Source organism: Salminus brasiliensis, chromosome 9 (genome assembly GCF_030463535.1).
Source record: "Salminus brasiliensis chromosome 9, fSalBra1.hap2, whole genome shotgun sequence".
Lineage (NCBI taxonomy): Eukaryota > Metazoa > Chordata > Actinopteri > Characiformes > Bryconidae > Salminus > Salminus brasiliensis.
In genome coordinates, this window is record NC_132886.1 from 38,352,741 (window position 1) to 38,404,031 (window position 51,291).

General features: G+C 44.2%; 1 protein-coding gene across 1 annotated transcript; it reads left to right on the plus strand.

Annotated features, from left to right (window-relative positions):
* The first annotated feature begins 7,726 nt into the window (after positions 1-7,726).
* brinp3b (bone morphogenetic protein/retinoic acid inducible neural-specific 3b) lies at positions 7,727-22,860 on the plus strand. The gene is made up of 7 exons (XM_072686985.1): positions 7,727-8,529; positions 12,215-12,405; positions 14,160-14,353; positions 19,143-19,248; positions 20,047-20,283; positions 20,631-20,853; positions 21,491-22,860. Exons 1-7 carry the CDS (start codon positions 8,318-8,320, stop codon positions 22,605-22,607), a joined length of 2,280 nt encoding a protein of 759 aa, XP_072543086.1. The 5' UTR covers positions 7,727-8,317; the 3' UTR covers positions 22,608-22,860.
* The last annotated feature ends 28,431 nt before the right edge of the window (positions 22,861-51,291 follow it).

Sequence of the window (51,291 nt, forward strand, 5' to 3'; positions counted from 1 at the left end):
TAGTTACCATCAAGCTAACATCAGCTAGAGTAGTTACCATTTATTTGTCAACTAGCTAAAGTAGTTACCATCCAGCTAACATCAGCTAGAGTAGTTACCATTTATTTGTCAACTAGCTAAAGTAGTTACCATCCAGCTAACATCAGCTAGAGTAGTTACCATTTATTTGTCAACTAGCTAGAGTAGTTACCATCCAGCTAACATCAGCTAGAGTACTTCACATCCAGCTAACATCAGCTAAAGTAGTTACCATCAAGCTAACATCAGCTAGAGTAGTTACCATTTATTTGTCAACTAGCTAAAGTAGTTACCATCCAGCTAACATCAGCTAGAGTAGTTACCATTTATTTGTCAACTAGCTAGAGTAGTTACCATCAAGCTAACATCAGCTAGAGTAGTTACCATCCAGCTAACATCAGCTAGAGTAGTTACCATCCAGCTAACATCAGCTAAAGTAGTTACCATCAAGCTAACATCAGCTAAAGTAGTTACCATCCAGCTAACATCAGCTAGAGTAGTTACCATCCAGCTAACATCAGCTAAAGTAGTTACCATCCAGCTAACATCAGCTAGAGTAGTTACCATCCAGCTAACATCAGCTAAAGTAGTTACCATTTGTAACAGGATTAGCATAAGCTTGCTAATGTTAGCTGATATATTATTAGCTGTTAACTGTTTAGTTTGCTGGTAGGTAAATACGTATATATGCTGGTATTTTATGGAATTTATAGCTTAATAATAACAGAACTTGTGAATAGATGCAGTAAATAAATTGCATTTGGCTGATATTACCTCAGATACATAGCTATAAGCTAGCATCTTGGTCAACTAACCTCTCAATTAGCCAAATTGGTGGCCATAGTAATCACAAATGCAAATAGTATAGTGTGTGTGTGTGTGTGTGTGTGGACACATGTAAATTGATGATAATATTTTTAAAATGATGACCAGGAACGATGAATTTAATGATTTTTGTTATTATTATTTTTATTATTATTATTATTAACCCAGTAGTAACACAGTTCTTGGGTAAGGACCCAAGTACACTATGAGAAACCACTAACCCATCACTGCTCTAAGCGCTGGGTTGCCAAATTTCCCATTTTTCCCATTTCTACCACCTCCCATCTCTTCTGTGAAATGATGCTAATGCTAATATCATTTTTATTCTAATGCATTTTCAAGCCTGGCAATAGCTAGCTGCTGTTGCCTCTTCCTGCTTGTGCGTTAGGACTAGTGTTTAATTGTAGCTTGATCTCAGACATTATCATTAGTGTGCCTGAGTAACTCTTGCAGCCGGGAAGCTTGATTAAGCACCGAAGCTGAATGCTGCCCAGAGGCAGACCTCTCTCTCGCTCTGCCTCGCTCCCTCCCCTGTTTTGCTGTAAACACTATGTAACACAAGCGCTAAGTGCCCTTTAACCCAAAGTGTCATAACGTGCTGCAACCAGAGCCACGGTACGTGAAATTGCCTGAGCTTGTCACGAGGCCTGGGACACAAACACTGCTAATTTGGCTGCTTCAGGCTAAAGCAGAGTTACGGAGTGAGGGAAACGTCATTGCTGATGTTCTGCAACTGCCTTCCACCACAGTACGTTAGGGAATGTGCTGTAGCGTAGCTCTTGGTTCCGACGCCAGGATGAGTAGTTTGGATGTTATTGCAGGTGTTGTAAACATGCCCAGCTATAAATCTTGCGAAGTCGCTGTTTACCGATGTGCGCCGCTGCTCCCGTTCATCCCGCCTTTTTCCTCCAGCTGCTTCCACCGCATTAATTTGGCCTCCCATAAGCTGAGGTCCGAGCAGGTCAATCGATATCGGGGGTCTAATTAGAGACATTATGGCCAGCTGTACGGGGTAAAGCGCCACGTTGATCTCCACGTTGACTTCCCTCTGTCCATAGTCGATACAGCCCTTCACTCCAGACTCGTTAAAACTTGTAAGTTTTTTTTTTTTTACCCCTCCAAACATGCTGCGATTTACTCTATACAGAAACTCTTGCTCGCGGCCAAGAATGGAACGGGTTTCTGGCCTTCCTTTGTGCGTGTTGACCACAGCAGAACATTCCGGGTCAGTTCAACTCCTGTTCAGATGCGATACTAGACGGAAAGGCCGTGCACCAAAGCACTGTAAAAATAGTAACAGGAGCAAACATGGTCAGCGGCTTCACAAAGTCCTGGCTGTTTCCACTCCATAACCTCAGCGAGTGGAGCTGCAAGGAAAGGCAAGACAACCTTCGCAGCTTATTTTTCTGATCAGTGCGTCTGTCTGTACATTTAATAATGTAGCTAGCAACAGTCGCCACCATCCACAGTGACCAAAACAATGGCCAGCACCACCAAATGACAACAGCCAATAATCACCATCAGCAGCCACAACCATCAACACCAACCACCACAACAAGCAATAATCATCAACAACAAGCACTAGCAACACTGCCAACCACCGCAGCCCACGACAATCAATAATCACCAACAATAGCCACAACCACAAACTTTAACAACCACCAACAGCAACCACAAGCTTCAACAATCATCAGCAACCACCAGCACCACCAACACCACAACCTTCAACAAACATCAACAATAGCCACAACCACAAACTTCAACAACCACCAACAGCAAACACAACCTTCAACAATCATCAACAACCACCAGCACCACCAACACCACAACCTTCAACAAACATCAATAATAGCCACAACCACAAACTTCAACAACCACCAACAGCAACCACAACCTTTAACAATTATCAACAACCACCAGCATCACCAACACCACAACCTTCAACAATCAACAACCACCAACAGCAACCACAACCTTTAACAATTATCAACAACCACCAGCATCACCAACACCACAACCTTCAACAATCATCAACAACCTGCACCACCAACACCACAACCTTCAACAATCATCAACAACCTGCACCACCAACACCACAACCTTCAACAATCAACAACCTGCACCACCAACACCACAACCTTCAACAATCAACAACCTGCACTACCAACACCACAACCTTCAATAACCACCAACTGCCAGCACCACCAACACCACAACCTTTAACAGTCATCAACCATCAACACCACAACCTTCAACAATCATCAACAACCACCAGCACCACCAACACTACAACCTTCAACAGTCATCAACAACCTGCACCACCAACATCACAACCTTCAACAACCACCAACAACCTGCACCACCAACATCACAACCTTCAACAACCACCAACTGCCAGCACCACCAACACCACAACCTTTAACAGTCATCAACCATCAACACCACAACCTTCAACAATCATCAACAACCACCAGCACCACCAACACTACAACCTTCAACAGTCATCAACAACCACCAGCACCAACATCACAACCTTCAACAACCACCAACTGCCAGCACCACCAACCACCACAGCCAACAACAACCAATAAACAACAGCTTTGGTTGATAGCAACACTAACAGCATCCACAGCCACCACCAATTACCACCAACAACCACCACCAACCATCACCAGCCTTCAACACCTTAAGCGTTTGTAGTCTAGTGAAGCTGACAGAGGCTGAGCTGAATAATATGTGATATTGTGTGAAATAAGCGAAAGCACACTTTCTTTCCAGCGATTCAGCAGGACTCCGTTCAGCAGGACTTTAGTCGGCGAGACTTTGAACATCAATTCAATACAAACCTCAAAGGCCTGACCGTCAACTCGGCATGAATCTGCTTTAGAGAGACAAAAAATAGAGGCCAGCTCACTTTCTAACTGCTCACAAAAGCGCATACCATCCATACACACACACATACACACATGTCTTGAGGTTGTGTACAACCAACCCAAGAAAGGAAAAGTGTTGGTCAAAAGAACTCCAGTGTCTGCGTGCTGCGTTCAGATACAGTAGGGAAATTAGGGCAGGGAAAGGCAACATTTCCTTTTCAAATAGTTCCTGCTCTCCCCTCGGAGGAGGAGGCAGATTCCAGGGTGGCGGAGTTTCGTTCACCTTCTGACTGAAATTCAGAAATATATTTTTGGCATCAGTTATGCATCTGAAATGATGTTCGTTTAAGTCTTTGCCCTAGAGAGCAATGCAGTAATAGCAAGGTGACGTGCAAGGCGCAGGCCGTGAGCAACTCCGAACAGGTGGAGGAACCTGTGGAGACGCTACACAATGTGCAGTTCCTGTGTTCAGAGGTGAAACACACAAGTAGCAAGAGGAAATGTCACATATAGTTAAGAAGCGATCTTTCTGATCTTCTGTCTAGATGCTATTTCTGATGATCGTGTGCTTCGTCATAATAAAAGTATGTTGGTCATACTGGTAACCATGGTGGCGCGTAGACCACCTTGGATGGTTGACCAACATAAGGCATGTTTTCATTTAGGTTTGAGGGACTAGCTGGTCTACTAGCATGACCAACTTGACCAAGCTAGTTGTGCTGGTTGACCAGTTTGGTCATGTTGGTCAAACATCTTGGTTGTACTCATCAACATGCTGGCAAGGTCATAGACTACCTTGGATGGTTGACCAACTTAAGGCATGTTTCCATTTAGGTTTGATGGATCAGCTGGTCTACTAGCATGACCAACTTGACCAAGCTAGTTGTGCTGGTTGACCAGTTTGGTCATGTTGGTCAAACACCTTGGTCGTACTCATCAACACGCTGGCAAGGTCATAGACTACCTTGGATGGTTGACCAACATAGGGTATGTTTTCATTTGAGTTTGATGGACTAGCTGGTCTACTAGCTTAACCATTTTGACCAAGCTGGTTGTGCTGGTTGACTGGTTTTGCCAAGCTTAGGCTGACTTCTTTTGAATCACCTGCTGGTCATAGTTTGGTCATGCTGGTCATATAGGAGAACATACGATCCACCCAGATGATGACTGATGTTTTTTCCTCATTGTCATTTCTCAGAACTGAATCCTCACACTGTTTCCGTGAACGTTTTAATGGCGTTTCAGTGGGATGAAAGAAGGTCTTTTTAAATGTTTTATTGTGTTTGGATTTTGATTGGCAGATCGGCGATGTTGCGTCAGATACCTGCCTCCTAATCAGATAACACTCGGATAACTGCCGTTGAGTCAGACAGGCTCTTGCCTACAGTCTTTCCATTCGTGATGTTTGGGATTGTTCCTTCAGACCATTGTTCCTTCACTTGCACTTGTTGTGTTTCTCCACTGCCTTTCAGCAAGCTCACTCTCTCGCATTGAGGTCCACGCACCTATGGCCTACGCTTTCCTGCTCTCGTCTCGGTCACACAGCAGTGTCAGGCGGAATCTGCGTCAAGCTCCCCTCCAAAAATGGACTGCTCGACTCTCTGTGGCTGGCTGTCCGTACCGGGTCCTGCATTCAGCGTTGGGAGAGGAGGGGGAAGAAAGCTTCGGTGGGCAACAAAGAGGAGGGTGAAGAGCTGCACAGGGGGAGCGTTAAGAATGCAGAGAGCGGGAACTAGCGAAAAGGGAAGGAGGAGGGTGAGCGCGGGTAACTAAGTGTGGAGGTTTAGGAACATTTCAATCACTGCATACACAGACAACAAAGACCCACAACACTAGAGACTATAACAGGCTTTCGCCCCAGGGGACTGCTTTGCCTTCTCTCTCTCTCTGTCTCTTACACACAGACGCACTCTCACTCTATCTTTCTGCTTCAGTCTTGCTCTGTTTTCCTCCCTCCATTTCTTTTTCCTTGCCCTTCGTGAAAAAAAAAATATATAACGGAAAATACAGAGAAAGCAAACATTTGATGTGCCGCTTCCGATGACCGACTTTCTTCGCCGCCGGAAAGGCAAATAGATATTCCGAATGAGAGCGACTCCATTACACAAAGGACAGGCAGGTCTCTGTGTGTTAATGGGGTACATGCTCATGGATGATTTGTGTGACTGCACCCTTATGGATGCCGTTTAGTTCTGCATTGACTAGACGTGATTGAATTTCGGGGGTCTGCACATCATGGGGAGTTTGTTCAAAAGTGAGGGCCGATTTTGACGGTGTCAACAAAGTCCGTCACAGCGAGGTTTGGTGTGAAACTATTGCATGTATGCCCACACGCCTTCACATTCATTAGTAAAGGACTGTCATAATTAAAATATCAGTTTCATAGGCCCTACAATTGAACCCTGTGGGACTCACACTTCTGCAATTCTACACCTAGGGCCCAAAGGGTTAACCCCTTGAACCCTTGGATGTATTATTCAGTTATTATTCCTAATGCAGAAACTATTTGCTACATTTCCTTCAAGATCTATCTATCTATTGTATCTATCGATCTATTTATCTATTATGCACTATTAGGTAACATGTCATGTGATATTTCATGTGGAGTCCCACAGGGTTCAATTTTAGGGCGAGTTGGTAAGTTGAATGCTAAGCTCTACACGCTTAGCCCTCTAGTCAATGCAGAACTACACAGCATCCATAGGGGTGCAGTCACACAAATCATCCATAAGCATGTACCCCATTAACACACAGAGACCTGCCTGCCTGCCTGATTAGCTTTAGCGTTATTTGTCTTGTTCTAGGCTGCGTCCCAATTGTGCACTACACGCTAATAGGTATAGACCATACACTAAATTTAATGGTTAATGTACTAGTAGTACTAACAGGAAATGGTGTTGCGGTGCTATGCACTGCAAGTTCTCCTAATGCCGTCATCCACCATTTTTTCAAATAATTGCTCCATACAGGAACAATTTCATTTCACATTGCATTATGGGATAATAGTGTCCATTGCTACTGTCCGGTTCTGAGTATGCATCGAGAAGATCTGAGTATACTCAACTTTCACACTATTATCAATACTACATACTCTGAAACCTAGGTAAAATGACTTGTTGACTTGTTGTAAAATGACTTGCAGACTTGTTGTTGTAAGGTCACGCAGTGTCCCCTGGGTAATTAGTTTATGCAACGTCATTATGAACCTCCCAGGAGCCGATATGGATAGGGCCGAAAAAAGAGTGCCGGTGTTGTGCTGAATTTCGTCTCCCAGCCAGAATCCGACTCTTCCTCAATGGAGTAAAATGTAGAGTGACGCGTACCAGCCCACTCTCGAGCACTAGGACCAGGATGCTTTTGGCAGCAGCAGCAAGCTATCTGAAATATACAGAATACATAGAAACACACACACACACACCACACACACACACACACACACGAGTTGATATTTGCTTAATAGCTTTTATAAATATTGGTGTAAATATTTTTTTGTAAATATGACAATCCACCAACAGCTTATTTAAAGGGAATTCCACTCAAATGACATTCTAATGAAATAGCTAAATTATTAATAAATATGTTATGAAAATAATGGCTATGAATATTTGACCTGAATTGTTTTTTTAAGATTAGGCCTAAAGCGAGGATGAGAATACCAGCAGTTTGCTTATTTCCCTGCCCTCACACACACACACACACACACACACTCCTAACCTGGCAGTTAATTGCCTAGGACAAGACAAGTTATTACGGTATTAAATTATGATCCATAACCTTTAGATATGGTAAATATTTAAATCGTGATGAACTTAAATCTGGTCTGTAGCACAGTCCAGTTACTGGGCCCCCGAATTGCCATTTCAAATGCCTCTCCAAACCCCGCCCTCCCGAATAACGATTGGACGATCCGGCTGTCTGCTAGCGCGAAGTGTAACGGACCAGCCAATCCGAGGGCAGGAGGCCGGACCAAGCGACCCAATCCTAGCGCAGGAGTGCGCGGCTTCGCGTCAGTCCGTTGCCCGCGAACGGGCTGCTGACAGAACCGCGCGCGCTTCATCTCCCGCACCTGAAGCGCCTCACAGAAAATGACAGAATCACAGAAACGGAGCTTTTAGGGGATTCTTCACACTTTCAGCCGCCATAAATCTCCACTTCTCTCCATTTAAGCACTTCCCCGGGTCGCCCGCGCCTGCTGGACAGCCCTGGTCCGTTTCTGCGTCCGGGGAAGTTGTGGTATTTGTGGAGGAGAAGCCGCGCTGCTAACGGGCTAACGGTCACTTTTCAGCGCGACGTTTTAACTAGCGCCTAATTATGCTCGCTAAGTTGTTTAAAGTCTAATTAATAATCATAACTGATTAATTATTGTGGCTTTAAATGCATTAAGTTGCAGAAATTGCGTTTATTTTATATTTTGCTAGCTAACTAAAGTTTCTGTAAGTGCGTTAGCTAAATTGACGTCATCGCGGTCGCCCTCCAGCTTCGTTAACCTGCCAGACCTCCAACTCTCCGGGATGGATTAACGAGTTCTGGACCGACGTTAGACCGACGAAGCGGTCACTTTCAGTCCCAGCAGGAGAGAATGGGGGCTGCATGGCTGAATTATGCCGGAGCGGAGCGCCGCTGGTCCTAGACAGACTTGCCCCATGTCCCCATGGCGGGGCGCCGCCGTGCTCTCCCTCTTGGCGGCCGTGGTCGCGGCGGAGCCCCGCGGCTGGCTGTTAGCCGACAAGGGTCCTTTCCACCGCGCCCGAGACTTCACCGAGTTCGCCGAGCGCCACCAGCACGGCTTCACCACCCGATACAAGATTTACAGGTGAGCTGGCTAGCTAGGTAACTTGGCTTCATACCCTTTTTCTCCACTTATCATAAGATCTGACCTTTGACAGTCCTGGTCAGGTTATCAGAAATGGTCATCATCATCATAGAGCTGTACACATGGGCACGGCATACAAAATAAGACACTCCATGTAAACATCTGGACATTTGATCTTGAAGACGTAGATATCTGTAAAATGATCAGAACATGGTTATAGAGAGGATTGGATCGAAAGTGGGTCTTTCTTAAACCCCAGAAATGTAGTTTGGGTTGCTCCAGATTGTTGAAGAAAATAGGATCAACACAACGAGATCTAAATATCTTTCTGAAGCCTGGCAAGGGGTTTTAGAAGATCTCAGAAAATGTAAAATCAGCCATTCCACTGTCCAGAAGATACATTACAAGCGGAGAACGTTTAAAAGAACTGCCAACATGGCCAGATCAGACCATCCTAGCAAATTCAGCCCATTCAGAGATGTGTAGAGAAGTCTTCAACAATCCCAAAACCTATCGATAGCTCCTGCTATGGTTGATGTAAAAGTACCAGCATCTACCGTCAAAAAAAGGCTACAAGAGTTTGATGGATGTGCAATGAGAAATCCCTTGCACTGATTGGAGAAGACTGACTGTTGGGATTTTCCGTCCCTAATCAGATATCAGCGTTCTCCTGTAATTAAGCCACCAAAATGCATAAATATTCTCCAATATTCAGCACCACTGTTGGCCATTTATTTGTGATGGTTCGGTAAAAGAAGCATCAGCGACGTTCTCTGTTTTCATCATTGAGATGAAAGTTTCATGGACAAAAACAAGACCCTTGTACCACCCATTGCACCACCCAGTCGTGTAGTAGCATCCTCTGATTAGAGCATTGGCTTCAGTTTCCACTTGACCTCATCTTCATTTGCTCTGTGCTCCTGATTACACAGTGGCTTTTGATTACCCGGCGCCTTCAGGACTGCACGGGAGGCTCTCGGGCAGTTCTTCAGCTAAGCACCCTTTTACCCCTCTGGCCTTTCTGTGGTGATCGCTGGTTAGATCACTGCTGTAGTGCTCATCAGACCTCTCCACGCCCACTTAGAGCCTCTCTCGTTGGGGTGATTGGCGGTAATGACACCCTCCATGCAGTCGATGATTGCTCCCTGCCAGGATTTGATTTCTTCATACAAGTGATTCTGCTGGCTTTCCTGAGCCCAGAGGTTTGTGTTGGTCGAGTTGAGCAAGGTGGGGCCAGCATTTGTCCTAATCTCCAGGGGAAAATTTCTGAAGTCGTGAACTGTTGCCTGTTTTGCCCTCGGTAAGGGCCTGTGTGTGTAGTAATGAGTGAAATGAACTAGATTCTGTTAATGTGTTAAATATTAACTAATGTATATTATATACTATCTGTGATTAACAGAGTGCATCCAACTCTAACAAGTGCAAAAACCTAACCTTAACCTAAACCTTTAAATCCAACCCAAAACCAAACCCTAACCTTAACCTAAACCTTTAAATCCAACCCAAAACCAAACCCTAACCTTAACCTAAACCTTTAAATCCAACCCGAAACCAAACCCTAACCTTAACCTAAATCTTTAAATCCAACCCAAAACCAAACCCTAACCTTAACCTAAAACCTTTAAATCCAACCCAAAACCAAATCCTAACCTTAAACTAAACCTTTAAATCCAACCCAAAACCAAACCCCTAACCTTAAACTAAACCTTTAAATCCAACCCAAAACCAAACCCGAACCTTAAACTAAACCTTTAAATCCAACCCAAAACCAAACCCTAACCTTAAACTAAACCTTTAAATCCAACCCAAAACCAAACCCTAACCTTAACCTAAACCTTTAAATCCAACCCAAAACCAAACCCTAACCTTAACCTAAACCTTAAATCCAACCCAAAACCAAACCCTAACCTTAACCTAAACCTTTAAATCCAACCCAAAACCAAACCCTAACCTTAAACTAAACCTTTAAATCCAACCCAAAACCAAACCCTAACCTTAACCTAAACCTTTAAATCCAACCCAAAACCAAACCCTAACCTTAAACTAAACCTTAAATCCAGCCCAAAACCAAACCCTAGCCCTAACCTAAACCTTAAATCCAACCCAAAACCAAACCCTAGCCCTAACCTAAACCTTAAATCCAACCCAAAACCAAACCCTAACCTTAACCTAAACCTATAATCCAACCCAAAACCAAACCCTAACCTTAAACTAAACCTTTAAATCCAACCCAAAACCAAACCCTAACCTTAACCTAAACCTTAAATCCAACCCAAAACCAAACCCTAACCTTAAACTAAACCTTAAATCCAACTCTAAAACCAAACCTTAACCTAAACCTTTAAATCCAACCCAAAACCAAACCCGAACCTTAACCTAAACCTTTAAATCCAACCAAAAACCAAACCCTAACCTTAAACTAAACCTTTAAATCCAACCCAAAACCAAACCCTAACCTTAACCTAAACCTTTAAATCCAACCCAAAACCAAACCCTAACCCTAACGTAAACCTTAAATCCAACTCTAAAACCTCACCCTATTAGGGATTAGGGTTAGTTGCAGGGTTTACATTCAGCAGACAATCATTTACATTCAACTTCAGTTCAGTTAGATGTAATAGGCAGTGAGGTGAATGTTAGCGTATACGATGCATCTACAATGGACCATTCAAGTGACGGTACCGCTTTACACCTCATCCAGATGTAACAGACATGTTTGTGTGTGTGGAGATATCTAACATTTTAAAAAGTAATTAACCAAATAATTATATTGCATGTATGGCTAGAAATCTTCTAAAAGAATAATATAATAATCATGCTTTTAAAGTGGAATTTTAAAAAGCATGTGATTGGTATGCAGGTCCTGCATCAGCAGTGACTGATAATGGGGGAGAATGAGATATTTATGTACCCTGTATTTTTGCCTGAATGTTTTCAGTGAACTTGTGATGGAAAGCTTTGTTTTGGGTTTGTTTGATTTCTGGCCCCAGGGCTGGAAGCAAACAATGACAGTCTTGCTTCAGACGCAGTAACAGGCGGCTATAGCTGTGCTTTCTGTCTTCTATTTGCTGCGTGTTGCATGTGAATGCCTTTTATGCAAATATGCAACGGTGAATGTCAGACTGAAATAGAACATTTTCTGTGTAATATAGAGATATTTACATTTAATATTCTGGCAATATGTGCGTGTGACAGATAGAGCAGTCCTTGGTAAGTAAGTTTATACCCTTGTCAAGAGATAATTGTCAGTGTTCTCCACCCTATAGATGGTATTGTGGTTTTAACACATTTTTCAGGCCACAGTGAGTCGAGGTACCAAACCGAGGTAAAGGAGGATCTGAGCGGATTACATTACACGAGTGCTTCGGAATACTAGTGTGCTTAGATGGATCCAGCACCAGGTTCCCCACTGAGGCTCTTGAAGTCCCCACACAATCAAATACCTCCTACTGTCCATGTCTGTTTTGGCCAAGTGCAGAGGAGAAGCTTGGAAGAGAACCAGAGCCAGCATAAAGGGGGGTAGAGGGGTGCTGGAGGAGAGCCAGGCTTAGCTGACACAGTGGAGTCTGGGAAACGTGTGACTATCGTTTCGAGTGGGAGGACCAGGTGGGATGTGTTGATTACTTTTGCGGCCTGCTTTTGTACCACACCGCCCTTGATTTTTAAAAGGTTGTGCACTCTACAGGGAGTTTGGCCGATGGAAGGTGAACAACCTGGCCTTGGAGAGGCACGAGGACAGCGGTGTCACTGTGCCCTTTGACCCAGATTTCATCCACAACATCAGGCAGCTGGGGAGACGGCCAAGCCTGCAGAGGATAACGGACAGCATCATAAAGAAGTACGGGACGCACTTCCTGGTCTCGGCCACCCTGGGAGGTGAGAGGGCATGTGGTCTGTGGATGTATCATCGTGTCATTTCAGTCTTCTGTTTATTATCATCTACGCATCAGTAGCCATACTAGCTATGATCACACCAATAGAATGATGTCAGGATATGACTGATGGAGGAGCATGCTTTTCTTAGTGATTTTGAGTACTATTCAGACCGGGTTACTTAAACACAGAGATACATTTCAAATATCTAAAATTCAAATCTTGATGCCCTGAAGATCTACTTCCCCTGCAGATCTAATTCCCTACAGGTTTACATCTAACACATATTTATCACGCTTTATACAGCTATTCAAGGCTTTCGAAGGTAACAGTTAGATCGAGTCAATTATGCTGCGCTTTCTTAATGATGGTAAACAAATGATAGGAAACTAGATATACCATGTTATTCAGTGGAGCCAGCGGCACTGCGTTTTTCACACCAACAGCAGAGTGTAGAACTTTGTTGGCTAATGGGTGGAAATAGATAGTTTAACTAGGGCAATAAATATATTGTTTGGAAATAAATACCATCTTAATTCATAACACACATTTTGTTGGCAAATATATAGGGTATATCCAGATTTACTAAGCTGGCTTATTACTCATGACTGTACTGTAGGTGTTTTTGGTCTGAGCTTAATGGGATGACTCACCACTATTCTGTGCTACACAGTCCAAATGTTTGGGCTCTCTGAAAACAAATTCTACAACAATGGTTAAAGTTGCCCCACCATAGCCTGACAAATTCACATATTTCATCCCCCTGAGGTCTGTATGAACAGTATCTGTAAAGTCAACACTGGTAGCCTGTTGCTCTTCCTCAGCTGGTTAGCACTGCCCTTGCTACTCGCTTCTCTGTTTCTGTTGAGGTTTTGTAGGGCTGTATTCACTCTGAAACATTACTTCTGCAAGACCTCTGAAAGCATGTTGTCATCTGGGAGTCCAGTCTTGGATATTAGCCATAGTAGCTAGTTTGTATCCAGTCTGAATGTGAATATGTGGGTCTGTTATCCTACGTGTAAGACCTTACAGGACACAAGTTTACATTTTTTGAAAATACCGTTTCTGCTGTTCCATTTCTGAGCTGCATTGTTCATACTGTGTCAGAAATGGCGATAAGAGCATAGACTTGATGTGTTCATTTGGCAAACCATCACTTTCCGATTAATTTTTTTTTATATGTGAGGTTCTTGCTTGCAGGAGAATTCCCTAATAAACAAGAGAAGTAAGTGTTGACGTTAGTTGCCCCACCTGCCAAGCTGCTATCATTGTGAGATGGTGGCCTTGTGGCAGTTATAGTGCTCTAATTGTAGAAAGCTTCAGAGCCCAACAGTGGATTTTCCTCAGAGAGTAATTACGATACTCACCAAGATGATTTCACGATCAATACCTCAGTCACTAAGTGCACCTTCTCTGCCCTTATTCCGGCTACGCAGGGAGATCATTTGAGCTCTACCTAATTCACCATAGAACACCCCCTGACTGGACCCATTTTTCTCCAAAATGCATTTTCCCCAAATAACGCTCCAGCAGAGTCAATTGGCTTTGGTTTTCCCTCGCCCATTTTAGAGATGAATGATACTCCCCCATCTGTATCATCCGTAAAATGAGAGATGATCCCACCGAGGTCCAGAGTGGGCCGCGGGGTTTCGCGAACTCCTGCTGGGCGAGAATACAGAGAGCTCTGGCTGCAGGTGATTAGGAGCTGATTGGTTAGCTCTGCGTGGGCTAATGGTTCTCGTCTGGCTCTTTGGCAGGGGAGGAGTCCTTGACCATTTTCGTGGACAAGAGGAAGCTGAGCAGGGGTCAGCCGAGCGGGGGAGCCTCCAACGGCTCGGCCTCAGCCCTGACCCTGGAGGCCCTCCATCAGCTTGCCGCCTCCTACTTCATCGACAGAGACAGCACGCTGCGGAAGCTGCACCACCTCCAGATCGCCTCCGCAGCCATTAAGGTACGGCAAAAGTGGAAAGACTGGGAAGATTCAGTAACTTCAGTTGGATTTGTGCCTCCAGGTGTGATTTATTCAGCGCAGTCAAGCGGGTTCTGTTCTGCATACAATGAATGATATTTCGAAGGGAATTGTGTGTGCATAATTATGAAAGCTAACTATTGGAAGGCAGTTTTTGTGAGTACGCTCTGCACTAAGAACTTAAACTGTTTACTGCAGTTCAGGAGGTCTGTGTTGGTGCACAGAAAAAATACGCTATATTTTGAGAATAAATAATACACGTAGCACACTAGTTTTCTCCAATGCCTTTTGTCTTTCATTTTGAATAAAATTTTCTAGGCTAGGTATGAGAAGCATAGATACGTTAAGTGCTGTTGTTGATTAATGAATGTGTCTGGTGGGGCTGTTGGTTGCAGTGGACAATCTGTCATCCTCCACTTTCAGCAGCAGTAGTCATGTTCTGAAACTTTGGTTGTATTTTTGAAAGGTTTGTGATAGGAGATAAATTGGTTGGTGTGGATGAAGTATAGCTGTATGTGATAATATGGTGGCCAACGTAACAAATGTGTTCTCTGAAAGCTTATCATTTGTAAGCCTGTCTGAGCTTGATATCAAGAGAGAATACATTAAAAAAGGGGTTTATAAAAACTGGGTTTGTAAAATGTGTCTAACCACGTTTACTTTTTACTCGATTTACAAGGTGTATATTCAAAAGCAAATGTTTTGATACTGCTACCCAGGCGAACTCTCTAGGTAGACTTTCACTTGAGCAATTTACAGGCAAAATATGTTTGGCTCAAGTAAAGGGACTGTGGTATTTCTCATTCCACTACCGCTGAGATGATTTTAAACTAAGCTGCTGTTAATGAGGACAAAGCGGCTGTAGCAGCTTCTGCTGAGGCATCTATCACAATGATGGATGAGCCTGGCTCATCTATTCATATTCCTCTCCTCGGCGAATAATTCCTCTCATTATTAGCCATATCTACGGTGAGCAAAGTGTAGGCCCCTGAAAACAAGAACGATACACGAGCCGGTTTCAAAGAATGCTAAATGTGGCTACCGGCAGGCGATCCCTCAGTGTTACATTTATGGATGAGCAGGTAACTGAGGAATGGGTGAGCAGTCCAGGGTAGAAATGAGGGTTTTAATTATGATGCAGGAGCCCCTGGGTTGCGGGCCTCGTTCATTTAGTTGGTTCTTCATTAGAGCCACAGATGTTACTGGTAAGAATGGGCTTATCAGGGTGGTGGTTTGGAAAGTTGGAAACGCATGATTTAGTATGAAGAGCTTCAGTGTGATAAATGTTCCAAACCTGAGTATTCACGTCCAAGGAGACAAATGGGCCTAATATGCTTTACGTCAGATGATTTCTGGTATAACCCTTTTCTTGTTAACTTGGAGATGTAGATTAGAATTTGAGAATGTAGATTGAAATAATGTTTATTATCAGATGCCAGTATGATCTCTGGTGATGCCTCAGCCATCCAGAGTCCAAGAGAGCATAACTGATGTCCTACCCCATCAGCACGATGCTAGTGACTAGTACAGGCATCTGTAACAAAACTGGCTGTCCTCAAAGAGCGTTCAGTGATGTTTAGCTGTTGGATGTTAGGTGCCCAGTTTTAGTACCAGATGAGCTATTGCTGAGTATTACTGTGTGTTAGCAGGGTTTTGGGTTACACCTATTGGTAGTTTCCACATGGGTGTTTTTTCAGACACCACTGCACTCTGAACAGCTTACACACACTTTAGTCAAAATGCTTCTAACACTGTTTACTACTGTGCCAAAAAAACCCTCAACTGATGAAAACGTACCCCAACATTTCTGACAGCTTTTAAAACAACCTTTGTTTTGAAACATTTCTATTTTAAATAAATCCCACAATACTTCCTGAGAGAGCAGAGACGTTTTTCATGAATTTACCTTTTCCCCAGCATGTCCTGGGGGCCTGTGATTTAGATTCTTACCCATTTTAGATATATTGTATAACATATGTAAAGTCTGATGCTGGGAGGAGGAACATGACTAAAGCCTCTCTTCCCAATCTAACGTCCTATGAACGCCATCTCTACCTCGTTCACAGCATTGACAAGTCTGCACAACGCTCCACCACCCTGTCTTCTCTCTTTCCTTTTAACTCTATTATCTCTCATTTATGGCTTCTCTTACAAGAGAGAAAGGTCTGGCATCCTACTTCAAGCAGAAGCTATCTAAAAAACGGCCCAAACTTCTCAGAGCTCTTGCGCCTCTATTATCAGACTCCTTGCAAATCACCATATGCCTATGGCATGGTCTGAACTACCAAATATTGAAAACAATGGCAATAAAACATCAGAGTATAAACTGTTGTTAATAATAATTTAGTTAATTGATTATATTAATATTATGTTATTACAATGTCTGAGATGTATATTAGCAACTGAACAGTCAGTTCTTGAAGGTGATGTGTTGGAAGCAAGACAAATGGGCAAGCTTAAGAATCTGAGCCACTTTGACAAGAGCCAAACTGTGATGGCTAGATGACTAGGTCAAAACATCAGGCAGGCTTTGCAGGGTGTTCCCAGTATGCAGTGGTCAGTACCTACGAAACAAAAACTGCTCCAAGGAAGGACAGCCAGTGAACCGGCGCCAGGGTCATGGGCACCCAAGCTTCACTGATGCGCGTGGGGAGCAAATGCTAGCACGCCTGGCCTGATCCTGCAACAGTATTCCGGCAGTGGCTTTTTTCAGCAGAATAGTGCACTCTGCCACACTGCAGAAATTGTCCAGGAATGATCAGAGGAACATGACTTGGCATCCAGATTTTCCAGCTCTCAGTCTGACTTAAGGGATCCTGTATGTCATATACAACAGGACACCTTTGGAGGTCTTGTGGAGTCCATGCCTAGGCAGGTTAGAGCTGTTTTGGCCTACATGATATTTGGGCCTACATGATATTAGGCAGGTTACTGTACTGTGCTGATCAGTGTATGTACTTAGCCTGCCTAGTCAGTCATATTACTGGACAGCTTTTCTGAAGTGGCTGGATGCCGTTCATACCATGTTGATGGTGAACCATGACAGGATTTCTGCAGAAAGAGTGTTGGCTCAGAGAACAAGAAATCAATCTTCAAATTCTACACATATCTAAAATACTCTCAGGTTATTCTCTCAGCATTCTGAAAACATCAGCCTATATTCTCAAGTCCACATTTAATATTTGTTTTCATGGGTTTGCAGTAGTCCTTTATGTTGGCGTGTTATCAAATTTAAATGTGTATATTATATAGCAGCATATATGCTGTTCAATAAGTTTGAAGTGATTCTGAAGTTTCAGTCAGTTTAATTGGTCGAGTTGGACAGCGAGAGAAATGTAGCCGCAATTAGATTGCTTGGTTATTTGTTCAGCAAGTGTCCAAAGTATAGTTAGGACTAGTTCAGTGATTAGGGGAGTGGACTTACAAGAACTGTAGCTGTCTGGACATGGCACTCTTTTTTTACTTTATAATTGGCAAACTGCTTAGAGACACCGGAGTATCACTAGCCAGAGCCTGGGAAAAAAATGAAAAAGTTCCTTGCCCCATCTGGCCCAGTTAGTCAAGTTGTGCAGTCTGTGATTAAATGGCTCAGGTGGTTTAGAAGTTAGAACAGAGCTAGAACTACCTAAAAACAGTTCCTGCACCCTCTTGAAGACTAGTCTGTTCCTTTTGTATGGAGAGAAACAAAAAACAGTTCTCATGAGATAACCTAGAGGTTTCATGTTTAATCAGCCATAACAAATCTAAGTAAGCAACAAGAGAATAGTCTTCACAGATGCTTCCGTGGAATGAAATATTCAGAAATCCTGTTTTCATTTTTCTTTTTTCAGCCTTTTAATGTGCATTCACATGCCGAGTGAAACAAAAGGGTCTCTTTGATAAGTAGGCTTCAAGGACTTTGGCCCTGGTAATGGCTGTGTTGCTGCGTGAGGGCAAGTCAGCCTGAACCCTGCTGAAGAGTTTGTGGCTTTAATGAATCTCCTTCTAGCTGCATTAACAGGAACACGAGAGCCTGCTGTGGGTGTAATGAAGTTGTGTTTCTCTCCTCCTTCCTCTTCTTCTTTCTTTCATGCGCGCCCAGTTTCTGCTGCTGCTTCTTGTCCTTGACTTTAATATGTATGTTTATAAATGATGCCTAACTTCTCATATTTCTGCTGTTTGCTCTGCCCTTGTGGATTCTTCTGCATTATGCAGGAGCTGGGAATGGATCTGTGCAGCAATGCAAGGATTTTTAATTAAAGAAGTGGCGATAGACTAATTCATTTGATCAGAACAGGGTCCCCTCCACGTTTCAGTGGCGAATAGCCAGCTAATGACGTACTTTTTTTTTGTTACAACACTGACAGTTCTTATTCTTCTGCTTGATGAAATACTGTAGACCATGATTGGAAAGGTTCCATTCAATTACACCAGCAAAACTATAATCAGTAATGTAATCTGAAGGGTTGTTCTACAATCTCAGTAATGTACTTTCATTTTAGTCTATTGCTTTTTGAATTAAGCTCCATTAAGAAGCTATATACAAAAGGATAGGCGTGCCGTGTTCTCTGAAAGCTTTGGAATGCATACCTCATATAATCATTACAAACGTCCATTACATGATTACAATCTATAATGGATTATGGGCGGATTTCTATTATTGTATCTGTTGCGCATACCATACTGCTCCCTATAGTGTTTTCATGGTTCGTCGTGGTATACGTTTTATTGGACTGATTAAAAAACAAGACGCTTTTAAACATGTCAATACTTATTTTATATCCTTCTTCAGGTAACTGAGACCAGAACGGGCCCTCTGGGCTGCAGTAACTATGACAACCTTGACTCTGTGAGCTCTGTGTTGGTTCACAGCCCTGAAAACAAGGTTCATTTGAAAGGTAAAAACACCTTTGGAACATCTGACACTTTCAAACATTCCTCAAGTTTCAACATCTGAACTGTGGGTAACGAGTGTCAAGGCCATGCATTATGTCAGTAGCAGTCTGATCATAGCGGCTAATTAACCAGCAAACGGCGTGTTCTGTCGTTATCGACAGCGGCCATGTCAATTTAATTAAAAAAATTATATATATATATATATATATATATATATATATATATATAAATAAAATCTCAACTTTGTAGTCTAAAATATAGAAATTCTGATGAAATGTAGTTGTACAGTACAACGCCCTTGTAATTGATTTAACTTTCAGTCAAAACAGACAAAAGGTAAATTTTTCAGGATGTATTGATCAATTAAAAATGTGCACTTGCATAGGAAATGTGAAAGTCAATGGAAAATAAAAAAATAATAATAAGACTACAGATCAAATTGGACTCTTAATAACCATCCAATATGTGACAGACATCCAACACTGACCCTACCAGATTCCAGGCAGCACTTAATCTTTGAGAGAGAAATGAAACTCCACTCTCACTTCACATCTTCACAAATCTCCACAGATGCTTTTGTCCATTCTCCCACAGTGAAAAAGCCTTTATTGACAAATATATACAAATCCATTTGCCAAGTAAACAAAAGAAGTTGCTGGTTTTTGTAGAACAATGGACTGACCATCCCAGTTTAGATCTTAGCATCACAGACTTTTCAGTTATATTGATTATTATTATTATATTAAATTACACAGTACATTGTATTTATAGTGTATTCAGGTTAAGTTATCTCATTCCAGGGCTCCAAGCTGTTTTGCCTGAGTATCTGAGGAGCCGATTTGTCCAGGCTGCCCTGGGCTATATCGGGTGCAACGCTGAGGGTCAGTTTGTGTGCCAGGACAACGACTGCTGGTGCCTGTGCAGCAAGGAGTATGCTCAGTGCAACTGCCCCCAAGCTGACATCCGAGCCCAGGAGAGCTACCTGGAGCACACCAGGGAGGCTTGGAGGCAGGCCAACCAGGAGTTTGAGGAATCAGGTGCCAAAAGATGTTCTTGTTTTTTGATGGAATCTTTTTTGCTGAGGTAATGGACAGACCTTAACATGACCTTAACCTTAACATTGGACCAGTACTGATAGATACTGATAGATAGTGGAGAGGGCCAATGATATGTTTGCTTCTTCCGAAATGAGCAGGCATATTAGAGCATGTTATTCTGTTTGTCCAGATGACATTCACAAATCAGCATCCCAAGAAAACACGAAACTAAATGAATTACTACCCTATTTGGCTAGTTCACATTTGCCTCTTACATCACATTAGCCGTAATTGGATTTCGAGTCTGGTACATTCATGTTAATTGGTCCATTTGTCCCTCTGAGCAGATGAGTTCCAGGCTTTTGTGGGCAGGCTGCCGACACACTTTGCCCTAAACTCCTCGGCCATCCAGCACATGTGGAGAGCTGATGCAGCTCTGCTACAGCGCTATAGGCAGCTGGAGAGCCGCACCAGTCTCCTCTTCAGCAAGGCCCGGCGAAGCGCCAACAGGCTCTTCAGTCTCAGCAGGAGGTGTCGCACACAGCCCAAGATAATCATACAGAGGGAGAGGTAACCACTATTTATGGATTTTTGTTGGCCTCGGTATCCGAAGTGTACGCATTTGTCATCGTGCTGGCGTGCCTGGTAATTATGTATGAAATTAGATTAGAAAAAGTTGTGCAAAGTTCTTCAAACTCTCTAGAGAGATCCACAACCTCAAAGCTAATTAGACAGCTTGTGTGAATGTTGGGATGGAAGAGGTTAAAATTAGATTATCTTGTGGTAAAAAAAAAAAAAAATCATTAGAAGTACATTACGGTTCAAAAGTGCAACAGTTCAGCCAAGCCTCGCTGGTGCTCTGCGCGTATTCTACATCAAATGACTAATGTGTTATTCCACCACCCACTACCACCTTGAAAGCTATTAGTAGGCATTAGTGGGCTCTTTCCCTGCCATTTATGCTTTTAAAGGCCGGTTTCGACACAATATAATGTTTGAAAGCCATTATCACTATTGCAAAATGCAAATTGTTCATTTTTTATCTATTGTTATAACATCAGCCATTTATTACTTGTAGTGCCTTTGTTGCATTTCTTACTGTAATTTACACACCTGGACCACATAATTATGTGTTTTCTGCTGCCGATTGCTTTGTTTTGTCTTGCTGCCTTGCTGTTTTGTTGATTGTTTAATGCCCACCTTCCAGGTCTCTTGGGTACTGGCTGCAGCACATCCTTTCCATCTTGTACTGTGGCGAAAGCAAGCGTCTCGGCTTTTACTCAGAGGAGACGCGGAGCTGCCTCTGCCCGCACGAACACCCTTTGTGTCAGGGAATGATCCCCTGTGTGGTTGGTGACGGGCCCCGCTGCGTGTCCTGCTCGCCAGAGAATCGGACACGCTGCTCCAGCTGCAACACTGGCTTCACGCTGAGCCATGGCATGTGCAGGCACGCCGTACCCGACCCCACGGACCACTACCTGGGCTTCGAGACGGACCTGCGAGACCTGGAGCTACGCTACTTGCTGCAGCGGCGCGACGGCCGCGTGGTCACGCGTGCCACATTCGTCAGCAGCGACGTGCGCCTCAACACCTGGTTCGACCCCTCCTGGAGAAAAAGGATGCTCCTGACTCTAAAGAGCAACAAGTTCAAGTCCAGCCGCGTGCACATGCTGCTGGGGGTCTCGCTGCAGATCTGCATGACCAAGAACTCCACTCTGGAGCCGGCGCTGTCCGTCTACGTCAACCCTTTTGGGGGGAGCCATTCCGAAAGCTGGACCATGCCTATCAACCAAAACAGCTACCCTGACTGGGAGAAGACCAAGTTAGACATTCCTCTGGACTGCTACAATTGGACTTTGACTTTAGGAAACCGCTGGAAGAGCTTCTTCGAGACGGTCCACTTCTACCTGAGGAGCCGGATTCGGACCGACCTCACTCAGGGGAACGAAACGGCCTATTTCGAGCCCATGGATGTCGCTGACTCCTCACAGAACTTTGGCTACATGAAAATCAACAGCATACAGCTCTTTGGCTACAGCATGCACTTTGACCCAGAAGCCATTCAGGACTTGATCCTACAGCTGGACTATCCATACACTCAGGGATCTCAGGACTCTGCCCTGCTGCAGCTCATGGAGATCCGATACAGAGTCAACAGACTCTCTCCTCCTGGACCACTGCCACTGGACCTGTTCTCTTGCTTACTCCGACACCGACTCAAACTCTCCAGCTCTGAGGTACTGAGAATTCTCGCAGCACTGCAGGCTTTTAGTGCCAGACAGCCGTACTATATGGAGTACGAAGCAACGAAACTTTGTAGTTAATAAGCGATGGTGGGATCCAATTTATTTTTGCCATTGATGTCTAATTTTATTGAGGGGGGAAAAATTCAATTTCACCCAGAGTCTGAAGTATGTTTTTATGGCGGGGCTCATTGTTGTTGGTGTTTGATATAAACTGCTTTACTGTTCATAGACGCAATATATATTTGATGTCTTTGAAATCAAATGGTAGTTCAGATGAAAAAAGGAAGTTTTAGCAGTTTCATCAACCTTGCCAAGTTTGAATTTAATAAAATGGGCAAAAGCCTATTAAAATCAAACCATTTTTTTTCCTGATAATGTTTTCCAGGCTGCATATTGAGTTTGGCAGGCTTCAAATTGAGCATTTATAGTCTGAAGTGCAGTCAAAGTCAAGACTGTTACACGGCTAATGCTCAGTAGTTTCCTTAAATATTATATTTCTGAGCTGTAGGATTTTTAAGGCCCACAGTAATCTGATATAAATCTTGAATTACTCAGAGTGCTTTGAGACTTGCGTTTATCCTTTTCGAGCGCACTCTTAAATCAACAGTGGGGTATAATAGTCCCAAGGACGGGTGAGCAATTTTAACCGCATCATTTTGCACAAAGAATTACTTTGCATTTGCTAAATTGCTGCTGAATTGTTGATTCTTTATTAGATGCTTGCAGCTACACGAGCTCATACGCATAGGCATATTTTGTTCCCATAGACCAAATACAGTAGCCTAATTTTATGTAAATGAAACACTGGCTTCTCAGCGTGAATCGAGCGGATTCAGACACATTCTGCAGCGCGATATCGCTTTTTAACACGTCGTCAGCTGCTTCGAAAGCCACATATGGCCCCTTTTCCCTCCCTTTTCCTCCCCTCAGGCTGCCAGGCTGAGCGCTAGTACATACAATCAGGGCTAGACTGACCTCCTTCAGAATTCTTCTGCCTCCATCATTCTTCCCTTGCATGATGGATGAGCGCGGGAGCAGGAGACACAGCGCAGCATCAAAGCCGGGCACCCTATCCGAGTCCATTATCTGAGTCGCTTCCCCCCCGGTGCACCAGTCAGTTTAAAGATTATGCACTCTCAATGCTTCGGCTGCTCAGGCAGAGCTCGGGAGATGCACAGCTAATGGAATGTTTTGGTGTACCTGCAGTATGGTTGACGTGGCTTTCAGAAAGCCGCTTACCTATTCGCTTAATCATTATGATAGAAAGGGTAAAACACGGATCGGGAAACGAATGGCAGTCGCGGTGGCCGGCGGATCGTGTCAGCCTACTTATTTATGCTTTGTAAAGCCAGGCGAGCGTACGGGTACCAGCTGAAACTCTTAAAAGAGAGGCAATTCCGCAGACCTCAGTGGTCCGAGACATCTGCAGATAAAGCGAGAAACCTACTGAGTGATTATGTGGACCTCTAAACTGACAGTTCTAAGAAACCAGCTCGGCAAACACAACTCCTTAATAACAGAGCCAGTGCCACAGAATGAATATTGAGTGGTGTACTCTCAGCATGCTGTGGAGCACCACTCTGTAAAAAAACTAAAATGAATAAATAAAAAAAAGACTGCTGAAAAAGATGACAGTTTTATTATAAAAATAATAATGATAAGAATAACAAGCTGACCCTTTATGATAATCAAGGCTTAATGATTAAAGGCAAACCTGAAAACACAACTCGCCGTTTTTATGATGAGCAGATCACATCACAATTATGCATGCACGCTAATGATCTGGTAGCTTAATTCAGTCAATATTTGGGAACAGACTTCAATGATAATATAACCTAGATAACTTTGCACAAAGTCTAAACATCCTTTAATACTGGCGACTTTGTGCCAGTCTCTCTTTATCTTTTATTTTAATCCTCTGGGAAACAGAATATGACTTTCAGATCAGTTTATTAGCCGGACTGATAAAACGCAGAGTAAACATATTTGCTTCTGGTGTGAAGGAGAAATGTGTGTGTGCTTGAGATCAGAATCAGAATCAAGCTTCATTAGCCGGGTATGTTTGCACATACAAGGAATTTGTCTTTGGCTGCACATTAGTACACAATGACCGATGTAACAGATGCTTGAACTGGGCACTATTTATTTATTTTTTTTAAACTATACCATATTACAGCATCTGTAGGAGTTTACAGATAGCTCTTTAATTCTTAGACTAGGCCTGAGCTATGTCCAGCATCACTGTTATTCCATCCAACTGCCAGCCTCTAATGAGATGAAACCACACTATGACCATTTCACTTGACCCTTTTATATTTTGGCACCGCCTCGCAAAAACCTTTGTCACTTTCAATGGAAGCCGATTTTAGAAGATTTTAATTCAAGTCATTTGTTAGTTGTGAGAATTTCATGATGAATAAGCCAATGGAAATGCTCCAATGACTTGGAATCAAATCTTTTTACATTGACTTTCATTTAAAGTTAAGAAGTTATTTTCCTGTTCCTGATGTATTACATAAGCTCCCAGACAAAAAAACACTCACCTTGCGTGTTTAAGGTGGGAGTAACTTCAGGCTCTTGCAGATGGTGCTGCACAAGGACAATCGGGCTATGAATACATGCGACTGGACTCTAGTTTGAGAAGAGGAGGTACAGTGCAGTGAGCGTCTCGTTCAATGGTGGAAAATGGGGGTCAAAGAAGATACAGTTAATGATTGGCTAAACGGTGTGACTGCATTTGGGTGTGGCCAAAGACCACAGTGTGAAGGAAGGAGCTGAATCTGCAGGTGTATGGAAGCTTACGGTCATACGGGTCTACCAGCAGTGGCTGAAACCCCAGCCAGGTATTTATAGCTCCACCATCTGCAGGAGCCTGAAGTTTGAGCTGAAGAGCCTGAGCTTATGATACAAAAGAATAGTCATATATGAGGGGTTGCATTTCATTGGAAGTCTTTCTAAAACTATATGCATTCTACGTGATTTTGAAGCATTTCTATTGGTCATCATGGAATTCTGACACATTCAGAACAACTCTATACTCTGTTCCTCTCTGTCGCCACGAAGCAAGCCAAACGCTGGCAGCTGGAGAAGCAGCAAACGCATCCGATATCCGACAATCAGTAATCGTGTCCTCAGAGCATCAGATTTCTCTCGTTTTCATTGTGCAATGCTACCTCTCAAGCTGAGCTGTCCAAGACATTAGACTGCGTCGTTGTTTTTCTCCAGATCGTAATTATGACTGCTTCTCCTGGTTGCTGCAGTTTTAGCCGGTGCCCAGGGCGCCGTAGGTTCAGGCTTGAGAAGCGAGGCTCTAAAAGCCTGAGCGATCAATGAGAATGCGACGTGAAGCCGCCGAGGTTTGAATGGGGGGAAAAAAACGCCTGACTGAGGCCGTTTGTCGCTGCTTTTTTTTGCGACGTTTACTATTTACAGACGTCTCGCTGATGTCCTGCCAGCATCACAGCAGACGCGGGGAAGGTGTGTAAAAATACACACGCTCGCGCAGCGGGGACTCTGCGCTACCTGTGGTGTCTTGCGAGCTCCCTTGCCTCGACGCTTGCGCGTGTTAATCAGCTTCATGGGAGAACTTCAGAGGAGTGCGTAAACACACAAGCTCGCTCGCACACACACATACGCACATGCATTCACATTCACACACAGGCAATGCTGAAGGACCAGGAGTCCTTGAAATGAAATCAGCGCAGAATGAAGTGCGCTATTGCTGCCTTCAAAAGAAGTGTCAGAAACGTTCTTCAGGCACCACGGGCAAATCAAGGGGATGGCTTTTATGTTCGCTCTTTCGCCTTTAGACTCCAACGCCTTTAGAGTGAAACAGATACGCCGCTGCTCTGGCCTTGTTTTAAAGCATGAAAGATGTTTTCACCAAAAAAAAGAAGCCACAGCTCAAGTTCGCTGTTCTCAAAATAGAGGAGACTTTTGTGACTTTTTGAAAGTGTTTGAGCAAGACTAATGATGTTTTTTATACAAGCCTCCTGCAGACATATATGTAGAGCTATATCCGGCTCAGTCAGACTCGAAGAAATTTCAATTGTTCGTTCATAATTCTTTTTTTAATTGAAATAATTTTAATTAGCCACATATAGTATCAGGCTTCCGTATGGATTTGTGGAATACTGAGACAGACAGCAGCATGTATTTATGTCTAAAATAAGCCTGATAGAAATTTGCAGCATCGCCTGCTCTGAAATAATCATTTCTTGTGTAACACAAGCTAATTAGGCGCCTCTACTTTTCATTAAATATAAATAAATCTTAGGTATTAATGAATAAATAATCAAACTAAACACGTGTGAATTTGATTCTGAAACATTTTAAATAAAATAAAGCAAACATTTGACTTTAGTCTCTTTTTCCTGAACAACAAACAGCTTATAGGCCTAAAGCGAAAGACTGGCCTGGCCGTTGTTAATCACCAGACCTTTTTAGAGACCTAAAAAACTAAAGTCATGAAAAAAGGACAATTAAAGTAACGGTAAAAGATGTGAATGATATAAGCGACAAGCGAACGTACTGCATGTTTAAGCACTCATTCACGTTACTTATGGCATCGAGTGTCGAGATGCTAGCCGGCATATTAAATAGCTAAAGCTAGCTGTCCAACAAACCGAAGGAAAACTCTACCCAATACTTTTAATCTCGCTGTAATCAACACTTTCAGCACCATCAGTCCGTACCCAGCCAACACCTTCCTGCACATCTGTCTCCACCCTCCAAAGATGTGGCCACCATAGCCCTCGGTCGGTAAAAAACCTGGGGGCGCACGGCAACACAAGGTGCCCTGTCTTACACTCTGCGGGAGGTGCGTCGCCATGCTCATTGCTATCTTCCATCCCACCAACAGTCTATTTTAAATAGCAACGCTGTTTGTGAATTATATCTACGCTGATGGGCGTGGTGGTCTCGAAATGAGTGTGTTCAGGTCAATTTCTGCCGTGTACACTACACCCCCGCTTTACACCACTGCTATAGCAATCCGCCGGATTGTTGGATTCACACCCCCAATTCACAATAATTGTGAGTCGACACGGCTTTCTGCAGCAAGACAAAGATTTAGGCAATCAAATAAGATTCGAGATTCAGCAGCTTTACTGTCACATCCATTAAATTCTTATTCACATTCCTTCTGTTCCAGCTAAAAATAATAAATCTAAACTATATAATGTACAAAAAGAAACAAGGCGTCGTATAAACGATCAACAGGAAATGAAAGAGTATATTATCGGCAAGATTAAAGCAGAAAGCAAGACCCTGAGGAGCGCTGCATTAGATGCTATCACTGAGTGAAATGTTGTAGTGGTTGATTAAGAGCAGCTAAAAGAACATGAGTGTGCTGGAGCTCATCACACACTTTGACAGATGGAGTTCTGGTGTTAACAGTGTTCATTCACAAGTCTGATGGGCTGTGCATAAAAGCCGTTCCTGAGTCTAGTGGTTCCTGATTTCACACTTCAGCACCGTCTCCCTGAGTGTTAATAGGCCGTGTTGAGGGTGGCTCGTGTTCTTAATGATGCTGTTCTGATGCTCCTCTGATGGCCCTGGTGTGGTAAATGTCCTCCTGTGATGGTTGTGCACAGCAGGCCCTGACTTTGTCTGGATGACGTTGCAGTGGGAGCACTAGACTAGTCTATCGGAGCAGGTGATCATCCAACATCCTGACCTCACTAACTCTCCAGTTGCTAAACGCACTTAAACCCTCACAGCCATTCTCATGGTACAATATATGGACATGACCTTGCTCATGTCTGCTGTCCTCGTTATCGCCCACTGTGGTTAGCAGAGATGGCGATTTTAGCCAGTCGTGATATTCAGCAACATCTGTCCTGTAGGAAAAGAGTGCAGTGTGTGCAGCGGCCAGTACGTCAAAAATAGAGCCTCCATACAGACAGAGTGAACAGTGACAGGGTTCCCCCGCCCCCTCCACAGTTCTGCATGCATGTGAATTCGCTGATTAACTGCCAAAGTTTAACCATAATAGTGTGGAACACAGTTCTACTGCTGCGGTAGTCTTCACACCATTTATTTTAGCCATATAAGGAGCATATCTGTAGCTTGTATTCCAACGCGAGGCATCCCCGACATTTTGGCTTTAAGCAGAATGATATTCTTAATTATTAAAGATTCATAGCTCTTTAAAATGGTGTCAAACGGTCTCATTTATCACAGTTAATTCTGGACTATATATCGTCCAAATAAATAGTTGTTGTGGTGGGCTTCCACAGCAAATCTCCAAAATCTAGTAGTAAGCCTTCTTCTCTGGACAGTAGAGACAGTTACTCCAGCAAAAGCTGGATAAACTCTTTTAAATACTCTTGATTTCAGAAGAAACAATGAATGAGCAGGTGTCCCAATACTTTTGTCCAAATATTGTTCAATCTAGACCTCCAGCAGGACAATTAAACTTCTGTATATTCAACAAGTAGAAGCTCAGCTCCAACACCAGTGTGGCTTTATCTGATCTACAGTGCAGTACGGAGCTCCGACAGTTCTTCAAATCTCATGAGAGCATTTCAGTGGAAACATCATATCGTCCTAAAACAATCCATGGGATTGGCCCCTTGTTCGGAAACTGAAATGGATTGCAGGCCCCCGGATCCAGCTGCAGCCCTGAGGGGATCGGAGTTTATGAAAAACCCATTAAAGGAATAACAAGCCACTACCAACAACATAAATCAAGCATTGACAAACTCGTGCCTAAAGGGGACGTCTGGGGACGGCTGCGCAATTAAGCCGTATGCAAAACCTCGCAGAAGAGGTGTCCACGTCAGCAGTTTCCGCCGTCCTCTGAGACTCTGGAAAAGCAGCCACTCTCGGTGCCAAATGATGCATAATCTTACCGCTCATATTTTACCCATTCATTGTCTACAAACAAGCAGTAGGACAAGGACAGCTACATGGAGGAGATGCTCGTCTTTAGAGTGAAATTTAACTGGATTCGGTTCTTCTGGAATTGAAATTTGGCTTGTCATTCAAACCAGTGCAGCTTTTAATCACAGTAGTTTCAGTGGTTACTAGAACTTTGTCGTGACCCTAAAGTTATATGGGATGTACAATAACATCGCCATCATATCAGTATTGACGGACCATTGGTTTAAAAAATATATATTCTCGCGCAGTCATCTAATGCTGCATTTCATTTAGCTGAGAAGTCGGATGTCGTGGCTGGGAATAACGTCACACCTTGGACCTTGTTCCAGTTAATTCTGAGAATTCAGTTTGCTACGGACTTCACACTTTTTATGTTTCAGGTTAACATTGTTCAGGATTAGCATTAGCGATAGTAACACAATCCCGGTTGTCATTTCCTACCTGAAACGTCTTAAGTAGAAAATCTAACCTCCCAGTTCAAATAGACTGCAGCATAAGCATCGGCCAGATCATCGAAAGATCTAGGGTGATGCCAGAGCCATCCGTGACTAGGAGTCTCAAAGAGCAGAACTAGCCTCTCACTGTCTGGGTAGGAGGGATTCATTTGACATCGGAAAGACTTTGCACTCAAACATCAGACAGACGTTAAATTGTAGTTGGAAATCAAAATCGCATTTGTCAAAAACCAACACTGGGTTGACATCAGGCTCCCATGTTTGTTCAGTGATCATTGGAAGTCAGTCAAATATATAACTTTTCAATCTTCAACGTTAGACAGATGTTGAATTTTGATTGGAAATCAATATCATATATCTGTCAAAAACCAACACTGGGTTGGCTTTAAGCTCCACTGTTAAACAGGCATTGAATTTTAGTAACTTTACAACAACAAGATCAACAGCACATTAATGTCTAACAACGTTGTGTGGATGTTAATTTTATGAAGTTTAGCAGATGTTGGGGTTTGGTCACCATACCTCATAACTAAATGCTTGTATTCTATGTTAAACTGACATTAGACGTTTGGAAGATGTTAAACTTTGGTTACTTCACAACTTGAAACCAGGTAAATATCAACGTCAGCTGTCGTCACTATTCCACGTCAGACTGACATTAGACGTTTAGAAGACGTTGGACTTTGGTTACTTCACAACTTTAAAACCAGCAAAATGTCAACGTCAGCTGTCGTCACTATTTTACGTCAGACTGACAGACGTTTGGAAGACGTTGGACTTTGGTAACTTCACAACTTGAAACCAGCAAAATGTCAATGTCAGCTGTCGTCACTATTTTACGTCAGACTGACAGACGTTTGGAAGACGTTGGACTTTGGTAACTTCACAACTTGAAACCAGCAAAATGTCAACGTCAGCTGTCGTCACTATTTTACGTCAGACTGACATTAGACGTTTAGAAGACGTTGGACTGACACCGATATTAGACGCTATCCTGACAATACGACCTACATTCAGCCAGACCTACAATCAACGTCTATCGACACTGGTGGCCAGATGGGACTACTCAATGTGCCGAGCAAGCTTTAGCCCAGAGAAATCTTCCCCACGGGCCGGACCTCGGTCGCTGGTCGAAGATCCGAGCTTCAAGTGAAGGTCCGAGTGGTCCAGCTGTAAAGCCCTAATACTGTTGTAATTGTGTTGCTTGTTGTATTCTGTTACACAGGGACTCCGCAGAGGCTGTCGGGCTAACGAGTGAGTCGAAAGCCGAGCAGACAGGTAGCGTGACACATGCCGGCGAGCTGTAAATCAGAAGGTCCTGCTGCACTCCCAGTCGAAGCAGCCCTCTGCATCCTCACCGCCTCCACTGGTGTTGTGTTTGTTCAAATTACAGACTACATACACAGCAGAGCAGCAAAGCAGAAGCAGACCTCCTTCTCACTTCAGGGAAGGACAAGAGAAGCACATTTGATTTCTGGAGAGCTTTCTACAGAACACCGAGGCTGAAAATCATAGTGTACTGCGAGCTACAGTGCCCACCTAATTGTGCGGCCATCGGATCAAGTGCTGCAGTGCTCTGCCACCAAACAGGATCAGCCCCTATAGTGAGGTAATGTAGTAATAAAGACACCCTAGTGATTATGCAGGACTTCAGGACTTCAAGGCCATTTAAAATGGATTGGTGTGTGTTTGTGTGTGTGTGTATTTATATATATATACCGTGCATAATGCTTGCACATCTGTGGCCACCTTTAAAGCAATATACTACTGGAAACTGGGATTTCACCACTGGGGAAGGAGGTTTTAGACACAGGACGAAGCTCCCGTGGCTGATATATGCAGCTTTCAGCCATAACACATGCACCATCTTCAGGCAGGTGGTGCAAATGTTGTATCCCCACAACAGATTTGACTGGTATCTGGCACCAAGACGTTGAAATCCTTGATACTTTGGATGCATCACCTTCAAGACCTGACTGTTCACGTGCTGCCTAATATGTAGATGTACTTGACTTTCAGATGGACAGTAAGACATCTACTGTGTAGACTCCCTCATGCTGGCAAAACAGTCCGGAGTTGTCGAGGCATGGCACTCCACAAGACCTCTGAAGGTGTCCTGTGGTATCTGGCACCAAAACGTTAGCAGCAGATCCTTTAATTGGATTGAGATCTGGGGAATTTGGAGGCCCGAGTCAACACCTTGAACTTGCTGTCATGTTTTTCAAACCATTCCTGAACTTCAAAAACTGACTGTTCACTTGCGGCTGTTCACTGTATTCACCCCTTGACAGGTGCCACTGGATGCATGTATATATACACAGTGGGGGAAATACGTACCCAACACGTCATCAATTTTCTACATAAATTTAGGTGTCATGAAATTCTCATCAGATGTCGGAAGCAACCCATCCAATCCACGCATGCAAAGAAATCAAACCATAGTTTATAACAGCAGTTTTAAAATGACATGGTTCTCTTCAGTTTTTGCGCAGTACTCTCAGCATAAGGACGAAATGCGAGAGTCTAGAGGGTAAGCTTGGGGACCCCTGAACCCTATCAACCCTGGTTTGGTGGAGGTGGTTTTAATGTCATTGTGATTAAATTAAACAGACAATTTTCTTTATGTTAGTTTGACTTTCTAACAAAATTCATGTAGGTAAATATCCCTGTTTTTTTAGCATTAAGCAGAAACAACAGGTGTCAAAAGTATTGGGACACCTGCTCGTTCATTGTTTCTCCTGAAGTCAAGAGTATAAAAAGAACTCATCCTGCTTTTGTTGGAGTAACTCTCTCTACTGTCCAGGGAAGAAGGCTTTCTACTAGGTACGAGGTCAGGATGTTGGACGATCGCCACCCCAACTCATTATCGCCAGCGCCCAGACTCATCCCAAAAGTGCCGGATAGATCACAGCTCAATTTTGGGGGGCTTTATTCCCCCTTTAGACCAACGCCTGCCATGCCTTAGACATGCTGCCAACAGGTTCATGCTCATCTGCTCCAGAGGGTCCTATTCTATTGGCTGTACCTCTCTACAGGGACTAGACAAGCTGCCAGCACGTCACGTCAGCAATGGGTGCAACTTCACATAGCTGAATGCATCCATTAGCAGGGGTGTCCACAAACATTTGGACATCCGCTGACCGCTTCCACTACCATGATAAAATAGCCCCTCCTAACCAAGCCTTCAGCCAAATGCCCTTGGCCGGCCTGATGACAGCATCCATCCGTGTCACTCTGCCAAGCCATCACTGTTAATTCATTTATATATGCGGACACATGAGCTACGGTGCCAGCCAAAAGACACGTGACCTTCAGCGCCCCATAAATTTGCGCCTCATTTCTCCGGAGCAGCTCGGCTTGATTTGTGACATGAAAAGCGGGTGGAGAGGTGGAGGATTCGGATACAAAAATTGAGGCATGTCCGTAAGACATGGAAAGCGTTCCCCTTTCTTCTCTGGCGGAGAACTTGTAAGCATCAGCGGTTCGCGGAGGAGGAGGATGAAGATGATGATGACGACGATGATGATGAAAGCCCGCTTGTGCCGCTGCTGAAGATGAAAGAGGCGTCTCGGCGCTATTCTGCGCTCATTATTCCCAGTTCAGGTGTGCTCCACAAACCTCCCCCTCCATTACTCCACGTCTTTAGACCACTCTTCCCTGCTCCTCGCCGGAATCACTATTGAGGGCGGACCTCTAATACGATCGCGAGGAGCCTCCGGAGACTTTGATGGAGAAATTGAGATACATTTGCTCCGGCTCCGGAGCCACTTCAGTCTCTGTTCATTAATCCTGTAATGGCCGCTGCCCTCTTTGATAATCTTCCTCACACTACTTGGAAAAGATTTCTTTACAGAGGAAATGAAGCCCTCTGGCCCGCATGCTGATGATCTGATTCGAGGCCTTGTGGTTTTGCTGAAAGGTGGGCTGAAAAAGGATCTGACCATTAAGAAAGAAACCCCCCAAAAAACAGTACATTACACCTTATTACCCCATAGTTAGTTCCGACCCTGCGATGTGATTGGCTGAGATTGGCCTCTTTTCCACTCTAGCACGGGGGGTAGCTGTTCTGGTGTCTTTTTTTTTTTTTGTCCACATGGCTGCGGTTTAGCATGCTGCGTCCCGTAGTAACTCTGCGACAGTACCACTGTTTAGTCTAATTTAGGCTAATGTAGCTACCACACCCGTCTCAAACCACGCCAATAACGTCCAACGTAATATCCAACTAATGCTAGAATCTACTTAAACAAGTCTGTTTGAAACTCAGTTAGCAGTTAGCACTATGCTAACATATAGCTGCATTGCCGTGTTCCTGGCACACGAGACGATAGACCGTCGCAAAATCATGAACATATCACATCAGCTTCTAATACAGAAACCCTGCAGCTCCCTTTTTAAAGTGTTTTAAGTGTTGGCCTCACGAAGGTAATGCTAGCTTCCGCTAAGCGAGCCGGGCAGTGCAAGCGCCACAGTGACGATGTTGGATGAAGCCTGTAGCTGATTTAGGATATGCTAAGCTTTATTATCTTAAAACGACCAAAAAATGACCTGTATTGTGTTTCCTGTAGCATTTCCTGTGACCCTGGACTCCCTGCCTTGGCCTCGTAAAGGGCTGGTGGTCGGTGGTGATGCTGGGCGAGGCTGGTGGTCGGTAGTGATGCTGGGCGAGGCTGGTGGTCGGTGGTGATGCTGGGCGAGGCTGGTGGTCGGTAGTGATGCTGGGCGAGGCTGGTGGTCGAAAGTGTTCCTGGGCGAGGCTGGTGGTCGGTGGTGATGCTGGGCGAGGCTGGTGGTCGGTAGTGATGCTGGGCAAGGCTGGTGGTCGGTAGTGATGCTGGGCGAGGCTGGTGGTCAGTAGTGATGCTGGGCGAGGCTGGTGGTCGATAGTGTTCCTGGGCGAGGCTGGTGGTCAGTAGTGATGCTGGGCGAGGCTGATGGTCGGTGGTGATGCTGGGCAAGGCTGCTGGTCGGTAGTGATGCTGGGCGAGGCTGGTGGTCGGTAGTGATGCTGGGCGAGGCTGATGGTCGGTGGTGATGCTGGGCAAGGCTGCTGGTCGGTAGTGATGCTGGGCGAGGCTGGTGGTCGGTAGTGATGCTGGGCGAGGCTGGTGGTCAAAAGTGTTCCTGGGCGAGGCTGGTGGTCAAAAGTGTTCCTGGGCGAGGCTGGTGGTCGATAGTGTTCCTGGGCGAGGCTGGTGGTCGGTGGTGATGCTGAGCGAGGCTGGTGGTCAATAGTGATGCTGGACGAGGCTGGTGGTCGGTAGTGATGCTGGGCGAGGCTCGTGGTCGGTAGTGATGCTGGGTGAGGCTGGTGGTCGAAAGTGTTCCTGGGCGAGGCTGGTGGTCGGTAGTGATGCTGGGTGAGGCTGGTGGTCGGTAGTGTTGCTGGGCGAGGCTGGTGGTCGCTAGTGATGCTGGGTGAGGCTGGTGGTCGGTAGTGTTCCTGGGTGAGGCTGGTGGTCGGTAGTGTTCCTGGGCGAGGCTGGTGGTCGGTAGTGATGCTGGACGAGGCTGGCCGCTCAATCATATGTCCACCTTATCCACTTTTTTCCTGGTCAAAAATGGGGGAGGCTTCCCACTAGATTCTAGAACATTGCTGTGTGGAGCGAGGATCTGATTGCATTCTGCATTCTCGAGAGCATTAGGTCCATCCATTACCTTTGGGATGAGTACACCTCTCTGGTCAGTGCTTGGCATTTGGCACGGTGACCTTCCGTGATGGTTCATGTGCAGATCCCCCATCAAAGCATCCCAATCGATTGCCAGTGCTTTTCTATGGAGGTTATACAAGCTGAGCGTGTCAACAGCTGGAAGCTCAACTTCCCAATAAGAAGGGATCTCCACAAACGTCTGGACATACAGTGTCCAGCGGGATATTTGACCGAATGAACAGAATTCCCAATCCCAACAAGACCTCCATATTTTTGTGTGTGTGTGTGTGTTTGTATGTTTTAACTATGTAAAACAGGCAGACTGAGATATATTAGCCACAACACCGTGAACCTCCGTAGCCATGGAACGATGCAAATCCAGGGGTGGATTTTAGGCTTCCGCTCGAACGGAAAGACGTTTTTAATAAAAATCATTGTTCCGCTCGCCTCGCGGAAACAGGTCATGGTCCGGTTGACCTGAGGGAAGAGGAGCGAGATTTCAGTCCGGATCTCGTCATGTAGGTGTGTGTGTCTGTGTGTGTGTGTGTGTGTGTGTGTGTGTGTGTTGTGGCAGACTGCTGGACCTCTAGAGGCACTGGCCAGGTGCGATACTCAGCTTTCCCTCTGTCGACTGTCGGGAAGCAGAACAAACACAAGCCTCACACATCAGCCTCCCCCAGCTCCCAAGACAAATTTAGGCTGCTTTTAACGGCCTGACGCTGATAGGCTCCCAGACACCCCTATTTGTCCTCGTCTACAGCCGAATCTCCACGGAGTTGCCTTTATAGACTTGACTTTACTTCGTTTAGAAACCTCAGAGAGATGCATGACTTTGATCTATGTTATAGGAAGGGGAGGCGTCGTTAAATGTGTCGCTGTACCTGTATGCTACCTTATCCTTAATGGGACGCCTGTAGTTACAGTCGTGTGGTTCACAGGGCTGTTATACCTCAAGATACCTTCTGTATGAATGGAATTGCTCCGGAAGTCGTCGGGAATCGGAAATCGGATACATTTCTACTGAAGCAGGAGATCCGGACAGGAAACGATTATGTATGGGACGTGATTTTGTCCATTAGGATTTAATTGGATCATAAACTGACCACAAAATGAAGGACTCGGGTCTGATGTGGTAACTGTGGAAGATACCTAAAGATCCCTCTTGTGCTGAAATAGCTCTGAAGCCATTACAGTCTTCATTAAAGACTGCTAATGTAGCCTATATTTGCAACTTCATAGCAGCTAATGTAGCCTATATTTGGCCGTTTATAAGATGAACTGTGCTTAATATGAAGAAGGACGAGGTAAAAAGGGTGATTTGGAGTTCAGGTTGACTTTAGTAAATGAGGGATGCAAATCACACGAGTAAACACAGCTGTGGTCCTGGAGTTAACTGAGTGATTAATATGCCATCCTGCGTAGTGCCAAGTCTGAGACTGGCTCCAGCAGTGTCTTCTCCCTCAGACATCTCCACCCTTCTCAAGATAGCATGAAAGATTCATGGGATAATCCACTGAGGTGTTTCCCTCCGCGGTGTCCACAACTACTGTGTCAGACGGCAAAAGAAAGCCTCTGTTGTCATCACTGGCTTAAATGGCCTCAGAGGCTATAAGTAAATATTAGCCCAAGTTTTTGCACTAGCCTGCCAACATTTACTTCACCTTGAGTTCACAGCCACCAAGAGGTGTAACCAAACACACTTGTCTTCAGGCTGAAACGGCACGTCTTTCCGTGAATGGATTTAATGGCGTAAAGTGGAGTCTTGACGTAACTTAATTTTGGGAGATGGACCACACCCCATCTCCCCCTTCTTCTTTCCTGCTCACCTCAGCTACGATGGTGCTCAGCTGTTCGTACCCACCACCAAGCCCAAGTCTCCTGAGTCTGGCTCCCCGTTCCAGCTCAGCCACAGCAAAAGGTCAGCCACAGCAAAAGGTCAGTTTGTACTTGTCTAACATACATTTTAGCCTAAACTATTCAGTTCTAGGTGTCATTGATGTCATTCGTAAGCAAACTAGGTAGTCCTGAAAATGGGAATTGTCAGTATTCCACCCATATTCCCAAATTGGCTGATGCTGATTCCATGTTCAGTTCAATTCAGATTGGTTTATATGGCACTTTTCATAGAAACAAATGTTTTCACAAAGCAGCTTTACAGAGATCTCCTTTATCCAAGCCTCTTTTGAGCAAGCCAGAGGCGACAGTGGCAAAAAAAAAAAACTCCCTCAGAATGAGAGGAAGAAACCTTAAGAGGAACGAATCCTCAAAAGAGGAAGCCATCCTCCTCTGGTCGACACAGCTAGAACAACAAGAATAGCTGGACAGGAAGAGTGAGATAATGGAGAGCTATGGCTAATGTGACAGCGAGTTGTGAGAGTGGGAGTATGGGAGTGAGTGTAGGACACATGCTCAGTGCTGGTGAAGCAGAAATCATATCTACAGCCATGCAGCAACTAGAGTGGTGTGAATGAATCAATGGGAGGATGGGGAGGGTTGTGTGTTGGCGTGCTAATCACCATAGCGTAGATTTGATGCGACCTGATTGGACGCAGGACATTTCTTATCAACCACAGGCTTTCAGTTGATGGAAGTGGCAATTATAGACCAGGCTCCAAGAGTTTCCCCACATTTATTTCTAACCAGTCCATGTAAAGGGAGCTTGTAAAGGCCTCAACCCAGTCAACAACATGCTCATGTGAGGCTCACAGGGGTGGGACGTGACCTAGGTGGGTTCCAGGTAGGGATGGGCTCTAAGTCTGTTTGTACACATGTTGTTTCTGGCCTTCCCAAATAGGCCCTCATAGTTACAGTCCACCCTAATCTCACATCGATCCCATCTAGGCCCCATGTGCAGTGTGCAAACACAGATGAGGCCATTGTCTAACCCCTTCTGGTCCCATCACTGACCCTGGTGGGCAGGCCTATGTGGAACCAACATGCAACCCTGGGCAGGGCAGGAGAAGTCTTCAGATGTCTGATTCCATTCACCACCATGTACGGTGTGGTTGATGAGGCCTTATTGTGGTCCACACGACCACAATAAGGTGGTCATATTCGTCTCGGACTACCTCCGAAAGTACACCTGTACTTTGAACTGGACGCGTGTTCATGCTAGGTGTGAGCGTGGCCTTAGCTTCCACCTTAACCTTCCATCTTTATTTATGCAGAGATTTGGAAATATCGCTGGAACTCCTCTTCAAGCACAAACCACAGTCAGGCTTTGGATTTAACTGAGCAATCTGCTCCGCCGTCAAGGGAGTCCTGGGCTAAACCGGCTGTCCTGGGGGGATTTGGTCACTTTAGAAAGTGGAAAGAGACATTAGAGCACTATTGACCCGACTAATTACCTCATTTACACTGCAGTTTTAAAAACCCTCTTAAATCGCAGGCCACTCGGTAATGGTTCATTAGTGAACAGAAATGACTGCAAATTGACCGTTTGCCGTCAATTTAAATTAATTTGCCCAAAAAATGCCCTGTATTGTGCTTCGGCTGAGAGATCGGAATGAATTACGGCCTTGAAGCAAGAAGCTGTACTGCGATGTGGTCTATGGTGTGCTTGCCACCAGTTTTTGTGGGTGTTCCGGCTACCTATTGCTTTGCTCACAATAAGCCTGTACATTTAGAGAAAAAGGGTGCCATTAGTATTCTCTGCTGGCACCACACTGTAACAAAGGAGCCAGATGACGGCTGCACTGCTGCTAGTTTACCTTGCCTGAGTAGATTGGACTGTATGTGTATGTGCAAGCAGACATTATGGCTGATTGCTGTAGGCAAGGCAAAACACAGTCCTGCAACATATCCATACAAACCGAATACTGCTGTAAGGAGTGTATTAGCATGTGTTCTACACCTCATTAGGAAGACCTGTACATCTACTCGTCCACGCAATCTTCTAATCAGCCAATCCTGTGGAAGAATCATGCAGATCTGGACCAGCAGAATCACAATGGAGAATTGTCTGTGATTCTGAGAGTAGCAGGATTGTTGTCAGTGTCAGAAGAGTTGGTTTCAGTGTTTCCAGAACTGGTGACATCCTGGGATCCTCAGCACTACAGCCTCTAGAGCCCAGGTCGTCAAATCTGGACTTGGATTCCAGTTTCCAGTCCTAGTTTTTAGTTAACGCTGGAAATGAAGGGAACTGATTGGCCGCATAGTGTCACACCAACCAAGAATGACAAAGTCCAGGACTGGAAACTGGAGCCAAGGTCCACATTCAATGGTCAACAGACTGGTTGGAGCTGGCAGAAAGGCTACAGTAGCTCAGACCACCACTCTGTACAGTCTCAAATGCACAAGAACACGTCCACCCTTGAGAAAGATGGCCTACAACAGCAGTAGACCACAGCGCTTTCCACTTCTATCAGCCAAGACCAGAAAGCTGAGGCTGCAGTGGCTCAGCACAGGCTCACCAACACTGGACAGCTGAGGTCTGAAGAAGCATAGCCTGACCTGATGAATCTCTCAGGCATTCTTATGAGGCTTACAGATGGTAAGGTCAGCATTTGGTGCCAACAGAATGAATCCATGGACCCAACCTGGCTGGTGTCAGCAATCCAGTCCAGGCTGGTGGGAATGTTCTCTTGGCCCTCTCCAGCCTATTTGAGGACTGTTGACCAAGTGCATCCCTTCATGACCACAATTTACCCTCTTCTAATGGCTACTTCCAGCATCATAATGCATCATAATGCAGTTCAGTCTCGAGCTAGGTTCATGAACATGACAGCGAGGTCTTCAGTCTTTCTTGCCGGTCACTGGAGCTCAATCAAATACTGTAGAACAATGGATTCAGGATTTGTGTTTCTGGGAAAATGGGGCCGATATGGGACAGAATCTCAAAGGAAGGTTTCCAACGTCTGGTGGAATCCACGCCATGAAGAATTGAGGCTGTTTTAAGAGCGAAAGGAGGCGCTTCTCAGTATTGGTGCAGCGTTCCTAAAAAAATGTTTATTTAAACGGCAAGAAACAACAAAGTCCACCCGGCGAATATTTAATTCATCACTTTTCTGGGGAACCGCTGCAGTCCTGGAGACAGAAATCCTTTCTGATCCAGCTTCTCTCAGGAATGAGAAAGAGAGTAGGGGAGAGCGAGGCACAAACTAAAGCGAGGTAAAATAAGACAAGACAAAAGACCCTTTTTTATGGAACTATCTATCTGCAGTTACTGTCAGACTTCACAGCTGATGTTGCCATGGTAATACGCGAAGACCACCAAAAGCATGTTCTACGTGAGGTATCCACGCCACAGCCTACCCCACATTACAGCTCGTGGCCCACTCTCGCCTACTTCATCCTGCCATCGTTGAATAATGCACTGCTGTTCCTCCTTCAAAAGACGATCCAGCAGAATCAAAACACAGCTGGAAAACAGGCCAATTCCAAACCCCCCAAACTGTTACATCACAGTTCTGACTCGTTATCTTTACACCCTCAAAAGAATGGACACAAACCCTGACCACTAGAGAAAGAAAAGCTCCAGTGAAAGCTGGCGACACACCAGCACCTCAAAACTAGCTATGCTAGCTATGGGAATTTGGGTTGCTATAGCAACCAGGCTTCGAATCAGGCAGCATTCGAGGAAGCAAAATGGCCAGGCTAGACTAGAAGCTAACGCTGGCCTGTGTGAGCTTTTAATAGTGTCTTCTCTCCATCGTCTCATCTCGAGAAGGACAAACCTAAGAAAGCAAAATGGGGGCAGGGCTAAAAAAAGCAAGCCGTCTGCATCTCTACGTCTCTTCGGCGCGCTGAGGAGGACACAACGAGAGGACATCAGCACAGTCCGGTAAGACTCTGGGACAATTACAGTGCTTTTGTTACAGTGCTAAAGCTATAGGTGGGTTCTGTGTGCCCGTCAGAGTGAATAGCAGCATGTAGGTGAGATAACAGGGTTGTAAATAGACTTGTACATTGGCATCTGAGCATTTTCCACCACAGCCAAAGTCGCACACCTAATATTAATAACTTAAATATTAAATAAATGCACTGTATGACACCTTTAAAACAAGTATCTTTTATTTGGCCCAATTTCCAGAAGGTCTTATAGCGCCCCCTCACTGCCAAAAGCAGTTCTGCTCTAATATCAGGAATCCAGTCAGCTGATAATCAAAGCTAATCAGGGGCAAACCGCTGTCCGTTCTGTGGAGCACCGCTCTCCGAACACTGAGCAAGCTCTCCGGCAGCTGCCCACAATTGGTTGTTATTACACGCTGAGCGGAGCCATTGTGACTTCTGCAGTTATCTAGAAATTCGGGCCCCATAAATTGCAATAGAGAGACAAGGCTGCCGTCTGCTCCTTTGAGACTGAAGAATTCCATTATTTCTCGCTGTGTGTTTCCAGTTAGGACCGAGAAAAGGCAGAAGGCAGAGAGGCAATAAGATCTGTCCCATTCACTTCAATCACTCCATCCATTTCAGCTGCGGAGTGTTAGCAGGCTAGGTAGGCTACTGTCACGTGCTGACATCAGCATCGATGGGCTTCGTGTAGGGGCTGGAATTCGCACAATTCCGATTTCAATCCTGTAACAAATCCGCCCTGAAATCGATCCTCTCTGTTACTTCCTACGTTTAAAAGCTCTTTTAAAAGTGGGAATTCCTCCAATTCTTTTGCTTAATTCAATTGGCTGGAGGAAAACAAGCAGAACCAAACAAACTTATCCACAAAATGATATATTGAGGCCACGAGATGATATACTGAGACCATTAGATAACATACCAAGGCTACAAAATAATATATTGAGGCCATGAGATAATATATTGAGACATTGAGACAATGAGATAATAAAATAAGGCCACAAATTAATATATTGAGGCCACAAGATATTATACTGAGGCCAAGGGATAATATAGTGAGACCATGAGATAATATATTGAGACACTGAGACAATTAGATAATATATTATGGCCACAAATTAATATATTGAGGCCACAAGATATTATACTGAGGCCACAAAATAATATATTGAGACCATGAGATAATATATTGAGACATTGAGACAAAGAGATAATATATTAAGGCAACAAATTAATATATTGAGGTCACAAGCTATTGTACTGAGGCCAAGGGACAATATAGTGACACCATGAGATAATATATTGAGGCTATGATAGTATATTAAGGCCACTGTAATGTCTCCCTCTGCTGGCCTCAGTGGGGAATTCATGTGCTCTAATGTGCAAGGCCTAAGCTCACCCTTCACCTGAGGCTCATCTCCAGCACACAGGTGCTGTCTATGACTGGGGTGATTAGGACTCTTCTTAAGCACCTCTGTTTGGCGTGTGGGGGTGAAGTCTCTGTTTCACTACCTGTTCTTAATGGTCTTGCCATGGCGTTACTGTGTTGTGCATTCTGGTTTTGACCCTCGGCTTTGTTCTGTTACTTAGATTATGGATTCGCCTGTGTTGTACTGCCTACCTGTTTGTGACCTCTGTCTGTCCTGATGATAAGTTTTGCCTTAGCCCATATAAAGTCCCTCTGCACATACAGCCTGCCTCAACCTGTATGGTATAGCCACAAAATAATATACTGAGGCCACAAAATAATATTTAGAGGCTATTATATATTAAAACCATGGGATGATATACTGAGGCCACAAAATAATACATTGAGACCACAAGATAATATATTAAGGCCACAGGATAATTTATTGAGGCTATAATATATTAAAGCCATGAGATAATATTTTGAGGCCACAAAATAATATATTGAGGCTATGAGATAATATTTAGAGGCCACAAGATAATATACTGGGGCTATGATATATTAAAGCCATGGGATGATATACTGAGGACACAAAATAATACATTGAGACCACAAGATAATATATTAAGGCCACAAGATAATTTATTGAGGCTATAATATATTAAAGCCATGAGATAATATTTTGAGGCCACAAAATAATACATTGAGACCACAAGATAATATATTGAGACCACAAGATAATTTATTGAGGCTATGATATATTAAAGCTATGGGATGATATACTGAGGCCACAAGATAATATATTGAGGCCACAAGATAATTTATTGAGGCTATGATATATTAAAGCCATGGGATGATATACTGAGGCCACAAAATAATATTTAGAGGCCACAAGATAATATACTGAGGCTATGATATATTAAAGCCATGAGATTATATACCAATGCCACAAAATAATACATTGAGACATATTATACTTTAATATATTAAAGCCACAAAATAATATACTGAGGCTATGAGATAATATACTGAGGCCACAAGATAATGTATTTAGGCTATAATATATTAAAGCCACAAGATAATATACTGAGGCCACAAGATAATATTTAGAGGCTAATATATATTAAAGCCATTAGATAATATACTGAGGCCACAAAATAATATCCTGGGGCTATGATATATATTGAGACCATGAGATGAAACACGGAGGCCAGCAGATAAAGTGTTAAGACTATAATAAAAGAGAAAGTGGTGTTGCGTGCTCTCCAGCACTAACTCTAGAACTCTGCTGTACTTCCAGCTCGTATCCATTATTTAATGCCTGAAACAGTGCTTTTATTTCCTCGGTGCTGAATAACTGATTTTCCGTGTTCTTGGTACACAGATGACTGATGTTCTACACGTCCCGCCGCCTGACAGCCGAGCAGCTGCGACGGAACTAAATGAGATCTCACGTTGCAGCAGTCCTGCAATCCTGTGGCCGCCTGTCAGCTTTAACATTTTATCACTGACCTACAAAAGCTCTGCATCATGTTGAACTTTCAGGGCCTTACTGCGGTACAAGTCTCCCGGGACCTCAGAGAACACGCTTCCTTAAAATACCCAGGTTTGAAATTCTGCTCTGTTTGAGAGAAATTTTTTATATATATACAGCTTGTGTCCAGATGGTCTGACAGGACTGTTATTATATATTTTTAGTAATTATAATATTCATAAATAACAATTTTATTCAAATATGTTAATATTTTTTAACACTTAAGTATCTGTGTGTGTGGGGCTGGGGGGTATAATGCCATTGTACTACCCTTATTAAGCATTATAAAGCCGACAGCTAATTACCTTGCTGCTTATTACTACTGTTACTAGGGTAATATTTCTATTTCCCCACAGCACTTTTAATTGTGTTTTATGCATCATCATTTTTTTGCACAACTACACTTTTAGTCCAAGTGTACATTATTATGTTTATTTAACCTTCTGAAGACCCTAACTGCCTGACTAACTAGCCTGTCCAGTCAGTAATTGCCAATTAACTGACTGCCCATTAAGCCACTGAGCATTTTTATAACCAGCACTAATTAGGATTGTTCACCATTAGGCCTGTTTTACACCAGAAATGCCAGTTTTACACCAGTTAGCCATCAGATAATATATTGAGACTTTGATTAAATATATTAAGGCCACAAAATAATATATTGAGGTCATGATAAAATATATTGAGGCCCCAAAATAATATATTGGGGCCATGAGATAATATATTGAGGTCATGATAAAATATATTGAGGCCATGAGATAATATATTGAGGCCATGAGATAATATATTGAGGTCATGATAAAATATATTGAGGCCACAAAATAATATATTGAGGCTTTGATAAAATATATTGAGGCCCCAAAATAATAAATAATTTATTGAGGCCCCAAAATAATATATTAAGGCCAGATAATATACTGGATAATATATTGATCAATATATTACTAGCAAACCACTGAGCAACTCCATAGAAACCACCTTGCAAACACTATTAGAAATTAACTTTTCTAGTTATTATTAATATTGGATTTAGTTCTAATTGTAATTTTTTTTAAATGATGTGAAAAACTCTTACAGTCTCTCACCAATAACAGTAATACATGATTGTACACTAGTTTATGCTACTAGGACTGATAATGTCCCGCAGTCCTCCTCTTCCTTCTGTAGCTGTTCTAATTATTATATCCTGTTTTAACAAGCAGATCATTACTGTCAATAGAAATCAGCTTGATATTCGCTGTAATTGCACACTATTCATGTGGAAATGCACCTAAATCATGTACTGTTTGCTGAGAGGGAAGGGCCGGGGGACAGCTCGAGGATTACAGTGGAGAAATGCTGTCATCTAGTGGTCGCTTGTGGTTCTGAAAAAAAAAAGAAGCCCACAGAATCAGTGCTGCAGGTTGATGAGCTCAAATAGCTCCAGTTTTTCTAAAAGGCTTCTAGGTGATGGTAGGTGGTAGTTTAGGAGGAGGGTGGGCATCCAGACCCACTAGGAGACCATCTACAACAGCACCTCCCAGAACTTTTCAGAAGATGCCGCTCAAGCGCTAAAAGCAGGAAAGCAGGGCAACACCGAGGGCAGCCAAGAACCAAGGTCCCCATCATGCTCACCCAGGCTTGTCGGGTCGACGTGATGTCGGGCTAATCAATGAAGCCTCCAGCGGTCAGTTGACTCCATATTGGCAAACACTGTAGAGCACATGACACCTTCATAAGCCTTCCGTGACGACTAAACAAGCGTCTGTGGTCCTCAAACATCAGCCACCATCTGGCGCCGCTGCTGCCTGCTGTACTTCCAGGCCATTCCATGCCTCTGGAGACCTGAAGGAAAGCTCCAGTAGATGGTTTTTTATGTTGCAGTTGCTTGTTTCCACTGAAGATGGGAAAAGGCTCAAGGCCCTTTGGCTCAAGCAGACCACTGAGGCCAGGAAAACGCCTCAGATTCTGCAGAACGAAGGATGTTTCTGTGGTGATGCAGGGATTACCAGTCAACAGAAGCTGGAGATACTGCTGTCCACCAGCTTTGGAGATTTTGGACAAAACACCCTCATCTGCAAGACCAGCACAGATGTGCACAGCTGGGGCCATGGGACTGGTCACACTGACAGCTCTCATCATTTCATTTACATGTGATGGGGAATGATTCTGAGGGGATTTTTTTTTTGGCGGGATTCGCAAAAGCTTTCCTAAGGAAAAAAAAAAAGACCACGAGTTACCAAGAACTGAGAAGTTCGTAGGAAACGGCCTCGTTCATCTATATCTTCCTAAGAACTTTCTGAAACAAGTCCTAAAGGAAACAATTACCCAATCCTCCCCAAATTACCAGCAAAGTGAAGACTAGCACACACCTCCTCTGATACAACAGCTAACAGATGCCTGTGCTGACCAACATGGTTCGGTTCCATCAACCCACCCCTGAGAGAGCACAGCCAGTTGTGCTCTCCCTGACTCCGGTTGCTGATGGCACCAGAGCACCATGACCTGGGACTGAAACCTTCTTGGAACATTCTTATCCAGAGCGCCTTACAAAAGTCAGTCAGGGAGGCCGAAGGGCCTTGCTCAAGGGCCCTACAGTGGCAGCTTGCCAAGCCCGGGTATCGAACCCACAACCCAGTCATCACTAGCCTGGCGATCTAACTGCAGAATCACCCCAAAATAATATATTGAGGCTTTGCTAAAATATATTGAGGCCCCAAAATAATATATTGAGGCTTTGCTAAAATATATTGAGGCCACATAATAGTATGTTGAGGCCACATAATAAAATATTGCAGCCATATTGCCATTAGAATCACCTAAAAGCTCTGTTTTTGCGGAGTTCGTTCGGCCCCGCCCATTCACACTGAAGTTATGAGGAGTGTTGCAGCCAAGACTACTTTTAATGAGGCTAAATATGGGATGGACCAATCAGAACACAGCTCATTTACATATATGTATCAACAGTTGGACAGGAATCAGGTGGGATGGATGTGTTCCAGCAAGTGTTGCGACAGTGAGCAATGCTAACCTGGGACAAAGCGGTTGTGTTTTGAGGCAAATCTGAAGACCACCATTAGAAGTGTGCTCTCAGTAGTGTAGATGTAAAGCGCCACAGTGTGTTGTTTGGGACACAGCCTCACTGTCTAATGTTCATGATAGTCCTGTCCAGATGTGGGACCAACGTGGGACCTGAGGACAAAACTTTCTGGTTCCCAGTTGGGCTACCCATACAGGCCCCACATGGACATGCTAGCTGGGTTGGCTGATAGTAGGCCCCAATGTGAGACTCGCTCCTACACCCTTGCGTATCACTCTTAAAGGCACAGTAACAAATTAGGCCTGTTTAATTGGAACTAATAAAGGCCGTTTTTTCGGAGACTCGTAAGCGGATGACTGATATGACAATCACGAGATATGATTCAGGCTGCAGATTCACTGGTATTCCCATCTACGTTCCTGCTGCAGTGAATCGCCAGACGACTCGGTCGCTTTTCTCCCGACCCTTGGGGTTACTCATGTGGATGCTCTCGCTGCAGCTTGCATCAGAGAGTCTCTCCCAGACTCTCGGGGGAGATAAGACTTGTCCCATGTATTGCAATTCTGTGCCTCTGCAGGATATGACCATTCCCTGCTCTCTGGCGACAGTTTGAGGGGAGGGTGCATCGCTGCTCAGGAAGTCCGCTTTTTCCTGCTGCTGGTGGCGGGACGCGAAAAGAAAATATGGTTTTCCGCCACAATATTCCGAGAAATGTTAATCACCCGCATTACTAAGATGGCAGGCGGCTGGAGAGGAAGGGCCACTGGGGGACCGACCACGGAAATAATGGGTTGAGAGTAAGCACAATGGGAGCTCGGCCTTGGATGTGAGGACCTCGGGATGGTCTCCGTGAAGCTGGAGTTGAATGCTGTTGATTCGGGTCAAGTAGGAATCAATAGCTAGACTACAAGACAACGAAAAGCTGTTAGCATCCAACAGATGCTGTGTTACGGTGGATCACAGCCCTGTTATGCCCCTTGTCTTCTTTTTGGGTGGGTGGTGGAGTGTCAGCTTGCCACTGTCAGTTCCCACTCAATAGCTAGGACTTACTCTTTTTGCCATTACCAGACTACTGCAGCTCAACACGCTTGGAGGAGAACACTAACGGCTTCCGCTAGCACAGCTCCCCCCGCCAAAATGTTAGCTGGGGACGTCGCTAAACACCCTCAGTACACTTTACAGATTCTAAATCTTCATTATCTGAACTGGTTTCCAGATTTACAATGGCTATTTTGCTTAACGCAACCCTATTAGGAGTGTAAAGCGAAGAATCTGTGGTAAATCAATCCTTTTCGGTAGCTAGCAATGTTAGCGTCCAGCTAGGCAGATTAGCTCGGCACTATTTGTCATTTTTACATCAATTCTGAACATTTTTACATTATTAAAAAAATATATTTACCTCAGAAACAGCAGTTAGCTGTAAAGTTCAGGCTTTACAGTATAAATGTTCAATTTCTGAGAGAATATTGATAATAAATATCAGTAATAATCAAATGAATATTGATTATTTTAAAGCGTGAACTAAACTACTTTTCCATTACCGCGGTAAAATGTCTGGTTGTAACTGAAGATTTGAGCTAGATGCACCCTTTGCTGACCCTTTAGAGCCATTTGTAAAATCCCCAAGCTAATCCCGGTTCCTAACGCTGGCAATAAATATACATCATGTGACGGAGGTCACGCGAGCTCACTCTGGCTGTTCCAACAGGCCGGAATTAGCTTGGAGATTTTAACAAATGGCTCCAGATGGTCCTATTATTTTGGCAATACTTCTCTACATCGACTAGACAAGCTGTGTATGTGTATGTGTGTGTGTGTGTGTGTGTGTGTGTGTGTGTATGTGCTTGCACATCCATGTCAGCAATGGGTGCAGCTTAAAGCAGCTGAATACATTCATTAGAAGGGGTGTCTGCAAACATTTGGACATGTAGTTGTACTGTTGATATTAGTGGTGTCATTTACGACGGAGGCCGAGTACTTAATGGCGTCAGCCGGCTTGTAAACGCCAGCGAGGCCCGAGGCTGTAGCCTCCCCCACCGGTTGTGGAGTGTGTCAGTAACGTGAGGAGTGAATTGGTGGTTGAATCGGTCATTCCCGAGCGCTCCTCCCTCACTGCGCCATCCGCCATTCATCCATTTTTTCATCTGCTGCAGACAAAAGTGCAGAGTCCTTGAGGGGAGCTGTGTGGGCAGACCTCTCACACCAGCGCTCTGTGAGGCTCCTGCGATTCAGCCGAGCGCCTGAGGGTTAGTGTGATGATGAAGCCTCCTACATTAAAGCTGAATCGACACTGACCAGATCAGCCATAACATTAAAACCAGTAGTGTGCCGGATAGTGTGCAGGTAGTGTGCCGGATAGTGTGCCGGATAGTGTGCAGGGTAGTGTGCAGGGTAGTGTGCAGGATAGTGTGCCGGAAGTGTGCCGGATAGTGTGCAGGTAGTGTGCAGGGTAGTGTGCAGGATAGTGTGCAGGTATTGAGCCGGATAGTGAGCCGGATAGTGTGCCGGATAGTGTGCAGGTAGTGTGCAGGGTAGTGTGCAGGATAGTGTGCAGGTATTGAGCCGGATAGTGAGCCGGATAGTGTGCAGGGTAGTGTGCAGGGTAGTGTGCAGGATAGTGTGCAGGATAGTGTGCCGGATAGTGTGCAGGTAGTGTGCAGGTAGTGTGCAGGATAGTGCCGGTCACCCTGGATTCTTTCCAGAACTCATGTGCTAGTTGTGAGGTAGCAGATGTGCAGTAGATGTAGTAATGCTAACACATTAACTGTTAACATGCTAACCACAAACACATTAACTGCTAACATGCTAACCACAAACTAACACAATAACTGCTGATTAACATGCTAATAATTAACTAACACACTAACTGCTAACATGCTAATAATAAACTAACACACTCAGTGCTAACATGCTAATAATAAACTAACACACTCAGTGCTAACATGCTAATAATTAACTAACACACTAACTGCTAACTTACATGCTAATAATAAACTAACACACTAACTGCTAACATGCTAATAATAAACTAACACACTCAGTGCTAACATGCTAATAATGAGCTAACACACTCAGTGCTAACATGCTAATAATGAGCTAACACACTCAGTGCTAACATGCTAATAATTAACTAACACACTAACTGCTAACATGCTAATAATGAGCTAACACACTAACTGCTAACATGCTAATAATGAGCTAACACGCTGACGCTGACCGTGTATCCTTCCTCCCTGAATGCTATGGGCTATATGCTGTACGTGTCAGTGAGGTGGTCAGCTCTCTAAGATGTTCTAGACGTCCGGTACTGGAGGCCCTTAATGACCCCCGATGTGAACGTGACATATCTGCTGTTTACCTCCAGCTGCCGAAGCCGCTGTGACACTTTGTTCTGCTGTTTGTTCTAATGTGAAGAATTCGTCCGGATCGGAGGCGCGCTGGCCGTACACCGAGGGCCGCGGTTCTTCATTACAGAAATGTCGCCGCTCGGCAAACACAATCTTTTACAATGTTCCCAATTAGGCTCCTGTATGAAAACATCCCCGGCCGAGGCCATTTTCATTTGCTGGCCACTACCTTTCCGGGTACGGGAGAGAGAGGGAGAGGGAGGCTTTGCTCTGCAGAGCGCTGATGAAAATGATCTCGCCGCTGGATTCAGGCTGTCGCTCGCCGAGGGCCCCCCTGCTGCTCTTCCCTGAAAGCTCGTAACACTGTTTAACATGCAGCCCACGACAAAGAGCCACAAACCGGAGCTGGTGCTTCCCAGAATACGCTCCAGAGCCTAAAACAAATAGGTGCTGGACAGCTTCCAGAACGCCAGCCTTTACAGGAATCAATACCCGAGGAGTCGTGGGGTTTTTTAAGAGCTATTTTAGCCGCTAATTATTACGTACTTAATATTTTGCTTGTGAATTTTTGTAACTTTAAAGATGGGATTCGAAATGTTACAATTTCTGCAAACAAAGTCAGTCAGAGTGATCAGAAAAATTCAGCCAGTCAGAATGGATCACAGTGGTGGCTGAA

Excerpts from the sequence above, each read along its gene's own strand:
- brinp3b (XM_072686985.1), top strand. The coding sequence starts at position 8,318 with ATGCCGGAGCGGAGCGCCGCTGGTCCTAGACAGACTTGCCCCATGTCC. Across the intron at positions 8,530-12,214 it reads ACCCGATACAAGATTTACAG|GGAGTTTGGCCGATGGAAGG; the intron begins GTGAGCTGGCTA and ends TGCACTCTACAG. Across the intron at positions 19,249-20,046 it reads AAACAAGGTTCATTTGAAAG|GGCTCCAAGCTGTTTTGCCT; the intron begins GTAAAAACACCT and ends ATCTCATTCCAG.